The sequence below is a fragment of the Mugil cephalus genome, chromosome 2 (assembly GCF_022458985.1).
Source record: "Mugil cephalus isolate CIBA_MC_2020 chromosome 2, CIBA_Mcephalus_1.1, whole genome shotgun sequence".
Classification (NCBI taxonomy): Eukaryota; Metazoa; Chordata; class Actinopteri; order Mugiliformes; family Mugilidae; genus Mugil; species Mugil cephalus.
This window is the reverse complement of record NC_061771.1, coordinates 6,165,218-6,230,703: the sequence shown is the minus strand read 5'-3', so window position 1 is coordinate 6,230,703 and position 65,486 is coordinate 6,165,218. Positions and strand designations below refer to the sequence as shown.

Sequence of the window (65,486 nt, the reverse complement as noted above, 5' to 3'; positions counted from 1 at the left end):
GTCTGCAGTTGTTTAAAGTGACATCTGTACGTGCAGCCATCAGAGCCACAGAAGTGATGTGTGTGTGTGTAAAGCGTCCATCAATAACTTCCTTGTGGCTTTTCTCTTCTTTGCTTTCCCTTCCTTTTATCTCCATATGTCCTACTCAGGTTTCAGGACTATTCATTCCATGTAGTGTGACAGTAATGTAAGCTGCATTAGGGGAAATGCATCCCTGCAGATCATTGTAAAATTGCCTCACAGAGCATTAAAGCGATGAAACATACTTCTTAGAGCTGGGGAGAAATGTGCACCAGCTGGAAATAAAAGAAGCTCAGCTCATTTGCATATATGCAAATGATAAGTCTCGTTCTTCGCTGCTTTGTTTCAGATTTGCGTTCAGAGCAAACTGAATTAATTTGAACTGCAGAACTGCAAAAAAAAAAAAAAAAAAAACACACACTGATATCGTGTTTGGAGGAATGTGAAGATTTCAAAGATTGCAGTGTTGTTCGAATCCCATTTTTTCTGCAGCAGATGCAACTCAAAGTGCGTCTCTTCGTGTACAAAACCCACCAAGGAAATATAAACCCTACACATTGATTGTTGAATGCATGTGTTCAAAAGGAACTATGACTTTAAGGTACCAGACACGACAGTTTAGTGATGTTTTTTTTAACACCTAGTTTTAGTTGAACTATAAAAAGGCAGACACAGTGAACTGTTTGTTAGCTGGTGAACATAGAACATAACACTTTGCAACAGAGCTAAAACAGAGTCGGCACTGCCCTAATATTCATCACAGGGTCAGGAACACAACCCTCATCTAATAAAACTATTGCTGTGCGTTGGCTGGACTTCTTCCGCACTGTTGTGTGGATTAGGAGGAGAAAAGGATAATGACAGCACAGCGGTGCTGGTAGGCACAGTACGGTCCCGAATAAAGAGAAGACAAATGGTCGCTGTTGTCACACTTTCCAGTGTAGAAGGGGGAAGCTGTGACTTCAAGTCATATGCCAAACACAAGAAAAACTGTGGTCACAAGACCGTCTCTAGTGCTGAGCAAAAGACACAGACGGAGATATTCTCACCACAAAACACGGTCTCAGACATTTCCACAAAGTTGAATCAACACCTCTGGCGATTCCAGTTTTGTGTTAACCGTTGAGGTTTTGCAGAGCTTCAAGTCTTTCTGTTATTTTGTCCCCTGCTGGACATTAAATAAACACAACCTCTTGGAGTACTGAGGTTGTGGTTTGGTGGTAGCATAAAATAAAACATTGTATTTTACAATAAATTCCTCATTCGTGCACAACTCCCATTTGTTTCTTGTTATTTTTTGCTTCAAGTCTGAGTTTGTTTGTGTGATGAGAAAATGATTTTGCACCAGAAGCGATTCTAGGCTCAGAGCTTGAGGGGTGCTTTAATGTCAAACTACTGCATCACAAAGCTATCGTTTGATTTAAAAAACAAAGAAAAGAAATTGCATTTAAATGAGAAGATGAGATAGGAGCAATAAGTGTAAAACAAACCAAAGGATAAATATAAAAAGGCCCATAAAGATAGGCAGCCCTTGAAATCCACTGCATGGAATAAATGGAAGGACAGACTAACAACACACAGCATCCCATGGACACTGTCAAGAAAAACATCACTGCAGCTCACTAATCTGTGATCAGAGCTGTCTGTCCATTCACAACAGAGTGATCGTTTTAATTTAATTACACGTAATTAAAGGAATGTCACATTAATCATGTAACTTCAAGGAAGGCTCGAAACAGCAAAACAGGATTTTTGATGTTCATCGTGTGTTTGGAGGCAGATTTTGGTCCAACTGGATATAGACATAGTGATACAGGAGATGGAAATATTTGCATATTTATTGCAGATTCTGGATTTTTAAGCGAGGGAGGAAGCATAGATACAATTTTCAACATCTCTAGAGATGTGATTGAACTTTTTTTGGAGAAAAATGTAAGATGTCATCAGAGGTTTCTGGAGAGGACCTTCACAATATTTAGAAAGAATATACCATTGGTAAATTAATGAGAAAAAACGAAAACACACACTTAGTGGAACACAGTGACTGACATTTTTAGATAAGAGATAATCATATCTCTTTCAACTCTTTACAGCTTTACTTTACAGCTTAAGCCCCAGTGCCCTGTAAGAGCTCGCATTGTCATAACATAACAGAATTGTATATAATGATTCTGCGCTTGTGTGCATTTTCATGAGCATGTTTTTATTTTCACACATGCATGTTTGAGAATGATCCTTTAATGGATCCGATAAGCACGGATGAAGCCGCAAAAGCTCAAGGTCAAAGACCACGCAGATATTGAATTGCATATTTCATAAAGACCACCTGCAATATGAGAGAGAGATGGAAAACAGGGACGAGGGGGGCAGGGTAGAAAAACAATAATGCCTTGAACTGAGAGCACTAAGCATCTAGCCTGAGACCAGATTTCATCTGGAAACGCTGAGCCAGACCTCAGATTAATGGATCTACATTTCCAGGTTCAGACTAAAAGCAGACTGAGAGGTATCTGACAGAATCTTAAAGCCTTTTGCAATAATTCTCATTCAGAGGCTGGTGGCAGTCATGCTTACTCTTATCTCATTTGGACGTCAGCTCGGGGTCCTACTTTATGCAAAACCATTCGCCAGCCAGACCCTGTCCAGAATGATGATTACGGTGCCAGGTAAAACATTTATTTGCAATTTAATTTGACTGTTGTACCCAGCCAAGCTCAACTGCAGATATAAGTAGCTAAACGTGAAATCGTGAAAAATACACTTGGGACATTAATTAAGTAGAAGCAGAAGATATATAAATTAAATCAATTAACTACATCCTCATGTGTCTATAGGCGTACTTTGTGTTACTCACTTCTGAAGTGTCTTGAGAGTTTTAACTGAAGATTTGTGCCATATTCCCAGTTGCAGTGATTGTGACGCATATAACACAATCTGTGCTGCCCTTTTAAAGACAACTTATTATATTAATAAAGATTTTCAATGAAACATTTGTCTGTTATTATCAGGTACTGTCTAGTGCCGAATGTGTTCTCAAAAAGGTTATTGATGTCCACTGGTTTAAGTGAAGACAAACAGGTAATGTGGACTGAATATTTCTTTCTGCTGCAGCTTCACATTGAAAGTGTCTAGGTGGCAAATGCACTGTTTCACCACAGCCATTGTTCGGCAAAAATCCACATAAAACCGAGATTTATTTCTCGCCGCAGTTCAGCTTGAAATGATGCAGGGAGTAATGGAAGAAGAGGGAACAACCACAACTGCACGCCTCCAACTTCTCAGTGAGGTAACCAAATCCTTTCACTGACTCTGCTGTTAACAGTCTCACACCATGCCCGTAATAAATCAGTAAAATCGCTCACAGAATGATGGAAAAAGGCCAAGTGTAGTTTTATTTTTATTTATTTTTTTAGACAAAAGCCTTTTGTTACCCCCAGAATTCTGTGACCTGTAGGATTAAAACCTCACTGGAGGCTGGCACCTGTAGCTGAAGGAGTCATCAAATCAACCAGGACTGAATTTCTTTGTCTTTCTTTAATTATTGAACAGAAAAGCTCAATACAGTTTTAAATGCATGCAGCCAGTTTGTTTTTCAATGGTGCTCATCTTCCTAATGTGCATTTATTTAACCACATTGTTTTTTTTAAAAAAACAAAACAAAACAAAAAAACAATTCAGTATAAAAGTGTTCATGCATTTTTTTCATTAACAAGAGACAATTATCATTCTGCTAATCCACATAAAATGATTTCAAATGGGTTTCCAACGCCCCAAACTAATGAGAAAGCAATCCATGTTCAAAGAGCTCATTTGGACATGCGGGTGAACACAACATGGGAACGTATTATCATTGCGCACTACGCCTGAAAATAATACATGATAAGCCTGCAAAATATAATAGATGATTAATATGCAGTTTGTGTAATTAATACTGCTTCACATGTGTCCGTCCTGCTTTGCTCTTAAAGCTACTGCTGAGTTCAAGAGGAGGAGAACACTAAATCTCCTCAAATGACTTCTCAATTTGCACAAATCTTTCTCTAGAACATGAATTTAATTATTATCATTATCATCGTCTTTTAACTTTCACCTCACGCCTCCACTCATCCTTTCCTGCATTCTGCTCCTCTCACATCAGTTGAAAATCCACAGGGCGACTCCCTCACTGATGAAAACATACAACCACCACCTCCTGTCTCCACCACCATTAAGAGCCCGGCTACATCACCCAGCACGGTTATCCTGCCAATTATGAGAGTCAGAACCTGAATCCAATCTGTCTGAGCGGTGATGCATCACAGAGGGTCTTAGTGTGACTGTTGATCTGTTGAACAGAAATGGAAATTGATAAAATGTTTGATGAATATATATATATATAAAAAAACAACTGAAAAACATAAACCGGACCAGGAAATGATGAACTGCGTTATACAACATGTATACACTGCATGGTAAAATGTAAAAAGAAAACACATTTTGCCTACAAATGTATGCAAGGTTAACACAGAACACATATTTACCTTCTTTTTGGTCACTATTGTGAACGCTAAGGTCAAGAAAAATGCTAAAAAAAACAAAAAACAAACATATATTTTAACTTCTGTATGGTTCCCCCATTTCCACTGGTAAGCATCCTATGATAGTGAGGCATTCAGCCAGTTCTCAGAGCCAAATGTCATGAGACTGCAGTCAGAAATTTGAGAATAAACAGGGTCTCCAAAGTTGTTGTTGTTTCCCTCATGAGACTCATTGCTCTTCCAGCATGTGGGTTTTCTTACACGGGCTTAGCCTCGTTTCCATGCTTCAATGGTCTCATTATCTTAGGAGTATATCTAAATTACTACTGGAGCATGATCAGGCCAGGGAACGGCTATGAAACTGCTCATTTGAAAGACTGCTTTATGCAATAAAACAGCACAACTGATGGTGCAGCGATTCTTGTACGCGAACCGTCAAATTTGAATTTTCTGCGTGGAGATTTTGAATTCTCGTTGCAGTAAAAGTTAAAACGTGTCATATAAATAACAAGTGGCAGCATGCATGCACATTAGCACAGTGCACACTGGAGCCTTAACTAGCTACACCTACATAATCTCCAGGGAAATCTTGCAATGAAAAAAAGAAATTTATATTCATATTTACTTAAAACCAAACACCAAACTGAATCGTTGGGGCTTGTTAAGAAGCATAATTTGTTCTAAAAGTTCAGTTTGCCTGGAATTGATATTCAGTTTGTGTGTTACCTCCCCCTCTCCTCTACATAGGTATGCTGGAGGCATCACAGCTTCTGTGTAGTATCTCAGCTCAACAGTGCAGCGTAGCACTGCACTATTCTTGGCAGAGACGGTTGCTGCTGGAGCCACTCTCCACACCTAAACATCAGAGCTGGTTAATGTTTTCCTGATCCTCCCCAGTGAGCTTGTTGCTGACTGCAGCAAACACCTGCCCCAGAGAAACATCCCAATGACAACCCTTCCCTTTCCTCCTCCATATTTTCCATATTCAGCCACTACGACGTCCAACGTCATCACATTGTGATCTTTCAATCATCTACTCGTTTGTTTGAGAGATGTTCCAAATGGTGGACTTTTTTTTTTTTTTTTTTTAAATTCCTTCAGTCTGCATGAAGTCCAACACTGCCAACCATGAGTCAGAAAGGAAAAACGTTCAATCACATTCAGCAAAAAGGCTGGGAAGAACACACTGGCACAAAGCTCACGGCATTTAGAAGTCATCTCACAGGAAGGTACCAGAACAACATCTCACAATAAAGGGGAGAAAAAGCCTGGTCATGAAAGAATGACGTTTTGGATTAATTTGGGTGAAGCAGCTACAAGTCACCAGCCCCATTTCCACATGCACCGTCACATTGTGGGTGCTGCAGGGTTTTAAAATGAGTCATCTGAACTGATCTATGCAGCAACTGTTTCCCCTCTTCCTAGTTTATTGAGATCCTTAAGATCAACAGCCTCCGTAATATGAGTGTTTTAGATGAAAAAAAAAACACACAAAAACAAAACAAAACAAAAAAAAAACAACTTAAAGTGCTAAGATAAGATAAGAATAAGATAAGATAAGATAAGATAAGATAAGATATTCCTTTAATTTATCCCACTCTGGGGAGATCTGCAGTGTAGCAGCATCATGAAGTAGGCCTATTAGGGACAGTGCACACAAGACAAGTAAAGTAAACATAGATAAATAAATACTATGTGTGTGATCTACTGGGAGCAGGTCTACTTAGCTGTACAGTCTCCCAGCAGCAGCAGGAAGGAAGGATCTCCAGAAACTCTCCTTCATACACAAATCCTGTGAATCTACTTTCTGTATAGTGGTCACTCAAACTTACAAATACAGCAGGGCTGTTATTGCTCCCAGTTATGATATATTCTTATCACATACATTTAGGGATTTTGCTTTTCCATGTTTGTGCAGATTTACTTCGACAGCATTCCATTAATTATTATGATTATTATTATTAACATCACTTAAAAGTCTATTTCACCAGATATGACAGCTACTGCCCTGTAGCTCTATTTTGTTTTCCATACCCACAGGAATGATTAAAGTTTAAATTTTAATACTGGTTCTCTTAGCATAGGCAAACTGGGTCTAAACGCAGACATTTAATGACAAAAACACCCACATAGAGTCCGCCTGCCGCTTATCTACAGTCATCCACTACTTGAAGGTGTATTTTGAAACTCTCACCCGGAAGTTCGACTCATTATTCTGCGGAGTTTTCTGCACAACTCAGTAGAGCACAGCACCAACAGCGCAACAGTCATCCTCTGTGTGTCCGACGCGCTCCAGTCCGCTCTGCAACAGGAGCGAGATTTGATTCAGAAAAGTGCATCCAAGACATCTGCAGAGAAAGAAACAAGGCGGGTTCCACCCTTGAGACGGGACTCTTTTCTAAAAACTTGAGAAGTTAGAGGTCCAGTTTTTCTTTCTTTCTTTCTTTCTTTCTTTCTTTCTTTCTTTCTTTCTTTCTTTCTTGCTTTCACCTGTCTCTGGACACTGTAATGCGTCCTGGCTCTGCTCTCCGGACTGTACCTGCCGTGATGGACCGGGTTTGGAGATGAGCAGCGGGCAGTGTGCCAGCGGCGCAAGAGGAGGTCTGGACGCGTAGGTGAGAAGTCGCTTCGGTGGTGTTTGCTCTCTTCATCCGCAAATTAGAACAACTTTCTAACAGAGATGAGCGGGCTCTTTATTGAATCCAGAGGGCAGCACATGGCTTTACTCTCAGAGTTCTTTCAGGATAATTGTGTTGGTGTTTCCATAAAAAGCGCGAAATTAAAGCACAGCATCAATTATCCCATGTTGTTATAGATGTTAAATCTATGTTAAATGCAGAGCAGATCGCCGCCATCGCTTATGTGAGATATTTTATGACTTCTGTGCCCGTGTCGTTTTGCTGTTTGTGTTGTGTTGTAAACTGAATGCTGATTTGGAAAACTTAGTAAAATCTTCCTCTTGTACTGGCACCAATGAGTAAATTCGCAGGTGATGTTTGTCATTTATCTGTGTCTGTCATCAGTCTGCCGCGAAGTAACGTTGTGGCTGGTGAAATGATGAGACATGGGATCACACCGATAACACGCAACAACATCATATATTCATACTATTGAATAGTGTGTTTCTCAGTTTGATTACTACTGCTGGCATCTTCAAACTTTCCATAATTTTGATTCACATATGAATCGTCCTTATGGAAAGTTTGAAGTGATATACATATCCCTGGCTTTCTGCCTTATTTTCTGTTTCCCTCCACCAGTTCTATGGCTTCCAAAGAAAAAGATAAAGTTAACTGATGAAGCTCAATATGGGAGGGTGTAAATCATTTATTTAGCTTTAAAGCGTGTCTGTAGAATGGTGATGTCATATTTTTCCAAATATGTTGCAATCTCAAAAATGAGATTATCTTAGTTAGAGCCTGAACTTTCTGGTGACCCCCATTTTCAATTTCAATTTCTTGATTTGCGCGCGACAGTGCACATTAATCACGATTTTGACAATGTAAATGCACCCGAGTTAGCCTAAATGCTAATTTTCATCTGCAGTCCCTTTGCCATGTAAAGAAGCTCTGATAATAACCAGCAGACTTTGCAGGGAGCAGTTATTATAGTGTGATGGAGCTGCAGCCCCAGCCCCATCTACAATTAAACAAAGATCTATTTACTTCACTGTAAGGGTCTAATGATCTGCATCTCTTAGATACAGAGGAAGAGAAACTCATCTACATATATACACTATATATTCAAAAAGCAGAGACCGCAGTTTGGATCATGCAGAGAAAACTATTGTGATGATAATGAGTTGACTAAATGACCATTTCTTCTTATTGCTGTAATATCTCATTACACCAGCATCATTATTGTCATTATTCTGGGATCATAGCGCTGCAGTCTGTTCAGTAATAAGCTGATAACCAACTGAAAATTAAGTGATTTTTAATTTCTTTTTCAGTTAATCACTCGAGTGACGAGTGTGAAAATGTGTTGCTTTTCCTCAATAATATGTGAATATCCATTTAATCCATTTTGGGCATTTTGGAGTGATGCTCACATAAAATCCAAACTCATCACTTTGGGGAATGCGTAATTTTATTTTTACCAGTTTTCTGACATTCTGTTAAAACATATGAACGAATCAAAGATATAACTAAACACACTGAGATAGCAAGGTCCGATTCAGATCTCAGGAAAGAAAGAAAGAAAAAATACTGCTACACACGTGCCTTTTGGATATTCAGCGTATTTGCCACCCAACACTAAACTTTTGCCCAAGTCATATGAAAACAGTTTTAAAAGTGAATACCAATTTCTTGAACACTAAGCCTTTTCAATCTTTGTATACCTTTCCCCCGGCTTTGTTTCCTTTCACTCTCCAAGAATTAATAACCTAGGTCGTGTTGCCCGGGAGCTCAGTGGTTTCCCCCAGACATCAGACCACTCTTTTGTAATGGTATGATGGCCACAGATTTGATTTGCGTGGTCAGGATGGGTCGGCGCCCATACACAGGAACATTTCCAAGGACAGATATTGATTCACAGACACAGGTCCACAAGCACGAATGCAGGTGAAGTAAGCTGATGTCTTTTTTCCATTAACTTCTTCCACGTGACACAAAAGCCGCTGTCAAAGCCTCAAGGTTTCTCAGTCAAAACTTCTTCGTTGGGAAGCATGGCTTGTCGGACAAGTCTTATTCAGAAGAAATGGAGATGGAGGCTGTTGGGGTCATTTCTGCACATTAAGATTTTTGTCATTGATAAATTGGACCCGTTTTTACCGCTACAAGACCCTTCTTCCTCAGTTGAACTCGTTAGACACATTATGACCTTAAAACATTACGTGAAACACAAATCTGCATGCATGTCACTGTGTGTTAAATCCTGATGAATCCATTTATTTATTCCTCATTTTGACCATTTCACATAACACACATTATGAAGTGTGAATTTTGAGTATACAGCTGTGGCTGACACACACTAACTTGTTGGGACTCGCCACTATCCTGTTACATCTGTTGTACCACTCGGCCAAAAATCTCCCTCTCACTGGAATGCGTGACTGTGGGCATCAGTGTTGCAATAATTTGATGATAAGCAAAGCAACAGCCAGTGTTACATTGATTTTATCCTTGATACTTTCCTGGGAAATATTCCAAGAAGGAAGCTAAGGTCAAATAAACAGCTAATAAGGGCTTTTGCCTTGAATTGAACCATTTCACAGGTATAGTTACACTAAATGCAGTCAAACAAGACGGACACCTTGTTTTCACAGTTTTTGAGATCAAGCAACTGAATGTTGCAGTTAAAATAGGAAAAAATAACACAAGGACCTTTGCAATGGACTAACTGATTTGTAAATAAATTCACTTTTAGATTTGCAGAATGGAGAGGATGCTAACATTTTACAATGAGCTGTAAACAAATGCTCATTGCATTTAATTTACTGTATATAGTATAGTTTACATCAGGATGTGTCTACTTGTTAAAATCTATTCTCAGATGTACACTGACCAAGTCTCCCTTGTGACTCCAAGCAGTTGTGAGCATGGACATGGGTCTTCTGAGGGTGTACTGTGGTGTCTGGAGACAGGATGTTGTTGGTGGGGGGGACTTTAGGTCCTATGGGTTGAGGGGAGGGACCTCTGTGGATCAGGGTTATTCCAGTGCATGATGGATCTAGTGAATTTGTTCACATGTTTGTGCAAGTGTTTTTCATGTTTTTTGATTTGTTCCAAAGTGTTTGTTTTTTTTAGTTATTCCTAAAGCATTTTTGTGTGTGTGTATCTGTGTCAGGCTGCATCCTGCTGGGGATGTCTGTTGCCACCAAAGAGTGTCATTGCTATGGGATGTGGGTGTCTGGTCTGGTCTAGGTGGGTGGACCTGAAGTAAATGGATGGACCTGTGCCCTGTGAAGTTTTTGATCATTAAATGGATTTGGACCTGTGTTCTTAATCAAGACGGAATCTTGTTTGTTCTTACTGGTCACACACAGAAGCTTCAGGTATCCCAGATCCAATCTTGTATCAGATCCCTTTAAATATTTCATGCCATCCCACAGATGACCCCTTGGTGGCAGTGATTTGAGCACTTACAAGTGTCTTCCAACAAAGACAGGGAATCAGAAAATTGCACACACAATTTAAAACATTGGATTTTGCCAAGAAATACTGAACGTAGACACAATGTTGTTAAATTCGTCCAAGCCTTTTCCTAGAAACACAAGCCCTACAAAAGGTCCGTAGTATTTTGAATATTTGTGGTTTGATTGCCGACCACACACAGTCAAGCACAAAGCATCACTCAGTCCCATGGACAAGTTAACAAAATAGCCTAACACTGATGTCAAGCCGAAGATAGATACAATACTGTGTTCGTTCTTGAACTGGAAAGTTTAATTAAAACTGTAATTGATTTTCCACTACTAGACACTGGTAGAAATAAATTAATGATTAGGTGAAAGCAAATCCATCAGATGCTGTGAGGTGTTCTGCTGTTTCTTTCAGTTTGTTTGCCCGATTGAACTCCATCAGCTCCAAATTCTAACCGATCATACACAGGAACTGCGTTTGACCGCTGCTTTTTATTGATGTTTTACATTGAACTGCACTGAAAGGATGATGTAAACAAACAGTGACATTTCAGTGCTCAGTTCAACAGCCTCAGTTACTGTACATCAGCTGCTGTCTTTTTTATCTAAGGTACGGCTTCACACCAGTAAAATAAAGGCTTGTGGTTGCACTATACTAAATAATTGGAAGCCCAAGGTGATGGTGGACATCGCCGACATCTTTACCCTGCATTCACGCTACAGTTTGTTAAGCCTTGGACATAACTGAGATTCCATCTTTGGATATAAAACAATCAAACGGTAATAGGTTAAATCTGTCACCTTGAGTCAGAGAACATTACTGGTCTAATGAACTGTAATCGAGACACACGCACACACATATTGTCTGTATGGAAGAGTAAATGTATTGCAGTCATGAATATACGAAGGTCTAATTTAATGCTGATAAGATGCTTTACGTGTCTTGTTAACAAGATGAAGACAGAAACGGAGGTTTATGTAAAAACTAGCTGTACGTATTTTGTGCTTGTTTCCTTTTGTAGACTCCTGCATTAGATCTCTGCATTATTTATTCATGAGAGTAGACACAGGGTGAGTGATTACGCATCAAAGTCATCCAGGGTCCCTCAATTCATTTTACCCAAGGGCCAAATATTGTGCATGCCAAGCCCTTTTTGCTCATTATGCCAAGAGAGTTGGTGTTGCTGCTATCATTAGTAGTAGTAGTAACAGTATACTGTAATAGTTATGTATAGTAGTAGTTGTAATAATGTATATTAATAATTAAGGCTTGGGGGTTCACAAAGATTGTTTTGAGCATCAAACCAAAAAAATTAAATGGAGGAAAGGTGTACCCCAAGGCAAAGACAACAATGCCAGCTTTTCTACGAAGACCTGACATACCTCTTTGTATTACTGATAACACCAGTAACAACACTGTGATTGCTAAACAGCGTGCCCATCAGCAAAGTGTCCTAAGAGACATCGGCAGCATCTCTACAACCACATTCCTTTCCAGAAGAGCCAAAGATTAAATATTAGATTAAATACTTCAATAACACAACAAATATTAGACATATTTGTGGCAAACTGTATAATTTGCTTTGTATTATTTGAATGTCTTTGTTTATTTAGTTTAGCTCTGCCTTTCCAGTTTCTGTTCACTCTTTGCACCTATTTGTTATTTTAACTTAGCATTTGAGGAATAAAATGTGTTACATACACATTATTAGGTGTAGTTCTGTTGTTGTAGTTATCATAATACCACAATAAGATTTAAAAACAACCCAAAATAAATGCACTTTCACGCACTACTCAGTGAATGAATGACATTTTCTGCATTTCCATTACCCCTAGAAATGCACAAAAACCAAATATTGCAATAAAATTAGTAATTGGAACACCTATATTTCAAAAAACCTCTCATATATCACTCAAACACTTTTATGCTCTCATGAGGTGGTTTTTCAGACATATCAATATAAAAGTTTAAAAAGTGCACACTATTTCCACATTTCCCCGTCATCAGCGTCACCGGAGACGACGCAGAGGGTCACGTGACCAGTACATTTCAAGTACTTCCTCTTCGTCAAAGTAAATCTCCCATGATGAGAATTTAATGAGACTTTATGAGACTTACAGCTCATTCAATGGTAACGCGTACAAAGTTGAAATGTTGGAAATATTGCTTTTATTTTACAAAAAGTCTGTAATGAAAACACTGCTACTGACGGCCCTTATGAAGAAGCTGGCATCATGCATAGTGTTGAAGTGATGCTTACAACACACCACTGCAGTCTGAGTTCATATCAAGCAATTCGGCTTAGCATTGGTGTGGTCCGGTAAGACCACCCGATCACTCAGATTTGAACTGGCAGTTTTCCTGCTCATCTGTGCATTTTTTCGTGCAGACCGTGGTGGCTCCATACGAATATTTGTTAGCTGACAGGCGGCTAAGCTAGGTAAAGCACAGATACATCTGCAGTACATCATATATTATAACGTCAATAAGTCAGTAGGTCAAAGGTCAAAGGTCAGTGTACAGTGTGGGATGAGGTGAAACCACAACAAAGCAGGGTTCATTTTATTATACATGTTGCATATTATTATTTAAGGCACAGGGAGATGTTTGGCTTCTGTGGGCAGGTTGTGGCTAATTGGGGTTCAGTGCAGTAGTGCCTCTTTCCTGTATGATGGGTGCTATTGCACTAGTAAAGTCTTGCCTCATACATTCAGAAAGAAATACACTACAACTAAAATAAATGATCACCTGAAAGGGAAAATCACCTGTAAGTGATGTCAAAATTTGCAATTTTGAGTATTTTACAAAATTCTGTGATTGTAGTTGTGATTACTGTAACTGAAAAAAGTAAGAAATTTATGAATATGAACTGAACATGAGTACACAAGTGTGACTCTGTCATTAAGTAGTGTATAAAAATGTGGTTAATTATTGATGCGATCATCAGTTAAAATGAGGTGTTACATGGAGTTAAACTGCATATGACCTTAATCACTGATTTCTTTATTCACCTTCTTTACTGGAGATTATGGTGCATATGGAAAATGCGAAGGGAAATATCCAAGGTTCAAGTAATAACTGTTGCAAGAGTCATGACACACACACACACACACACATAAAACCTTTCATGTTTCTGGAACAGTAGTAGAGCTCATTTGAGGTTATCATTAAAATATTCTCAAATATTGTGCCTCAAATGATGTGGGAGTGTGGAGACTCATTTTAAAGCCAGGCTTGTACACACATACCTAAAGCTGGCCATTTGACATCGTAACGCATGCTGAAGGTTGTAGCGTGTTGCCTTGTGTATATTTTTTCTGCATGGATGTTGAAAGAATACCTTGCTTTATAAACACAATTGTTTATGTAATCAACACTGACCCAGACAGGTTTCCGATGTATTCTGTGTCCACACACACACACACACACACACACACACACACACACACACACACACACACACACACACACATTCTTGCATGGCCATCTTTGTGAGGACACTCATTGGCATAATGCACTCCCTAGCCCCTTACCCTAACCCCTAACCATCTCAACTAAATGCTTAACCCTAAGACTAAACCAAACCATAACATAATTGTAACCTTTACCCTTAAACTGAGTTTTAACCTTCAAAAAAGCCAAAAAGTGAGGCCAAAAAAGTGAAGACCTGCCAAAATGTCCTCACTTTACACAAATGTCCTCAATCTGATGGTATGAAACTTAAACTGGTTCTCAGAAAGAAACATGCATGATGTTTGTATGGCTATCTTTGTGAGGTCACTCATTGGCATTTAGAGCACATTAAGAGCAGATCGCCTTTGCCCGGTTAAAAAAGGGATGCTTTTCATCAGCATAAATCACATTGAATAATCTTCCCAGTCTTATGCTGATATCATCATGAGACCCCCCTGTGGAATTGAATGAAACACTGTAGGGAGGATGGACGTGAGGCTGTATGCCTTATTAATATTTTATATCGCTGGACTGTCATTGTGTTTCTTTACACAATTGAAAGAACAGAATGTCTTTATTGTCACTGTACAGGTAGAAGAACAGGAATAGAAAAAATAAATAGAAGAAAAAAAAATTAGAACAAGGAAAAGAATATGTGCAGTGCAGTACAACATATCCTAACAATCACTTTCACACATAGTAGAGAGACACTGTTGTTCCACATCACAGGGAATTATTAACATGATATAGAATTATTTCACAGGTGTATTGTACATTGTTATGAGAAGTATTTACATTGTTATTTCTTTATTGTTGAGTTGTTGAAGAAAATGAAGAATCCCGTGTCTTTATAGTTTACTTATGTTACAATATCAGTATCATTTGCCTTCACTTTAATTGTGTGGACCTTTTATATTTCTAACACGGCCAGAGCCAGTTGTGCCTGTTCAGTGCCCGGGCGCAAGCTTCAGTAATGATTGTGCTCTCCGTCCTATTTCAGTATTACAGGCACAATATTAGCATCATCATAATCATAAATAGACAGCAGCAAACCTCTTTATCTGACTATGCATTACCTGTCATTCAAGAGTCAGGCCTAAACCACTTCATCTTGATGGTGAACACACTGCTTTTTTTTTTATTTTGTTTTTACTGACTTCATTATTTAACACAAATCAGGACATTCTGTCAGTGCAGTGATTGGCCTATTTAAAAGTAATAAACTGAATTTATGTGTAGTTTACTTGACAGTGTTTGGTGGTGCCTGCTCACTCTCCCTGCTCCCTTCCTGAAACCATCCCGCCCCCGTCCGCATCTACCACTACGTCTGTAACTTAGATCTTCTGCCCAGCAAGCAGAAAGCTGCCTACTCATTAGAGAGTCGGAGGTCGCCCACTTCAACGGACAAAGGAAGATCATACCACGCTGATGGGACGCAGTATACAGGGCAAAAGAAATCCAGTCACACATATACAAGAAATGATTTTTATAATTTATTTTTTTCAAACGGGTGTGCTGCCCCTGACAATATGCCCATGTCGCCTGTACCTAAATCTTCTGAATGCTGCTGTAAGTTAAACTGGACAGAGGGCAAGCAACAGCTGCTATACAGCCACAAACTAGATCACATTGCCTATATGCACAAAAATTGGCAGAGCTGCACACAGCTTCAAAGTACATAAATGCTTTTTGGATTTGGACATAGATCTGCATCTAATCACAACTGCATCACACTTCTGATTATGTTTTTTTTTTTTTGTTGAGGCTGTCTTCTTGTTTCCTGTATGCCTCTATGCTATGACTGCAGAAATCCTTCAAAGAAAGAAGCATGCTTTCATCTACGGTACATCAAACAAAACAACGCAGATGATTGATGTATTTACACTGAGGCTGCCAAGATTAGTCGGTTAGTCATGATTACGTCAACATCAAAATCGTGAGTCCAATTTAATAATTGACGTCATTGTTTTCTCATCTGTACCTTCCACTGCATTGTCTACCAGTAGTGGTAATAGGGGTCAGCTGTGATGTCGCTGGAAAAGCTATGGCCAAACAGTATCATGGCTAACGGGCAATGGAGCTCGAACGTTTGGGAGCATTTCACCAAAATTTTAAAAGAGAAGAATGTGTAATGCAAAATCTGCAAGGCAGAAATAATTTTTGTGTTTGCTCATACCTTAAATACTTGAAGCTCAAAGCTAATGTTGGTTATATAAGAGCAGCTGCATGCTGGTGCGATAAGCTGCAATTTATGTATGATCCCATTAGTCCACTAATTGCACAAGTAATCTGTGATGTGTCAGTTATCAAAATAATGGTTTATGTAATTTACATGTAATTTACACTACATGCATTGTTTGAGTTCACATCACATTTTGACATTCTTCTTTTGTAAAAGCTCGATATGCTAAATCCGTACACAGTATATATGCCAGTGGGCAAGTAGAATTAATTGCAATATCACTTGTTGCTAAACGCATGTGTGTGCTGCTGGTCCTTTTGAAAATAATTTAGTAATTAAGTAGATATTAAGCGTTAAATAGAGGTATAATTGAGGCGTGCCTGATTAGATCGACATTGATGGTCTGAATCCGTTTCTCACTCAGATCAACCTCTCACTCTTCCAGGTGACTGCAGCTACGTCCACATTTCACGTACAGTTTGCATTTCAAGGTCAAATTAAACATTAAACACAATCAACTAATGGCATTGCATCATTCCACCGTCAATCCTCATGCAAATGCCAATGGTTTTACAATTGTGAAATCGTAAATATGGTAACTATGGCAGATTTAAAGTTCAGGTTATAGTAATGAAACTATAACTAGTAGACAACAAAAGAATGCTTTTAATTATTTAAAATACACTCCTGTTTCCCCCATGAAAGTCAGACTCGCTTAGGCTTAAACCCATCCACTAACTTGAGCTTCCCAACTTTGTTTATATAGCCCACATTACTGCTTGTTGTATGTTCTCTGTGGTACAGACATCCATTAAATATGTGGCAAAGAGCAAGTTAGCGCTTAGCAATCTGAAATGTGATGGCAGTAACTTTTTATAGATTCATTTTTTCTTATTGTTTCTCTGCGGTCATTCATTCCTTTGCTTTGAGTGCTGCTGTTACTGTATTCTCTGATAACTATTCTTCATTTTCTTTCTGCAAGTTTCCCTGAGTAGCAATGAAACTGAAAGCCATGAATAAGGCCATCGCCTTCTATACCCGCCTGCACCATCCCTCACTCCCACTCTCCTCACCTCCCTCTTACTTTGAGTATTTGCAGCTTGCATCTACAGTTTTATTCTCATAGTTTCCCCCTGTCATTTGTAATAATCCCTCCTTTTTATACCTACGGAGAGAGTTCAACACTCCCTTTGTTGTTCTACTGAATGTCTTTCTTTCTCCCTTTCCCTTTATTTCATTACCTGTTCACACTCTACATTAACCATCCCTTATCCTCCGCTACCCTCTCCAGCTCCTCCTGCTCTCAGATTACTCCAGTCCCATTTTCCTGACATATTCTCACTCTCTTTCTTGAAGCGTAAAATTGAACTTCTCCCACCTCTGCTCATCCCACTCAGTGCATTGCATTTTACCATGTGTTTGTTTATGTGTGTAGGTGTGATGTGCTCATACATTCTCCCAGAGCTCTTGCTTCTAACTTTTATTTGACCCCACAACTGGAAGTTTCACAGTGAAAGAATGCATCACTTATGTATATTTGGACAGATTAGTATTCTCTCTGCGTTTTAAAACAGATTGAGTCTGATGAGATTCATTAAATATAAACCATATGGAGACAGAGGAGAATTGTAAAATAAAAAAAAGAAACGCAGAGATGGAAAGTCGAGCCACAAGGAATTGTGATGATTTAAAGTATGAAGCTGACGCTTGTACCCCCCAAAAATAGTTTTCCCTATTACTTTAGCTTATGAATGTTGGACATGACTGCTGATGCTCTAAGTTAACTGTTGCAATGTCTACATAGTCTGGCCTTTACCGTAATATTCCAAGCCCAGACATACAGGCAGTTAACCAGTTAGGTGGCTAATTTATCAGCTCTCATTTACCCATTTTATATTAGTTTCTCTTTCTATTTTCCTGCAATCCGATCTCATTTGGACAGCTTTAATGATCTGTGTTCACACCTGGCATTGCGTCCCCATCCAGCATTTGAGATCCAATCTTAGTTTTCCGCTCTGTATGCAAATGAACACTATCATTTGGAGCACATACGATGTCGTATACTGCTGCCGTCTCTAATGAGTTTCTTCTGGTGTATCATCAGAATCACTGCTTGTTGTGTGTGCTTCATGACATGGGCATGGAGAATGTAAGAAATAATAACAATATATTTATATACTCTTGACGTTACCCTGTATTTTACAGACCTGCCCACAGATCAGATTTGAACCTGGAAATCTTCCATGTGCACAGTCATTTCAATGCTGTGCTGTTTAAAGCAGTGACAGAAAAATCTCTGGCAGTAAATACACTGGTGATTATTGAGGAAATATGTAACTTCCCATAGCTCCTTTAACATCAGCATGATTTATTATGTGCTTATCAGCTGCAACGACAGAATATTGGATACATTGTGTGTTCACACCAAACACTAAAAGAATGCATCCAAATTCATCCTAGACTGCCTCCAGATGTGGTCTGAGATTGGATCACTCAAATATGTCCTCAATGCGTCCTGGGCGTGTTCACACATGCACTTTAACTGACCACTTGCTTAGGAATCCCTTGCAAGGATGTTAATGAACAGGGCCTTTTACTTCACTGCAGTAGAAAGTACAAATGTTGACTAATGAAAATGGACTGCTTTAAAATGCCCATGGTAACAGTTACCATACCAATATTCAATTGTGTACTTTAGGTGGATGCAGATTTCAGTCTTAAATCAATTGAAGGCTGTTTTCATATAACTAACATAATATTTATCTGCCAAAATGTTGCCAAATTTATATTATCTATATGCAGTGTATAATCTGACTGTAATTTATGTTAAATAACCATACAGGCGTTCTTTGTGAGGAAACAGACAAGTGCGTGTCCTGATCTTGAATGTGTGTGAGGTATCCGAAAGCTGCTCTGTAGTAACTCTGTAGTATCCCCATGAAGGTTTTATACTAAGTACAGCAAATGGACCACGCTGGAAGCAAAGTGGAGTGAAGCTGTCTTACAGGCTGCTGCCTCACAGCTTATCCATTATACATGAAGAGCTAACATATAATATGATCTACTCTACATAGCCCGGGGTAAAGTCAGAACATGAGGGAAAAGACAGGAAAGAGGTTTGTCTGTGCTGTCTGTCTGACACTTGGATGACTTGAGTTAGACATTTTGACATTTTCAGCACGCATCTGCTGTCACTGCTGTTTTCAAACAAATCCCAACTGACAATTTCTCTACGCCAATGACTCATTCATTTACTCTATATAAATGGGCAGTAAGCACTAGCTGATTTATTAAGTCACTGTTATTAGGACACTTGCAGAAAACCTGTGAGGACACATATATGATTTTAGACTTGTTCTGTCTCTGAGATATGCATGCATCCCGGCAACTCAAAGAATGATGTGGGAGGATGTGTCCAGGCTGGTCAGCACCAAGATCACACATCTGCCGATGTCCATGTGTGGGCTTTACTAAATGGGTTTTTGTCTGGCTCATGTGTTCACCCATGCATTCTTTGTAGTGCACGTGTGTGTGCTGCTATGTGAAGGACAGTGGAGCTGGGTACAGTATTTATAATTTACCCTCTAGGATATCACTTAACCCTGCATATCTTTCATTGACTGCTAATGTTTTAGTCATCCTGCGTGTTTTTGTTGGGACAAACATTATCCCAGTTCTCTGTTGGAAACATGGGATGGTTTATCCTGTCAGTCCACTGTGGTAGAAACATCCCATCCATCATGGGAAGGGTAACACTGACAAATGAATAGAGAAATTTCTATAGTTACTTTAGAACAACTTTAAGTTGATTCAAGTTCAACAGAGAATGAATAAAAGAACAAACAAAAATTGCCAATAATGTTGATCAAACTATTACTTCATTTTGTACATACTGTGGCGAGCAGTGGTGGTCCTTGTAGCAAGCCCTGATGGCCCACCACTGGTGGTGAGTAGACAACGATAATAAAACTTTATTGTAAGAACAAACCTGACATACACATACAAATAGTAAATAGAACATGCAACTATTACTAATTATTAATTGGCTACATAGTCATGTTAATGGTACAATTCAAGGGGCAGTAGCATCAAAGAGTACCCCACTTTAATCCAAACTAAAAAATCAAATGAAATAATTTCATGCAGACATGCAGATACCTAGAAGATGAATCCGATGTGGCTTACATTTCTTGCCTCGTGAAATATCTAGAAATACATCAAAAGGTGTCAACGTTGTTGTTCCCTGGAGGATTAATTACTTAAATTTGTTGATCCCTTAAAAGTTAAGTGTATAGGATTTAGGGCATCATGGGCTGTTTACACACACACACACACACACACACACACACACACACACACACACACACATATATATGGACGGCCAAAAAAAATTGTGAATTTGAATGGTTGGAAGAATTTGAATATGTTTTTCATAATTATGCTTTAATTAGTGAGGAATAACCAGAAACTGGAAATGTTTCTTACAATGACCATTTTATTCTGTCATGTTGCAGGGCCATGTTTCCACTGTAACCCCATAATAGTTTAACCAAACACAGATGTAGAGAAAAGTTGTCGCATTTTGTGTGTACTTTGGAGGCCAGAATAGATTCTCCATGGGGGGAGGTGACAGGTGTTAAGTTGGTTGCTGTCTGCAACCCCACCACTAAATGCCACCAGTCCTATAATTTCCCCATCACCTGGCTATAATTCCTCACCTGCAAAAGTAACACTGCTCCTATCAGCCAACTCATCTAAACCATGACAATGAAACAAAACCCCACAGCTCTGACACCTCAGACTAACAGAATGTCATGAAGGTCCTGGCCGCCAGTCTCCAGACTGAGACCGTTATATTAATACGGTTGGGGATTTCATAACTGAAGCCAGCGTCTTGAGGATGCCATTATTTATCAGTTCCTTCAAACCTTTCCTGAAATTGCCACTGATTTTCTGATATAACTGATCTGTGATTTGATTATGGTCCAGACATAAAAGCCTTTCATTCAGAAATGTACATTCAGATGAGCCTGAATCATGTGAATCAGAATGAAATGTGTGTGACTGGCTGATACAGCAATTGAATCTGTGATCAGAGAGGCTGTGTTTGTGAATCACAGATGTCACTTTTCTCCCCTCAATAGAGTACATATTAAAAAAGTTTCTGAGACTTTTAGATTACAATACATGAAGAAAGAAAAATATTTCAGTTTTACCACCCTCTATTTGTCAGGGTCCCTAATTGTTTCACCTGAGCCGACGCAATCACTCTACCAGAAACAGAGATTCAGTGATTGCAGAACATCAGGGGTTATTTTGTGCAACCTGCTTGTGAATCATCCAGCAGACGGTGACAGTGAGAGAAGACAGAGTAGCTGCAGGGTGAGCACAGTCAGCTCGATAATACTAACGGGAAAGTTATGAATGATTTCTAAGAATCTGATTTCTAAGAGTCTTTATTTTCATTATGAGAATGTAACGAAATTCTGCACAGGCACACATATAATACACAGACGTTTAAATAAAACACTAGTGAAAAATATGAACACCCCTAGAAAAAAGAAAAATATGTGAAGAGAAATGTAAATAGTGTAATAATAAGTCCCAGTCTATGAAATTTTGCGCGTGTGATGGTGTTCCTGCAGAGGACTGATGGTCTGTTTGGGGAATATCTGTTGACGCATCACTGTCTTTCACTCTTCTCAGTTATTAGTTGTCATTTCCAGATAATTCTAACACGATTTGGGTGGAGGATGAGTAAACTGGATGGTAAAAGGTAAAGAATCTCAAAGTTAAAGGAAATCCCACATATCTGAGGATCAGTGAAGAGGAATAGAGCATGGACAGCATGGTGTGTTATTGTGTGATGAGACTTAACATCATTTATCTATACCTTTCAATATCACTCCCCAAGAGGCTCTCACACCTTTAATGCACATTTTACAAGTGCATCTGCTGAATACATAAGATGTAGTATCAATGTTTTCTCTACGGAGTATATGACAGATGACAGTACATTACCCTCTCATGTCCACTCTTAAGATCACATAGCCTGTCCCATATTAGCATTTGAGGACAGCAACACAGAACACGGCAAGGTTATTGATTCTTTACGAACATCCAATGCCTGCTCAGCTCACAGCTCTAGTGTTTAAAATCAGGCTGCCTACCACCCTCAGTCTGAAGTCTTCCATTCAAACTCCATAATGGACTGAATGAAGCTGTTGATGCAGGGTAACTGTCACCTTTCTCTGTGTTGTGGTTTGCTTCTCTGACATCCGTGTCATCTTCAGTCTTCAGAAGACCGGGAACCTGTTCACAATATAATACCAGTCAATAAATAAGATATGAACTGCTGATCAAATGCTGACAGTGATGATCAAACTAGTAGCCTGCTAACAGCAGAGTTAATTTTTGAGCAAGTTATATGCTACAACTCCTACATCTCTTATACTTAGCTATACTAAGGCATGTGTAGCTCCCCCTGGTGGCTGGCTGCAATAGAGGCCATAAGCTCCACCCCTCCATGTTAGTGGATGGGATTTGGGCTAAAATAAAAAACTAGAGGTTAAATATTTTATTCAAGGATTGTTTCTCACATTTTAGGTAGTTAATATAATGCTGACGTATGGTCATGTGTTAGTCCATACATTCAGAGAAGTATAATTTTGTTTAGTTTTTTGATGAAATAGAAATAGGTTGTGCCATCATAAGGACTAACAGTGGCCATGACACATGTGCTCAGATCTCATAGGACTGTGAGAGTAGGAAATAAATAGTGTAGCGTATAAGCCAGCATTTCTTTGTAACTGGTGGAGATAGAGCAGAGCATAGTATTAATAAAACAAAAACGTGAATCAGTCTAGAGGTGTGTAGACGAGCTATCGATGACGTGGCTCTGCTGTCGGACAGTACGGCGCAGACCATGGCTCCAATCTCTTTTGAGCTTCAGAATCCAATGGGTGATGTCACGATGGGTTTGTCCATAGCATATACAGTCAGTGACACACAGAAGTCATGGTGAGCAAAGAAAACACCGGGCTAGCTAGCTGGCTATCTGTCATGTTGCAAAAAATTACTTTGTGGTAATCTGTTAAAACTAAGAATTAAACCAATCTTCCAGAAATCTTTAGGTCTCCTCTGGTAGCATTGTCTGGTGACAGACAGCTGCTGATCTGTAATTTGTTATTTTATAGCCAAGTAATTTTATAGCCAAATTACACCATGGTTTAGTAACCCCAAATGTATTGCAAAATTTTCCCGCTCAGTCAGTACAACAAAATGCTATTTTTTGTTATGAAGGCACTGTTTATGGCACTCAATCGAAAGCAATAATTAACAGTGACATGCCCCCATGCATCCACCCACTGTCTCTGCAACCACGACTCAAGCATGAAACCCCATCAAATTAATAAAGAACATCCCGAGACATTTATTCCTGGGAAACTATGACAAATCCATTTGTAAAAAAAATATTGCATAAATTGACAACATAAAACATCTTCATAGTGACTGAATGACTCAAATCCACTTCTACCAGGGTGAAAATAATGTGACATATAAAACCTCTCTCGTCTGTGACACACATTAACAGCAAGGACATGCTGTGTTTGATGTCACCTCTAATTTTTTTTTCAACAATGTGTCTTCATTACTTTACTTTTTGAAGTACCAAAGTGGGGGAGAGCTTTTCTACGGCACAGAGCACATGGTCAGTAAAAAGCTCTGAGAATAAATAACCATCCACCTCCAACACACGATTGGATTCATGCTGTTGTATTTGTTGTCACTGCTTTCCAACTTGCCACCATTCTTCTTTATGAATACAAATACCACACACTACTACTACTATTGCCATAAATGGTTGTTAGTAGTTATTTTTAAATGAGGCTGTACTTGTTTTTACTCGCCAGACATTTAGACTAAAACCAGCTCCCTGGGTTTGAGGGTTGTCATGTGTAACTCTACAGTGAATTTTATAAAACAATGAAGGACTGCACAGCTCATTAGCGAGGCAATTAATGTAATTGTCGGTCTGCCACAGTGAAATATGATATTCAAATTACAAAGACACCTGCCAACAGCTCTGTTGCCAGATGTGTCGGTGTCCTTCCCCGCCTTCACTAGGCTTCTTCTTGCCATCACTGTCATTAAAGAATTATGTATAAATGGCTGAACACTCCTGGCACATTTATTGCTTAAGCTTTTTGTGTCATTTAAATGATAGGGCTGTTTTTTTTGTTTTTGTTATTTTTTTCACATACTTGTCTCAGGCAGTATTTTGGTTTGACAAGATGTTTTGTCAGATTCAGTGATGATGTCATGAGTTCAGACCATGACACATGACAGACTATGCGTTTGTCACAAACAGTCCTGGATAGCCATCTTTCACGACCTGCTTATTGTCATTGGGAAGGAAGTTCCAGGGGCGGACAGCCAGAAACAAGAATATAAACACACTATAGTATGAATGATAATAGCTCTTTAGTTTTTCCAAAAGCCATTGAATAAAGGCAACTGGACTTGTAGAATGTCGCCACTCGCCCGAGTAGCTTCTTCAGTTCTGAGAGACTAGTGGGAAGTTGAGCTTTAAATAGGAAAAACTCTGTGGGTGCACCCACCAGAAACTTACCTGTCCCCCACACAGTCCCCCCTCTTAACATGTAAGTACCAGCCATTATGGAAATTAGTGGCACCAATTTCTGGTCAAGCAAGTTTCTGATGAGCTGCTTGGATGAGCGGCGAAACGTCTTAAAGAATTTCTACAAGTCCTCAATGCCTTTTGGATTACCATGACCTGGATGACTGAGAACCTTCACAGACTTTCCAGACTCATGTGATATATGCAGTGAGATATCACAGTGAAGCTATGTCTGATCTAAAATCTCACCAAGACTTTTGTGAGAATTTTGCTGAGTTTGTTGAATTGTGGTTTTGGGAAAATACTAAATCCTAATTATTCTGTCCTTGAGTCCAAGTGAACATTTAAGCAAAAAAATGAAGAATATCCCTCATGGTTTTCCTCTAGTCACAAGACAATTTAGGTCCAAAAATATGTTCTTTAAATTTCTGAGAATGTGATGGATAGACAGCATGAAGATGCAGTTTCATAACCTACCACCATTTCTGCCTTAGAGACATACTGTAAAAAAGATGTGGGACACACAAAGAAAGATTGTTTGAGTTTGCTTGAAATGTTGTCTTTAGCATTTAAATTTTGATGCCCAATGTTGTTCATACACCGGTCAGGCATAACATTATGACAAGTTAGATATGACAAGTGCAACAGATAATGGCAGTGTCACAAGTGGAGTCAGTTTTGGAATGAATAATACACAGATCAGCCATAACATTATGACCACCTTCCTAATTTTGTGTAGGTCTCCCTGTGCTTCTAAAACAGTTGTGACTCATCAGAGAATGGACATGGGTCTTCTGAGGGTGTCCTGTGGGACCTTTGAGTCCTGTGGGTTGAGAGTTGGGGGTGTCTGGTCTGGTCTAGGTGGATGGTACATGCCTAAGTAACATCCACATGGATGCCACATGTAGAAGCTCCTTCTGGAAGGAGTGATTTATTTATTTATTTGTAGCACAATTTAAAAATGGGATCTTAGTGTGATTGTTAGTCACATATTCCCAAGTGTGTTTAGCTCAAAAATATAGTTTTGTTTGTCTGTATGTATCTCTTTAGAACTGATTTGCAGATTTGTTTCCTTTCAGTGATCGTTCATGACTGAGATACTACTGGCTTTAATAAGTTTGGCATTCATACTGCATCCTTTTACGTGCTTGTTTCATGTTTTTTCTTTTTTTTTTTAGCCCTGTGATTTCATATGCACAGCTAGGTCCTGCAGGTATCAATACTGAATGTCAACTTCTTAAAAAATAAACAAAAAAAACCCTCCTTACACATTCACAGTGTTCAAATCATTGCTGGTAAGTTAAATAACAGCAGTAATCTGCAGTAAGTATCTCTTACCTTAGATACTTTTTATAGATAAAAGGAACCAAAACATTTTGGAACTTCATTGTGTATATAAAGCGTTCCAGTCCCTGTAAACTTCCTCATCTCTTTTACTCGTGTTCCTCTGTAATAATTTTCCATTGCACAGCTTTGCCTCTCTGTCTTATTCGTGTGTGTGTCCTAACTATGACTGATTTTCCGTCTCTTAATCTTGTGAAAGAAAGAGCCCGAGGCTGGCTGAATAAACGACAGAGGTGTCATGGTGATATCTTGAATGAAGCCACACAGCTCTTCCTTTCTGACTCTGATACTTGATAGTTGCGACTGTTTTACCAATAGGGTTCAGCTGGAGCCCTGCACTGTTGGGATTTTTAGTTTTGTCATATTTTGTTGGTTCACTTCCTTTTCTGAAGCGCAAATATGGAGGCGGAAAGTAGTCTCTATCTGACCTGTCAGATCAAATTCAGTCATGACTCCTTTTTGCTCACACACAGACACACACACCTGGAAAACGTTTGTTATTGCAAGGTGTCTAGGCTGTTTCTAACCCACCATGATTGGTGTTGTTGACAAAGCAATACTCCTGCTGAGTTCGTCTTCACGTATCAATGCTCTCTGCATGCACACACGCACACAAACACACACACACTCAACCACAACGTCCTGCTGTTTGTACCTCAGATGTTTGAGGCAGCCCTGCATTGGCAATTTACACAATTTTTTTCTGCAGACACATCCTTAAGTCTGTTGAGTGTAAATATTTGTGTGTCGCCGCTGGTTTGCTGCTTGACTCTCTGCAGACCAGGCTCAACGCCATTAATAACGGACGGAGGGATGGAGCTGGGACAGGAGAGAGCAAGCGGTGGAGAGGGGATTGCGTTGGAACGATACCAGCTCTGACAATGGATTTTGACTCTGTGGGGTTGTTAGATTTGTTGATCACATGGGTGCACACATAGATCACTGAGTGGAAAACCATTCACTCCTAAAGACTGGTAGGCTGAGAAAATGAACTCTTTAATGAATGGTCAAATGAAAACTAAACACAGATGCTTAGTACTTTATAATTCATGATCCTTGATTTATTAGGTACATCTAAATGAACCATAGTCTGATACTGACACTAACACAGCTTCAATATTGCATGAGACTTTAAAGGGATACACCACCCCATGTGAAATTTAGTCACTAACCATATTCCCCTAGAGTTGGGTAAGTGAGAAAAAGTACTTTTAAATTGGCCCAGTGCAGCGCAGCTGTTAGCTTTAGCTTAGTATAGTCGCTGTAATGTAGTGTAGCCAATTAGCCAGTCGTTTGCAAAACTAATAGATAAAGTCAAGAATTTTCCTAATTACTTCTTATGACCTGTGCATTCACGTGAAATACAAATGTCAATTCAATTATCATGAAGGGATTGTCTCGGGCATGTATAGACTTGGGACTACATTCTGGCAAAGCACCGCGGCTTTGGTAAATTTGGTATCTTAACTTTGGTAAATCACATGGTGTGCACTAATTAATCTATCTGCATCTTCTTCGCCCAATACTTTGTGCATTGCACATTATTGCATGAACAAACCTTTACTAAATCAGGCCCTTAGTTGTTAATGCATGTCTCTGGCCTTGGAAGTAATGCTAGGTTATAAGGGTAGTAGACTGTGCGCACTAATGCTTGCAGCTCATCGGCTCCCTCTGGGTTCTTTTAATGGAGAGCTGTGCTGCGATGACGCATACCATATGGGCCTCTCCTCCTGGTTCCTAAGGGGCTTTGCTAAGCACAGTTGTACCCACATCTTCCTGTCACCCAGCTCTCCATCAGACCCATCAGTGTACTGCAGCATGTGTGAAGTACTCATCGCTGCATTAAGCAGAACGGGGTCAGGTCCTTCTTGTGCACTGATTAACTTATCTGTGTGTGTCCTTCATACGTCTTTCATGTTTTCTGCGCTTAATTAAACCGTTGTAAAAATGGAAAACATGCAGTGCTCCATTAAACAGAGGTTCTTTTTTGTTAAGCCTAAGCATATTTTTAAGAAGTTGCTTTTCTTAAAAAAAACAATGAAGAGTAGCAGTTCATGCTCTTTGCTTGTTTGAACCAGAATGCAAATCACAGTGCTGCCTTTAATTAGTTGATAATGAAAGCAACAATGTAATAATAAATACAAAAATTGCTCAGAGAGAGAAATGTTGGCTCATTCAAAGAAGTGGGTCTGTACCAAGTTATTTCAATAACAGCATCAGTTCCAGCTGTGCGATGCTAGTGCGATGCTGCGGTGATGCTAGGATCTGAGTGTTAAACTCCATATTCCACCTTTTGCTACAGGTGGGATGTGGAAAAGCTCCAGCTCCACACAGACTTGGAGAGAAGCTGCGCTCGCATTATTTTGTTGGACGTATGGCAGACAAACGGTATCAAAAGTATCGATCTCATCTCGCAAGTATCGATCTGGTACCGATACTAGCCTTGGTATCAATACTATCGATATTTAGATCGATACGCCGAGACCTACTAGGAAGAGTCAGTCTTCAGGAATCTTGTGACTAATGTCAGTTACACAATTTTTCAGTTTTTATATACAGCCAGTCTATGAGGTAGACTTAATAGTGTCTACTTCATAGTGTCAAAATGTAAATAGATAGTTTACCTTCTCTGTTCCTGTTGAAATGACTCAGAATGATTATGTCTCCATTACAGATTTTTTTGTAAGTGTCGGAGTTAAAACACACATTCACAAAAAAAGATTAACATATTAACTGAGCTCCATATTTGCAGCATGTGCATACTTTGGTTTCCATATGTATATGTTTTCAAGTTGCTGCTCTCCATCTGTGGGAGATCTTTCCCACACCGTCGTTTTACTCTGTAGATCCCAGACTGCATCACAATTTGCACTGCACACATGCTGTCCACTTGCATGCCTCGTTGAACGTGCGTCCACAGTACATATCTAGAGGGTCCGTTGCAGGGAATCATTCGCACACTTGTTTGTGTGTGATCCTGGTCTGTTGGCTTATGCGTTATTAATGCTGATTAGGGAGTAAGATTACACATTGTGTACATGAACAAATGTGAACAGTTGGCTACACCAGATGAAGCCCCTCTCTGACATATCACTGAACACCTCATGTTCTCAGCTGCGAGAGCATTGGCATACAGCAACTAGCCGGGCCAGTGTTTGGTTTGAACGTCAAATTAAGTTAGCAGTTTCCACTTTTAGCAAGGAATAACAGTAGGTAACAGAGTCACATGTGTTCCTGTCAGATGATCTGCAATGTCCAAAATGGAAATGAGATAACTTGTAGAAAAAGCATCCGCGAAAGTCATAAGATCGCATCAGAATTCTTAAGCAAACAAGCTAAATGTATGTTTATCTCATTTTTCCAGTGGTAGATCGTGAACGTCAGTAACTTCAAGAGTCACAATGCCAACATGCCACAGATCATGTCCACTAATATTGCTTGTTGTATGTCCTTTCAGCGCAATACAGTACTGGTATTCTCACTTTACAACTCTATACATGCCACACATAGTTTTCTGATTTGGTGAAGCCATTTACTTACTTGTTTTTGCATCCTGCCACATTTCCCCTTGATCCTAATCAAGTTTTGCTTATCTAAATGTAAATGTAACACGGGCAGGAGAGCTGAATTTCCAGGAATTATTTTGCCTGCAACACGTAAAGCAGGTAGTAACAGGAGCTCCAGTGCCATTACAGGGGATGTTACACAGCATATTCTGTCTCTCTCAGGGCATGCGGGATCATTTACTTGGCTGCTATGTATCGCGTGTCATCATACAGCTGTGATTTGTGGTATGCGATGTACAGCTGAAATTCATACCACGAGAATGCACAATGAAATGCCCCGTAGAGCTGCCTCCCTGACTCATTCAGCCACGTGCACGGTTTTATAAAAGATCGTGCTGGCATAAAACATGTTCATAGAACTTTGCATTGCGGTAATCTTTCTAGCACTTCAGTTTAATACGTATACAGCGACACATGTGGCTTTACTTGAGTGTTGGACTTTCCCTGCAGGCTCTAATGATCCATGGCTCACATTCACAGGAGGATCTCATTGCTCTTATTAGACTCTTTTCTCAGGACTGTGTGCAAAACTGCTCTTGTCACCTCCCTCAATGAATCACGAGCGTCCCACCCAGCAAACTGGCCCACGTTCAGGCCAGAAAAACAAAAAAGATAACATCAAATAAATATTTAATATTGAATAAATATTGTGGAGTCGTGTGGAAACAATGCTGTTGTTTGTAGTCTGCCTGTATAACATTTGTACAAAACGATGTGACAACACGGCCCTGGACTACTAACTTCTGCCTCCCAATAGTGGATCTTTGTTTCTGTTTCATATTCATAGAGCAGAACCTCCAGAACTGGTGTGAGTCCGGCAGTGAAGATTGCAGGTATTCACATTTATCAGATACGAACGGAGCAAGCACTTACAGAGGGGACATTTCATGAAATCACGTCTTCACACATAACAGGCCCTTTCACCCTGAAGATATTTTAACTTCATTTATAATATTAATTACGGCTGCGTTTCATTTAGTTGTGCTATCTGCGTGGTCTTTGATGTCGCTCCTGATGAGTCACGGGCATTGGATGCTCTGAAACCTGAGCTCCTCCTGTACTTTTCTCGCAGTGATGAATGAAAACATGCGCTTTGAAAGATGTTGACTTACCTCAGAGGAGTGCTAATCGTCCGGAATTATTAAAAACACCTGTGCGGGTCTGCAGACTCAGTAATCGTTTTAAGATCTGATTCCTCTTCACCCTGAGATAGCCTGTTTGTGTGCTTCACTCCTGCAACTTCCCTGCAGGAGTCTGTAAACCCAAGGTCACATCTTTGCATTTAATATATAATTTAATTTAATTCACCGCAATGTGAGGAGCACATTAATATACATTAGAGAGAGGTTTTAGTCCTATGTAACGTGTATTGTGTCATTGCTTTACAGGAAACTCCTTTGTTCAGACTTTTTAATTTACCTTTACCCCTCTGAGCTTCTCTGAAGACAGCCTAATAAATCTGCTTATTGGTAATGTGATTTAAAGCTAGCAAGACTGCACCCAAACAAACCCAGTGGAGTTATGAGCCAGGGCCTTCAGGATGCAAAATCATCCACAAACACACTCTGGCTTTGTGCCTTTCTGTGTCACACACAGACAGAAAAAGCTCTGTGTCTCTGGATGCCTCTGGCACATATGGGTCTATTCAGCTTTAACAGACTTATCTAATTATGTTTCCTCACTAAATCTGAAATCTATCTCATCTGACAGAGAAAAATGGATCCAAAGTTATTCTCTGCTGTTCATTTGGCTCCCTTCTCATACGTGCAGATGCAGATTGAGCTCATCAGAGAGAAATGAGAGAATTATTTAATCTTTTTAATGGGTTTAGAACTAAATACGGCATCACAGCTAATATGTTTAGTTTCAGATAAAGCAGAATTGATTGCATCTGTTTTTCAGTAAGAAAGTGGAAATGTTATTTACTATGAAGAAAAATTAACTGAATCGGTTCGGTTTAACCTCAGTCTTGACTTGCAGAATAACTCTTTCATTTTCTCTCGACAGCGATGTAGCCACTCTACCTCTCAGTAAGCACACACTGGATCATTCATAGATGATTCCTTCAAGCTTCAGAGCAGTCTGAGCCATTCCACCTGTATAAAATATTAAGAGGGTTGACTGACTGCTGGTTGAGTGAAGCGTAGAAAAAAGAGGCCGTTCAGGACTGCCTGTTCTTCACATATGGTCCACTTCAATTTACGAAAGTATCCACAGAAATTATGATTTCTAAGACAGATAGAGAGAATGCTTTTTATGTTTACTCACGTCTCACCGTGTGTGTTCGTTATAGCAACCGTGAAATCAAAGATATAATTACAACCCAAACTCTGATCTTTAAACCGGTTATCTATCCAAGCTGTTTTTACATGATCAAATGTTGACCATCACCTTTTAACAAATTTTGAAAACAAATTAAGCTCCTTAGCTACTTTTTGTGTGGGAACGATACTTTTAATAACATACACAGTACATCAGTGAACCTGAACACATCATTAGCTATTTTGGGTCTCTCATTACTAGACCCACCTCTCCCCAATGACCCAGCTGTGGTTGATCAGACCACAGCTTGTGTTCTGGAGCCTCAGCATTGCCTCGTAACAGTGTACAACGTGTCAAGACATATGGCTCATTAACTCCACCCATTTTGTTTTTTATGTGTCATTCCATGCCTCGTGTCTTGGATAAAGAAGGCATGTCAGTCCTGTACCCCATTCCCTAACCCTAGTCATCTTGTGCGTCATTTTACAGCCTTAAATGACTTGGGAGAAGGTTAAAATGCTTAGCGTGACACATGAATGTGCTTGGAGTGGCATGCCATTTTCACACAACTCCATGATGTGGATATACTTTACCTCTCCCCATGCGTCTCATCTTCCTGATAGAGAGGAGGAAGTTCTTCAAAGAATATACTACTTAATATAAACGAAATAGACGTCTACATTACATTGTACATTCTTTTATCTTCTACTGTAAGTATGTGTGTATGTCCTGTACTGAGTTTAACATAATGAGCTTATATTAAAAGAAGAAAACAGAAATTAAATGGCAAGAGTCAACCGCCATGTCTAGATTTGACATTTATAGCTAGCTCACTGTTCAACACCTCGAAGGCCGTCTGAATAATACAGTGATGCTTCAAAAGCCCTTCAGTGAAGGTTTCAGCCTTTGATACAGATGCCCATTTATGTAGGGGAATTTCATTTGTGGCTGTCATGGTAATTATGGTGGGTGTACTCACATGAGCTGAACTTTCAAGATTTAGTTATTTATTTAACAATGGACATTTCCATCACGTTTCCAACAGCTGCAGTTGCTAAGGCAAGAAGGCATGTGTAGCTCTGCGAGATGTTGCATAACTGCTTTTGCACGGGAGCCATAGCAGTGTTGTGTATTTTACAAAATATATTCCGACCTCTGGGCTTTATCAATGCATCCAGTTTTCAGTCAGTGTAGATAATGACCTTAATTTATCAAAACAGTGTCCTTATAAAGCATTAGCTATTTTGGACTGTTTATACTGTGTTATCTGCCAGTTTATTCTGAGAGGGCTGATTAGGAGCTGCTCGTTGAATTTTGTGGCCGTCTTTTTTTTTTTTGACCGTTTTTCATCCCATTATTCAACATGTTTTTAAACTCAATCTTTCCACTTCAACTTTCAGAAGTTATAGAAATTGCACAGAAAAATGGCTTACTGATAGAAACTAACTCTCAGACACTAGCTACATAAAGAACAGAACAAAAAGACCCATTTAAAAGATTGGCTCAATTTGATATTTATTTATCATTCAAACTCTATTCTCTAAGTGGCGTATCTAAAGTATAGATAGAAATTCGGTAAACATCTTTGTACAGGGGTATCAAACCCTATGCTTACCACGATATCATCTCCATCACTGACATCATCTCAATGCGAAGGAGGAGCAGCACAGTGGGACAGTGATTAGCGCTGGTGCCTCACAGAAAGTATGTCCTGGGTTCCTGTTTGTGTGAGTTTAGCCCAGTTCTCTGGTTTCCTCCCACCATCATAAACACGGTCAGCTGGCGGTGTGCTGTTCAGGATTGTCACACCATTGGACCAATGTAATTTCGTTGTTCGTATGTATGATGACAGTAAATAGTGTATTTTTCTGTGTGAATCTGTCAAAATAAATAAAATAATAATAATAAATTAAAAATGCACAAAACTGTCACTCAGTTTATTCATTTGCTTTAAAGACCTGGTCAATAGATTAGGTTAGTTTGCGAACGTCACATCTCAAGCACACACCTCTACAGTATGTATGCACAGCTATAGAAACTGAGCAATATACAGCAGAGGGTTTATAGCAGAATTAAATTTAAAGGTACATGTTTGTTTATATTTGTTATATTTTATATTATATTTTATACAAAGGATTATTGTGATTATTATTATTTATGTCTTTGGGTCCACATATAATCCAACAGATTTTGTCTTTAATCCATCCCATTTAACATGTGTGCATGCTGGTGTATCAAGCTGTGTCACCAGGTCACGTCCCCCATGTTTAGAGCTGTCACAGATGTGACGGTGTGTCGACACATGCTCCCTCAGCAAACAGCCATGTTGGAGGTTTAGTTTGGACATGATACACACTAACACACACGCTTGTGACATTTCTCCCCCACAGGGCTGTTGGCAAAACTGTGGATCAAACAAAGTTCATCTGTCCTTTTCATTTGTCCCTTTGTCCTGATTGTGTTGGTGACAGGCTGTACTTAGAAATAACGTGATTACATTCAGTCACTGGTAGTTTATGTGTAGCGCATACTGAATTTTCTTTGGAGATTTCATTAAATTTTTTGGTTCAATGCGAGTTTTACATTATCACAGGAAAATATGTGCATTCAGTGTCTGGCCAAGACATGTTGTCTTGGTGGAGAGGGGTTACATGGGAATGTATACTGTATATATATCCTCAACAAAACTACTTCTTTTTCTGACTTGCAAATAAATGCAAATGCAAGTACTTCATAGGAAAGTAAAAATCATTTCAACAAAGGGTAACTGCAAAACTTAGCAAAACTTCATGTATTGTGCAAACCCACTTCCAACTCCATTAAAATGTTAGAAAAGTGTAGTGTTGAAAAATCACAAGAGTGATTTGGTGACTCTCCTCAACAGCTACTGGAGTGACGGAAAAACACAGCACATCCCCTTAGAACATGAACATGAAGACAAAAGCATTTGATTTTACATGTTATCCTAATCAGCAAAAATATAATGAACAATGTGAACCTGCTTCACTTACTAGCTTTTGAACATATTATACCCAAAAGTTAGTTTTCATTTAAACCTTCCCATAGCACGGAGTAACAGTGTTTTTAACATCATTAAATCATGAATTTGTGTCACTGTAATTTGTGCCATCATCACTAGTTGGAGATTATATAATCTTTTAACCTGTCAGACTTCTTTCAGAGTTCTTGCCATGAGATGCTAATGTGTTTCTCCTTGCATTCGTCTTCTTAGTACATGTATTTTGCTATATTGTAAAATCAAAGCCACTCTTTGTCATAACACAGCACAAAGGAAGGACAAAGAAGAACGAAAGCCTACATACTGCCTGGACAAAAAAGAAGTCACCACCATTAATGTTTTCACAGGAGAGTCTGACCACTAATCAAAGTCTTCTCCAGAACATCCCAGAGATTCTCAATGGGGTTAAGGTCTGGGATCTGTGGGGGAAAATTCATATGTGAAAATGATGTCACATCTCAGGGAGCACAATATTTGAGCCCAGTGAATCCTGGTATTGTCATCTTGGAAGAGAAAAGCCATTGATGTAATAACCTGGTCATTCAGTATATTCAGCTGACCTCATTCTTTGGGCGTAACATTGCTGAACCTAAACCTGAGCAACTGCAGCAAAAACCCAGATCATAGCACTGCCCCCACAGGATAGTACAGTAAATACTGGGTATGATGGTGGCATCACTTCATCAGCCTCTCTTCTTACCCTGATGCCCCATCACTCTGGTACAGGGTAAATCTGGACTCATCCGACCATGTGACCTTCTTCCATTGCTCCAGTGTCCAGTCTTTATGCTCCATAGCAAACTGAAGCCTTTTTCCCCGATTAGTCTCACTGGTTAGTGGTAGCTTCAATCTCATTAGATGTTTTCTGCCTTATAAAGAGATGTGTGGGGATCCTTTTTAATCCTGTTTTTCTCTGAAATGTGTCACATGGCAGTGAATAGATTCTCATCTTTAAAGTAAAAGTACAAAAGTTCTGATATGATTTATCTTTGTTTTCTTGCTATGATAACGAGGGCTATATGGAATTAGTGTAGCCTCTGTTTACTCAGTATCCAGCAGCCAGGTTGTCTTTACTGTATGACTTGTTGTCGAAGGATACTTTCTTTCTTTTATATTGATTACTCCCTGTGGTGAGAGATTATCTGTGCCTGACTTTGATCTTAAGACCATTAAGATGATGTTGATGGTTGTTTTGTAGACTGTGGATTTTTCTGCTTTTTGCCCCGTCTGCTCCTTGCTGGATCTTGGTTGTTTTCTGCTCTTGCTCCCTGATGAACCTTAACTTCATCTGTGGATCTAGATACTCAAAGTGTTTCTGGGATTCAGGAAAAATGATTTGACATTGCAGGAAAACTACTTTCTTGTTATCTTGATCAATAGCACTTATGTTTGCACAAGGAGTATAAATCAGGTAGAGCACACCAGCCTCTGTGCAAGGTTACATACTGCATGGATCTAAATGTTACTGCTGATAACTTATATGTAGGACTGTGTCTTGGCCGGGTGCATTGACTTCCAAAGCCAAGAATAATTTTATTACATAACCCCCATAAAACAACTGTAATTTCCTTTTACTTTTTATTGTTGTAGGAACTAAACCAACATGATATAGCAGGCTGATCAGGGGATGTAAGTTTCTTTCAGTCAGTCAAAGTCATCCAGTCATGTTTGTGCCAAAGTAAGCTAAGTGGCTGCTGATACATGCCTCATAATTTCATTGTGACTTGTAAAAAAAAAGAAAAAAAAAGTAATCCGTCAAGAGGGAGCGCAACTTAAGTGTAATTTATAGCTGCGAGTCATATCGACAGGGTAACTACAAAGTATCTGTGGACCCTATGCTGTAATCTTCACAGACAGTTCTCATTTGTTTAAGGCTGCAATACACCGTCTCCTCAGACGTCTTCTCTATGTGCTGCGCTGCAGTGATTCATTTCGTGAAACTAACTGTTAATCCACATTTATAAACTTTAACTCCAACATGAGTGGCTCAGTTCCACTCACCATTGCGTGAAGTGATGAGTGAAAGTCAAGACTGTATAAAGATGGAACATGAAGCCACAGCAAGTAGAGCTCCCCCTGGTGGCTGGCTGTTTATAATCTCCACCTCCTCCATGTGAGTAGATGGGAAATAACATTAAAACACATGTGAAATACATTTTTTTTTTTTTTAACATATATCATTATCAGAGGTTGATGATTTATAGACTCATTTGGGGTGGTGGGCAGGGTTGTCTGTTTCTGTAGGAGAGAAGCTGTGTATGAGAGGCTGAAGTGCAATATCAAATGAGCAGGATGTGTGTGGTACTAACACGCCCTTAGAGCATGTCTGGCTATTGGCATTCTTCACAGGACAGAAGAAGAATGGTATGTTCTGGTCACACCCTTTTCCCATGTGCTTTTCCCCACTTGCTCTCTCTCTCTCTCTCTCTCTCTCTCTCTCTGTCCCTCTACTTTGTTCACACAAAACTTTTACGATGCTCATCTGGACACCACTGTATTCATCCTCGCCTCGCCATCTCAGATTTCATGTTATTAGACAGAAATATCACTTTACTCTGAGTTTATCGATCAGCTCAAAGCTCCTCAGACCATCTGCCATTGGCTCAGCGGTAGACATATATTCCAACCCGGATGTCTCTTCAGTGGAACTGGTGATGAGGATAGTGCTAGGCATCAACATATCTAATATATGGACCATATGACTCTGCTGTGTTCTCTATGCAGCAAGAGTGAAATATGAAATATAAATGCAAAATATTTTTTCCTTTGAGACATCCAGTCTGACTTATCAACTTGTGTCCATACCGGCTTGTATTTCCCACTGCACTGCTCTCACATGAGCCAAATAAGACAGGAAACAACATGGTCATGGTTTATCCTCAGAGGAAGCCAAAGGGAGCAATGAAGAAGAGAATAGGGCATTTGCTGGTGGCAATTTTCCCCACGTAAGACTGCCAGTTGGATTTGAGTGGTTGGAGGGGTGGTCCTAAAGTAAGAACCCTGTGATTGGAGGAAGAGAGACAGTGTGAGATGAAAAAGGGGCTCTTGTTGGTGAAACATAACATCTGCTGAAGGGGCAGATTCATGGGTCACCTCCATCATGCACCTCTGTTAATACACACACACGGATACTCTAGTGATTGTGGGGGTGATATCACATTCCTCTGGAGGCACCTTGTCAATTTGTATTAAATCAGGCTTTGTGATCGACATTTTTAAAATTACCACTGGTGACCCAATTCAGTGGAAGGGAGTAAAAATATGTGAGAATGTATTCAAATTTGAACCGATGTATTGCTTTTCAGAAACGGTGCTCTCTTTAAGAAGGTAATCTGGGCTTCTCTCCTTGGAGGAAAATAGTCACTTAGTATGTTGGCTTACTAGGAATGGCAAGGAAATTGTGTCTAGAAAAAAAATAAGAAGAATCAATAATTATTCCTTTGTTGATCTCACATGGGATTGTGTTCTTTTTGCATTAGACCCATTAATTCTTCACAGAGAAGTGTAGCAGTAGCAGTCCAGCTACAGCAGGAGCCGTTTGGGGGTTAGGTGCTTGCTCAATTTTTTCAATAATTTGTGTTAGAATGTCTGGTTCGATGATGAATAGTGTAATTTAAAAAAAATAAAAAATAAAAATTAGGTTTAACTGTTGTTTTAATTTAATTAATTGTCTGAATAATATAATATGAAATAATATGATCAAATGATGGGGACAGGTGGGGGGGCAGCATGAGGGGCAGAGTAGGTCACCAAGGCAAAAACAACATAATCACAGCTGCATTGCTCCATTACAGCTCCTGCACCCCTGTCTCTGCTACCACCTACATACTCTCCATACTCTAATTGCTTGCTTCTCGACACAAAGGGAATGCTTATTGATTTAAACAACATAATTGGGAGGCGCTTGCTGCTGTGGCTAAGGCAGTTATTCAATTACAATATGGCCCAGATTCAAAAGCACAGTGAATTATTGATAATGGGGAACAATCTGCTTCCCTGACAGTCTTCATTATTGGTCATTTCATTATGTGAGGTCAATGTCTGACGTGTGATAAACATTTTTTCTTAGATGTTGAGTGAATGAGTGAGAAAAATATTGAAAGATTGTTGTCGTTTTTTTTCCCCCAAAAGTAATTCAAACAGACTGGAAAAGGCGTTCATATCCTCATTCCATAGCATTCTAAATTGTGTGTGTGTGCGTGTGTGTGTGTGTGTGTGAGAGAGAGAGAGAGAGGGAGAGAGAGATGAAGAGAGTTTTTGTAATACAAAGGAAGTCGATAAGGCCATTACTTACACTTGGTCTTCTGCTCAGTATTGTGTACACATACGCTGGCATTCTAGTGGTGCATTTTCACAGGAATCCACACAGGCACACAGGTAAATCTCCAAGATCAGGAGGTGAAATTACGGCCCAGAGCCAAAAATGAAATGAATATGATGGTTTCATTCATGAGGGAGCATAGTGTAGTGAAGTCCAGACTGTGTGGCGAGTCTTGAAGTGACTGAAATGCACTTTGTACATTTACAAGTAGCGGATCACACCAGATGATTTTATTTCAGAACCACTAGTACCACTACTCAGCATCAACATTTCATGTGTAGGGGCTAAGTGGCAGGTAGTGGTACACAAAACATTGTACAGACACACCAAAGAACTAAATACCATTAAATGCTTTAATGTGAAATTGAAAATAGAAAGCGACTGGCTCCTAAAAGCACATTGATCTGAGTAATAACCACCTCAAGATTCAAGAACTTTTGCCTTAAATACGAGAGGGCAGAAATCTGTGTTTTAAATGTGTTTTATCTGTGTTTAGCTCAGCGAGTAGAGGACCCTCCCAATGTATTGAGGCTAGAGGCGTCACTGCAGCGGCCCTAGTTTGAATCCCGCATTGGGCGCCCTTTCCTGCATGTCATTCCCCTCTCTCTGCCTCCCCATTTCCTATCTGTCTCCACTGCCCTGTCAAATAAAGACTGAAGTGCCAAAAAAAATATATATATATACTTAAAAAATGAATGTGTTTTATTCACTGGAGTGAGATCCATATGCTACAGATGGTCTGAACACATGATAGCATGCACCATTCCGAACATGTAATACACCAAAATGATGGTGAGAATCTCATCTAAAAGCCTCGATCCGGATTTGCCACCTAAACGAAACATAAATAAAAAGCCCAAGCAATTGTATGGACACGTGACTAAAACACGAATACAGCGAACATTTCATTTAGTGCTTCTAACCTCACCACTTCAAGATAGCCACACAAATGTGTGCCATATGAAAGTACAAATCCTCCTGATAGCAATGATGTGTGTCTCTCATCTGTGCAACAACAACTCAGAGAGCTAGAAGCCAAAGAGTCGCGAAAATAACATTCACAAAATCATAAAGTATGTCTTACCTTGGCTGTTTTGTGATTAAAAGTTATGTTCCAGCTGCAAAAAACACTGCCAATGGCTTCTCCTATGACTGAGTTTGAAAGTGATCATGGTGCCGGAGTGTACGATCGCTAACCACATGCGACCTTTGGGTTTACTTCGCTCTGGATCATCATTGGTGTTTGCCACGGTAAATTTGGGCATCGCTTTCAATTCTCTAGACTCTGATTGGTCGATAAAGGTGTCAATCATTAAAACTGACCAATTGCTTGTCAAGATATTCTCCTTTGAATTTCACTGAAGGCCTCCTTTTACACATGGTCTGAGTCAAAACTGTTGCATTTGTATTTAGTGATATATCGTTGAAACTAAATTAGTTTTTCAGACTGGTACCTGAGAACGGTCAAATATGGTGACAAAATGTGACAATAATTTGTGATTTGTGATTTTGCACAGGATGCAGAAAAATAGGTATAGGGACGAAGAGGATAATGTATATAAAAAGGGATATGGAAATGAAACTTTTACTACACAAGAAAGCCTTGTGAGTAAATAGCTGCCTTGTATACCACAGTTCAGTTCCTCAGAGCGTGTCCCAAATGGGCTTAAATGAAATGTAGCTTAAATGAAAATCCTTCCTCTTAGGAGTTTGGAAACTCTGTGTCCTGCTTTATCAGGTCTGTTTGGATTTGCTGCTCAGTCAATAAGAACTGCATGTGGTAATAAAGAGGAAGATTATTACTGCAACACCACAAGATAAATGGTCTGTTGCAGGAGGAAAACACGGCAGTCGCTCATTCTGTTGATGTTTTCTCTATAAAACCTTTAGAGCGAAGGTGCTGATCTGTGTGCTGTGATAAAATTACATGCTATTGATACTCAGCTGAGGTCCCTGTCAGGTTCAACCACCCAGATACAACCAGGAGGAGAGAAGAGACTGGAACAGAATGGAATTTGAAACGTTTTAGCCAAAAATGTTTCCATGGTCAAGGTGTTTTTTGCAGAAACGTTTCAGATTTCGTTCTGTTCTCCGACTGCGTGGCTCAAGATACGTCAGGAAGAAGAATTTCCTGGTGTAGATTTCATAGAGATGGAAGTATGAATCCACATGTGTAGACACTGTGTAACTGTGTGGATTGTACATGTGAGAATAAGCATAGGATATATTTACACATGCATGTAAATGTATCAGGAGTCTGATGGTCTCTGCAGAATATGTCCTCATCTGGGCCTCTTTCCCTTTATGCAGTATCATTTTCCAGTCATGAATTGTTTTGAAAAGCATGATACTTTGTTTAGGTCTTGGTCTGTGTTTTTTTTTTTTTTTTTTTTTTCATTGTGAAGTTAAATATTTTTCATATGTCAACTGTGTAATCACTGGTTGTTGCTTTTTTTCTGTTTCTTGACTCTCAATTTTAGCAAATACCTGTAGTTAACCCGACTCTCCATATTGTGTGTGTAGGCCACAAGGTGAGACAGGGTTGAGACTGCCTCATGTGTTGGTCCTCCTCTGTGTTCTGGTCCCCACCGACCCCCATCCTCCCAGCATCAGTGGGATGTCCCAGGTGTGTCTCCTCTTGGCCTTGCTCATGCTCTGCAGCTGCACAAAGGTACGCCGTCCTGGACTTTTTTTTTTTTTTTTCCTGGTTTGGCCCAGTGCGGCACATCTCCTTTTTTCTCCTTTTTTTAATGCACTGTTCAACGGCTTAGAAAAATGAAAGGGTATACCTAAACAAGCAAACAAGAGACAAAATCAGTCCATGAAACTCCCCCCCACCTCTTCCTTTCCTTTTTAATGCATCCCACACACCCCATTATAATGCACCACATGTACTCAGAAACACCTCATAAATAAACAAAGATAAAATAAAATTGGAAATGTATATATACATATAGATACAGGGTATGGTGTTGTGCCGCCTGCACTCTGGGGCATCCGGGGATAGGGAGATGTTGCTGTTATTATTATTACAGAAACATTATGTCGACATTGCCATTACTTATTCATCTTCATTTTTATTATTGCTCTTGACTATCTGATAACTACTATTGTTATCATAAGCTCTGTAACTATCATTACTACTGTCATAAATATCACTATTATCATAATCATCTGTGTAACAAGGCAACTAATACACAAGCACACATACACACACACGCATACATGACCATGAATATTGTCATTCTCTCTTGTTTTGTTTGTTTGTTTTGTTTTGTCTATCCTTGTTGCAGCACCGTCACTGTATTAACACCGTCACTGTATTGTCATTGCCGCTGTCTCATTGCACAATAAAAAGAAAAAAATAGAAAAGAAAAGAAAATTCAAAGCGAGAGACTTCTGATGAAAATGCTGTGGTGGTGATGATGTCTGACATGAAGATTGGCCTCTTCCTGTAGGTCTCCTCTGCTAACTCTCTGGAGTTTGTGAAGGAGCAGTGGAGCAGCTACAGGGACGAGTGTCTGGACAAACTCAACGCCACGCCCCCTGCGACTGGTGAGCTTCTGTCCTCCCAGCATGAGTGTCAAACAGATGCATGCAGGTGGAGTAAGAATGTCCGGTAGACCAACAGATCTCTTCTCCCCCTCAGGGTTGGTGTGTAACAGGACCTTTGATTTGTATGCTTGCTGGCCTGATGGGCTCCCAGGAACCACTGTCAATGTCTCCTGCCCATGGTTTCTTCCATGGTACCAAAAAGGTCTGTCTTTGTGTGCATTATGTGTGAGTTGTGAGTGGGGTTGCTAAATTATTTGCAACTGGACTTATCAATATTTTCTATTAAAAATAGAGTCACTCTGTTGGTTGTTTTTGGTGTTACAGCTTGTACATACAATGATGATATTACAACCACCTTCCTAATATTGTGTAAGTCTCCGTTTTGCATCCAAAACAGTTGTGACTCATCAGAGAATGGACGTGAGAGTGTCCTGTGGTGTCTGGAAACAAAATGTTGTTGGTGGGGGGCTTTGGGCCTTATGAATTGAGGGGAGGGGCCTCTGTGGATCATCCCACAGATACTTGATCAGTTTGGGATCCGGTGAATTGGAGGCCAAGTCAACACCTTGTAATGTTCTTCATGTTTTGTTCCTGTGTCAGGCTGCATCCTGCTGGGGATGTCTGCTCCCATCAAGGAGTGTCATTGCTATGGGGTGGGGGTGTCTGGTCTGGTCTAGGTGTGTGCTACATGTCAAAGTAACATCCATATGAATGAATGCCAGGTCCAAATGTTTCCCCGGTTTATTAGCCCAAACAGATCTCAAGTTTGTAATATGCACCAGTGTTATTGATGAGATAAAATATTTGTCAGATATTCAACAGTCCCCACAACTCAATTTCAAAGACAAGACAACACAGAGAATGAGTCATTTCAAACTGATTCATTAATTCCAGTTAGTGATGTGCTTCTCTCTGAGGTGAAGAGAAGATTTTCTAAAGGAAATTGTATCAGAATGAAAGGGATACAGGCCTTGAATCACAGCAGTCACACATTTTGTGAGGAAAGATTAGTCTAGAGAACAGTTAGTCTACAAAGTAGTGTTTCCATTTGCCTCGATACAACTGCAGCACTGAGGATCTACAACATGTTCTTGAGAGGAAGAAAACTAATGGTCAGGAAACACCTTAAACACAGAGTTTAATGGAGCTCACTGTCTTTCTGGGGACATGTAGGGAGGTCTTCCACAAGATATTTAAACTAAGTCAAACTGCACTTGCATTACCTGTGAGCAGTTTTTCTATGCTAAAGTCCATCAAAACTGCTGCGAGAAGTAGCATGACTGATGAGCGTTTAAGCAATTTGGGGGTGATAAGTTTAGAATCAAGACGGACTAGGGCCATAAATCTTGATGACTCTGTGGATGTGTTTGACAAATAACACAGCGACAGGCACATAAAATGGTCCTGAAGTGTACTGTAAGGCTCGGTAATCAGAATCAGAAAGACTGTTGTGTTACGTTGAGCAAAGATACAGGTGTTTCTGCATTTGCTTCTGTTTGTATCTGCCAGTCCTTGCTTTTTCTCAGTATCAGCATTTATTATAATAAATGTTCACATTTAGATTAAACTGTGTATTGTCCTTTTAATGAAAAGGATAACTTTAACCTGTAATTTTAAAAGCAATGAATGGCCTTACAAATTAGATCATTGGTAACAATAAATTTTACATAATGAACCAAAATATGTCAGTAGACGCTTTCTCACAGTTTTCCACTAGACTATAAGAGTATAATAAAATTCCTGAAGTTATGGCTTTTTAGTTTTGGTGTGCCACCCCAAGATTTTCAGTGGCCCCAGTCCCCACCCTGTGAAAATATTCTGCGGGCGCCCCTGGCCTGTTAGCTTACCAGTTTACCACACAGCCTGACAAGAAACTCGCTAAAACTTTTACACTTGCGTCTTGGATTTTATATTAAGTTTAGCACATCTGCAGAATGTAATATGGACTCACTGTTTCAGTTGTCGACCTCAAATAATGCATTTTATATAACCCACAATGGGAGCATCAATCTGCGTTGTATAATTCACTCACCGGCTATACTTAATGATAAGTAGGCCTTTTAAAAAACTAAACATTCTTTTGGTATTCGCGTTGTACTGTCTTACAGTAATCCTATGCTTTCCACGTGACATGACCATTTCAGATATTGATTCAGTAGTTGTAAAAACTGAGCTTTTGTCATCTTTGAGAATCACAAGGATGCTGCATTTATCCAGGGACGCGCTGTGGGTAGAATTTCTGAATACAGCTCGTCATATGTCCTTGTCATTCAGTGGGATGAAAGAAAGCTGCATTTCGTTGGATGAAATATGCACTGAAAAGAAAATACTGTGTCAGCGTCATTGATTAGATGTGAAGGACGGTGAAGGAAGATGTTGCTCAGCCTTCACTCTATCAACTGGAGAGAGGTGGAGAGAGCTCATACTGCGTTTCCGGAGACGGTGCAGCTATCCCGTAGAGCTGTCTAATTCATTTGCCGTTGGTGTGCAGGCATGGAGCATGAAGTGGTCAGGTCTGATTATCAGCCTCTTCTGTGTTAAATCTGTATTTTCAGATTGTGGGAACCTCAGGGTGGGTTGGATTCTCTGAGTAGGTGTGAAAGAGAACTTGTCTGTGTTATCTCCTGGGGACTGGAAGCCTGGCAGGAGTCTCTCCTTCTTCACTGTCTGCAAAAAGCTTATGTCCAACACCACTTATGAGCTTCCAGCTTTAACTTGAACCCACAAAATATATTGTTGTATAGTGACTTGCTCTGAATGTCTATCTGAAAAGAATTTTTTCAAATCCCCAAATGTTAGTGAATTATTTATTTGTTTACTCGGACAGTTGATATTTAGCACCACCTAAACCTGGGGTGTCAAACGCATTTTAGCTCGGGGCTCTTATACAGCCACAGCAGCATGATAACCTATAAATAACAAAAACTTACTTTTGTTTTAGTGCAAAGAACATGTAAACATTTAATGAACTATCATTTTACAAAACATTTTATCAACAATTTCGTAAGAAAAAAAAGCTGCAAATGTGGGGCATTGCTACCCTCAGCTATTTAGTTGTGGATTTCAGTGTTGTGTTATTCCACAACTTAAACGGTGCAGTTAATTTATTCTATGCAATTTTTACAAATTCATCCCATGGGCCACATCAGTGGGCCGGTTTTGGCCCGCAGGCCTTATGTTTGACACCACAGCGTGGTGCTCACACTGCTCTAATATGAAATCTCACAATGTGTGTGTCTGTGTGTGCACAGTTCAACAGGGTCTGGTCTACAGAGTCTGCAGTGACGATGGTCAGTGGGCGAAAAAGAATACCAGCGAATGTGAGGACGACCCTGGTGAGGTGTGTGTGCCTGTGCGAATGCTGTGGCAGATGGTTGCTCAGTTCGGACGCTTTAAACCACTGTTTGACACTAAAATGACTGTGCATGTGAAAATCTTTCCATCTGTTCGTGTACTCTTCAAGACATTTTTACATCGTTTGTGCCGAATTCATCTTAAAGTGTGGTTTTGTGGTCGTCGCGTATGAATGCAGTGCACGGGAACTAACTGATGCTGTCTCTCTGTTGGCTCTGCAGCAGCAGTATGGTCGCATCCTCAGTCAGTTACGGATCATGTATACAGTGGGATACTCCCTCTCACTGGGAGCTCTGCTGCTGGCTCTGGGAATACTCATCGCCTTCAGGTAGAACATACGAACAGAGGAGGGGGAAAGAAAGAGGAGGAATGAAAGAAAAGGAAGAGTAAATCAATGCAAATCAATGAGAGAAAGGGGAAAGTGTGGAAAGGAAGGCAAGAGGAGAGGGTAAATTAGGAAATGGGTGAGAAAGGTAATATAAAGAAGAGGGACTATACAGAAAGGAGAATGAACACAAAAACAAAGACAAAAAATACACAAGAATGAGGAGGATAATGAGAATAAAGGACAGAAAAAAACTAAAGGAGAAATAATTGTGTGACATTAATCAAAGGGTGGAAAAAAGAACAACACAGTAAAGGAAAACATGACACAGAAAGGGACAAAGTAGGAAGGAAAGAAAAAAAAAGAACTTAAGAGCAACAATAAATAATGCAAAATATTCAAAGAATACTGAAAAGTGAATGTGACACATGCAAGTACAAAAACAAACAACACACTCTGTCGACTCTGTGTTAGGAAACTCCACTGTATGAGGAACAACATCCACATGAACCTGTTTGCCTCCTTCATCCTGAGAGCCATGTCCATTCTGGCTAAAGACGCCCTGCTCACCCTCACGCTGGACCCGAGGAGCAGCAGCGAGGCCCGGACACAAGCCTGGGTCAACATACCGGTCAGAGCACGCACACCACAAACAACTCATCAACTAATACTTCAGATGTTTGGATAACAGTAATACACTGATCAGCGTAACATTATGACCACCTTCCTAATATTGTGTAGGTCTCCCTTGTGCCTCCAAAACAGTTGTGACTCATCAGTGAAAGGAGCTGGACCTTCTGAGGGTGTCCCATGGTGTCTGGCTACAGAATGGTGTTAGTGGGGGTCTTTGGGTCCTATAGGTTGAGGGGAGGGGCCTCTGTAGATCATTCTACAGATACTTGATTAGTTTAGGATCTAGTGAATTTGGAGGCCAGGTCAACACCTTGTGCTGTTCCTCACGTTTTTTTGTGTGTCTGTGTTAGGCTGCATCCTGCTGGGGATGTCTGCTGCCATCAAGTTGTGTCATTGCTTTGGGGTGGGGGTGTCTGGTCTGGTGTAAGTGGGTGCTACATGTCTTAGTAACATCCACATGAATGAATGCCAGGTCCAAATGTTTCCCAGCGGAACACTGAATTGTAAAAGTTATTTACACTGGAAATGTTTACAGTTAATGCTTATCCATTCTGCCACCTACTACAGTCTAGTTAAGTTAAATGGGCAACGGAAACTATAACTATTTAATTAGTTTGTTTAATTAGAAAACACAAGTAAGAAAAGTGACAAAGTGACTTGTTACAGGTGAAGACCAACTCATAGAGATTCCACTATCCAGTGCGATGAATAGAAGCACACAGCTACAAATGCATCCACTTTATATTTCTACTCACATACTTACAATAAATATCCATCAGTTCAACATACAGTATGTTTTAAAATTCTACAACCATCGTACAGGGTTTAAAACTTTAGAATCTATGGGCCAGTGATGAAGGCATAGCAGGATTTACACTTGTAGTTTTTACAGGAACATTTCCTGCGGATATATTTTGAAGCATTTAAACACGCACACACAAGCTGATTCATTAAAAAGTAGTCACAGCAAATGCATTGTGTTTGGCTTTGAGCTCAGTTGCTATTCAAACTGACGGCACTTCAGTTTGAATAGCAGGGTGTAATGGAAAGAGAAGGAGCCTCAGAGCTGCAGGCGATAGGCTGCACAACTTCTCAGTGAGGTGAGCAGCTCCATTCAGTGTGTCCTGCTGTTCATAGTGTCATAACATGTGCAGCATGAAACCATAAAACCATTTCACAGGAGACAGCGGTCAATTGTTATCTGGCATCTTTATTAGAACAACCTTCGTAAGATTTTCTGCCCTCAATATTCTGTGACATGTACTAGTGAAATTCATTTGCTGTTAACTGCAGACTGAAATCTTGAAAATCGCCTCTTCAGTAAACAATTGATAAGTTATTTATCAGATGTGTCTGGACAAATCCGCGGTAATAAGGAACAAGTCTACCAGATAGTGTTCAATAAACTGCCTTCTCTCCAAGTTAAGTGAAAATAATATTTTGTTGTAGGAAATAGGTGAAATATACTCTCCAGTATTTATAGTACTGTAATGATGCTGCGTTGTTTTGTGGACAAAGATGGAGCAATAAGTGGAAGAGAAAATCAGGTACTCCATATGCATCGCAGCTATTCTTGTCCTCTGAGCCACTGTCACAAAGCCAACAACATCTGAACATTGTGTCGTGCTGCAGTCTGACTCAGAGTTAATTCAGTGGAGATGATACAGAACATTTCTCCGTTGAAGCCATTTGTGCAGCGAGAGTAAACGACCCCTCGGCTTATTGTTTGTGATCCCGCCAACTCTGTCTTGTATCAGGCTGTGATGTGGTGTCGTGGTGCCATGGTGATGATGCAGTACAGCATAATGGCCAACAACTACTGGCTCCTGGTGGAGGGCATCTACCTGCACAGCCTCCTAGTCATCACCGTGTTCAGCGAGAAGAAATACTTCTACATTTACTTGGCCATCGGCTGGGGTAAGAGCCGAAACAGTTGCACATTTACTGACAGTGTCATTGTTCTGTGTGGTTATAAGAGGAATTAGAGGAATTCGCAACTTCTGCCCAACAGTGGTATCTTCTGTAATTTGGAGATACGTACAAGGAAACATCTGATTTTAGGGTGGCTTCACTTGCCCTGTGGTGTAGCTGGTAACTAGCTTCAAGATTTGAATTAGAAAAACCTTTATTTGTTCCAACATGGGGAGACTGCAGTTTGCAACAGCATACATGGGGGCAGGAAGGTAACAAGAATAAAGAGTGGACTGTGTAAAACATAAATAATAAGATAAAATTCATAAGATACATACAATATATATACAAAAAGCACTGAAATGCAAACAGACAATGATTGTGAGATATTGCACAGGGTTGTACACAGTGAAGCAGAGAAAAAGGAACGAGGAACAAAGACGCTGCCATAACTTTCTGCTAAACTAGAATTCTGTGTAACCACATTTTGGCTTTTATAACACTTCCGCCAAGACATACGGCACAGTCACAGGCTACTTCCGTGACATAAACTTGCCAGCCTTTGCTACACACACTTCACCCACAAGTCTACCTCCCTCAAAGGCAAATGCCTTCACAACTGTAAACAAAACTCTGACCTTTAGGTTGTCTTCTGGCTGATCCGGTGTCAGTGGCTTTAGTCATTCAATACAAAACACACAACGCACACAGCAACGACACACAAAGTCAGAAACACAAATCAATTCTTTACTACTTAACGAAAATTTACTTAAGTGTAACACTTATTCATCTGTACACAACTATATATGGTCACAACAATGTAGTCCATTTGCATAATAAGAATCTGTAGACAGGTAAATGTTCTGAGGGTGAGTACAGGGCTCCTGTTGTAGCTTCGCTGTCCTGACATAAGTTTGACTTGGTAAGTAACACTTTCACTGTGTGGTCCAAACTGCTTTATTTTTTTATTTTTATTTTTTACTGTGCATATGACAATAAACAATGAATGAATAAATGGCTCTGAAGGCACCTAGTGGACAGGGGTGGGATGACAAGCTCTGAAATTACAAACCAGAGATGAGATCAAATCAAGCGAGATGATAAATCAAGTACATATGAAAAAATGTACATGTAATTCAAAAATGTTACAATACACCACTTGAATTTACTGCATCATGGCTGAATATGTGACAAACGAATCACATTCTCCTTCAAAATGTGAGTTCGTCTCACCCCTTTCAGAGGTGTCGAAGTCTTCATACATTTTTCTGTTCATATGTAGTCTTGTACTCCGCAAGACTTAAAATCAAGACTGTGGGAGGTAAAAATCGGACACTGAAAGAGAATATGCTATGATTTACTGTGATGATGTTATTTCGCAACAGATGCATAAAATGTTGTTCTAAAACTTAAAAAAAAAATAAAAAATAGAACAGCTGTGGTTCATCGTTTATCAGTTCATCGTCTAGGGATGATAGCACTTTCTGTGTTTGAAATAAATGCATGTAAATATTGTTTCCAGCTTGCCATTCAGGGAAAAACTTAATCTTGAGATTGTTTTCTGTGGTTATGAAAAATCATAGAAACAAAACAAAAACCTATATGGCTGTGTGTCACAATTAACTGGATTATGGATCATTAAAATTGTTAGTGAATCATTATAGCCTGACAAGATGATTAGTGTGGAGACGGGATTCATGAACGGATAAGGCTCTGTCTCATTCAAACCCAGACAAAGGCACTGACATTTTCAAATTAGAGACCTTTCAAATCTTCAACTAAGGCGAGAAGAGAAATGTTTGTGTTGAGATAATGAGCTTTTAAACTCATGATGATGAGTGGGCCGTATAAAGTGTAATAATATATGTAAAATATATATAAACATGATAAATGATGGGAATAACTAAAGAGGTGACATATGATCAACGTCTCTTGTTTTCAGGTGCACCCCTCATATTTGTGTTGACATGGATCACCGTGAAATATCTTTATGAGAATGTAGAGTAAGTTTCAAGATATTTTCACATCAAATCAAAAACACAGAATTCTATGTGTTGACAAGCCAGACTGAAGTGTCTTACTTTGTGATTTCCTCATTTCTGTGGATGAATACACCATGGCCAGATTCTAATAAAATGTGTGTGTGTGTGTCCAGGTGCTGGGAGAGGAACATTAATATGGGATACTGGTGGATCATCCGTTCTCCTATAGTGTTTGCTTATGTGGTAAGACTGTCTGTATCTGTCTGTCTGTCTCTCACCCTCAAGTTCTAACTCTGGGAGCTTACCTGTGAGCATTGAGAGGATGATAATCTAACCTTCATGTTCAGCATTCGCAAACTGTGTCCTGGCAGATGCTGCTGTGAATACAGATGCATATACCTGAGAAAGGCACCTTTTGTTTGTTTGTATGGAAATCTTTATGTTTTTCAGAGTATTGTTTTCCAAATGCCATGCCTCCCCCATATAGAAGGTTTCAGCTCTAGCTGTGATATTAGGAGGAAAACAAACGGATTACTCTAGCCGATCTTCCATTTTTTATTTCAATGCACTGCACTGCTGAAATGATGAATTCCCGCAATAAAAATCTGAATGTGAGGGAGCTCTGGCGGAAGCTTTGAAGAGCGACAGCTTGTTCATGAAAAATAGACCAGTCTTGCTTGTATATACACTACCAGTCAAAAGTTTGGACACACCTTCCCAATCAGATCAATTAGAGGGTTAGTCCAAACTTTTGGCTGGTAGTGTATACAAGCATGAACACACCACGATTGAAAGTTGCGATCTCAGTGTCATTCATATAACTGTCTGTTGATTGAACAAATGTCTGTTGCCGTCTGTCGTTGAACGAGGTAGCGCGGTGGGGCTTGAGCCACAGCCCACTGATAGATGTATTCATCTGTCGTTCATCAAAAAAGTGTGTATAAACAAGTGTGTGTAAACAACAGTCACGGGGTCAGTTCTCAGCTTGGAAGAAGATGCATCAGCAACAACAAAGCTGCAGACAACAGGCTGCACACCTTTACATCTACACACAGGTTCCTCAGAACTACTTTCCTTGTGCCTTGCTGTTTGTGAACTCATGCCACATGCAGTATATCATCAAATCACAGCTGCTTATGGAATGCTGAAAACATTATTGTCTGATTTAATCATCAAAACAATGTCCTAAGAATTAATCCTGGCTGAAATGTTTGAGAGTTTAAACATATACCACAGACATACCACATCAAAATCAAAGACCTACCATCAACGGTGGCTGACTGTAACATCACATCATGTCACCTATATCTGGGGCTTCACTTACAAAGAACACCCCTTCAGTGATGCAGAGAAGTTTACTGAAGGTGATGTAGAGACAATGCGGGCTTTAGCGAAAGGGGAGACAGGTAAGGGATGTATCAGAGAAACTGAGGAGAATTTTTGGTAAACACCACATCCCAGTTTATTTCAAATCTGGAAACACACTAAGACAGAAACTGGTCCACCCCAAAGACAAAACACCTAGACAGAAACAGAGTTGTGTAGTGTGTGCTGTTCAGTGTAGTGAGGAATGTACAGACTTGTACATTGGGGAAACAAAACAACCCATCCACAAGCGCATGGCCCAACACAGGCACAACATGGCACAACACAGGAGAGCCAGCTCATCAGGTAACGACTCAGCAGTCCACCTCCACCTGAAGGACAAAGGACACTCCTTTGAGGATAACAATGTCAAAGTCCTGGCCAGAGAGGACAGGTGGTTTGAGAGAGGAGTTAAGGAAGCCATCTGTGTCAAAGTGGAAAAAACTTCTCTAAACAGAGGAGGTGGACTGAGATTTAATTTAGCAACTATTTATAATTCAGTTCTAACTTCTGCCCCCAGGAAGTTTCAACAACATTCACACTTTGAGCCTCCCAGCTACCATGGACAATAGCCTAGTTAGAGCTCCATTCATAGGATAAGTTAGCCTAGGCACACAGTTCCCCCCATTCATGGACAGGTAAGTATCAGCAGTTATGGAAATTAGTGACCCCAGTTTCTGGTCAAGCAAGTTTTGGGTGGGTGGTACCCACAGAGTTTATTCCTAATTAAACCTCAATTTCCCACTAGTTTATCAGAACTGAAGAAGCTACTCGGATGAGTGGATGGGCCCTTTCTGTGTGGAGTGTCTGTGTGGGTTCTGTCCAGGTACTCTGGTTTCCTCCCACCCTTCAAAGACATGCTCGTTAGGTTCATTGGTGATTCTAAATTGGCCATAGGTCTGAGTGTGAGTGGTTGTGTGTCTTTCTGTGTTAGCCCTGCCATAGCCAGCCAGTAGCAGCTGGGAAATATTCCAGCACCCCCGCAACCCTCCAGATGACAAGCTGTTATAGAAGATGAATGAATGAATGACTGAGAGTCCCCAAGAAAAGAAGTGGGGAGAGATAACATGTATTTGAGTGCAGTCTCGGTACTATGGAAAACATCCTGCATAGTGCCTAAAAAGCCCATCCCATCTGGCCTCAGTGACTTCAGACCGGTTGTACTGACGTCACATGTCATGAAAGTCCTGGAGAAACTCGTCCTGAGACCCCTGGTGGCTCCTGTTTTGGACCGTCTTCAGTTCGCATATCAGCCTCATGTTGGTGTGGATGATGTCGAAATCTACCTGCTGCAGCGAGCTCACTCTCACCTGGACCCCTGGAAGGGTACTGTGAGGATCATGTTGTTTGATTTCTCCAGCGCTTTTAACACCATTCAGCTCTTTCTGATGAGTGAGAAGTTGCTCAGGATGGGTGTCTGCTCCTCCACTGTCTCCTAGATTGCTGGGGGGGGTCCCTGTCAGATACCGTTATCAGCAATGTAGGGGCACCACAGGTGACCGTCTTATCTCCTTTCCTGTTCACTCTTTACACTTTTGATTTCTGATACAGCTCTGGGTCCTGCCACCTGCAGTTGCTGACTCTGCAGTGGTAGTGTGTATCAGAGATGGACAGGAGGTGGAGTATAGGACACAGATCACGGATTTCGTGGAGTGGTCTCAGGAAAACCACCTACTCTTGAATGTGGACAAGATCAAGGAGCTGGTCATTGACTTCATTAGGAAGAGGACACCAGCGGATGAGCATCCAGGGCCTGGAGGTGGAAGTAGAGGATCGTTACAAGTGCCTGGGAGTCCACATGAACAACAGATGGACTGGAGGGACAACAGTCATGATGTGTACAAGAAGGGCCTGAGTAGACTCTACTTTCTCAGGAAGCTCAGGTCTTTCAATGTGTGCAGTGAATTACTAGAGTCTTTCTACCAGTCTGTTGTAGTGAGTGCCCTGTTCTTTGCTGTGGTTTGTTGGGGAAGTAGTACCAGCAAAAAAGACATCAGTAGGATCTACAAATTGATCCAAAAGGCTGGACAAGGGATTGGTAGGGAGTTGGAGTCATTTGTCTCAGTGAGGGACAGGAGGACATTGGATAAACTGCTCTCCATTATGGACAGTCCATCCCATCCACTACACCAAACATTTGAGGGTCACAGGAGCTCATTCTCCAGCAGAATGATTCAGCTCCGCTGAGACAGTGAATGATACAGAACTTCCTTTATTCCTTATTCTATCCAGCTGTATAACAGCTCATCTTTTTGTGTCAATTAAGCTACTATGATCAATTAATTTCCCTTGTAGATCATTAAAATCAGTTTAAGTCTAAGTCTAAATATTTCTACAAATTAGTATGTATTTAATTAGAGTCTGTATATGTGCTCAAGGTTATGTCTTTAGTTCAAATAATTGTGTCCTTGAGTAATCAACAGAGGGCTTAAGAAAGAAAACAGTTTATGAATTCATGGTTTAGACCATAGGTCTTCAATAGGGGGGCCGCAACTCCTAGGGGGTCCATGGGGGTACTGCAGAGGGGTTGCAAAATCTTTGGTTGATTAGACATGAATCCAACATATTTTAATAAAGGGATAAATGGAGGCAGAAGATGTTATCTTTCAGTCAGCACTTCACTCATTCAACGATACCGGAGCTGTCTCAACAGCGTACCGTTTCACACAGAGCGCCACACTAGACGTGTCAATCTAAGCTTCCAGTACACAGTAGGCCTCGCCCCTATCGCTGCTGAGCCATTCACAAGACAGCATATTACACGCTGACTCTGTCTGGTTCCCTGCAATTGGCCGAGATCCTATTTAGTCCTCATGTGAAACCCAGAAGGACTGCAATATTAGCATAAGAGAAGCTGACAGTACATGTTATATAGGTTCTTTATGTCTATGGCAGTTGCATGGCCACCCTATTGTTGCACGTGTAATATTTGAACCTGTGTATTATTTGCACAGCTTAATATTGAATGTTAAATGATAATAATAATGTATATGCATCAATAGCACTAGGCTGAGTTTAACATAGAAGACATATTGTAGAGGGGAGTCCCTACTTAATCTCTCCATCAGTTTGGGATCCTTGGCCTGAAGAACGTTTAAGACCCCTGGATTAGACTGTTATTAACTTTGTCTCAATCTGATATGATCTGCAACCTTAAATTAAATGAATTTTAAAAAATTAAAAAAGATTTCAGCTTTAAACTGGAAAATGTATATATGGAGCTGAAACTTTTGTTTATGTATTCATGCACATAGATACACTCTGCTTACCCAGTGAACCACGCAAACCACACACACGCACAGAACTCAGTAGAGGAATTCCTCTTGTATGTTTCCTGTCTCTTGTTCCCATAGAGACAAACATTATGGATGGACACACTTATGAGCACAAGTGCACATTACCAGTGGCAACCTTTGTGACCTAATGCAAAAGCGTACGTGTGCACAGTCACACACATAATAACATGCTGCAGAATGTCTGTGCTTCTTTTGCATGGCTCTGCGGAAACATCGCTTTTTAGTGTCCTCGCTGAAAGAGCAACAATCACAACACAATCCTGCAGCTCAGCTATTGGTTCACACACACAAATAAACTCTATTTGCATGCACTCGGACACACACATTAGACAATAACACATCTGTCATGACAACATGTACACTTTACCAAACTTGGAGCTCTATTAATTTGAGTGCTGTAATAATGAATGTTCTCTGTCATTGCAGAGAGTCCTGCACTAGATCACAATTTGCGTGCGTGTCCGTGTGTGAGCGTGGATTTATTAGTCATGTTGTGGGGACATAAATCTGTTTACAGTGTTGCATTGTGAGAACTTGCCTTGGTTTTGTGGATATCGTTATATCATTCAAATGTAATATGTAGCCTTTAAGGTTAAGGTGGGTAAATGGCATTTGAGAATCCAGTATTCACTCGTGTCTCCAATATTGTGACTTCGCTTTGTTTCTTATTACAGATCAACTTCTTTATTTTCATCCGAATCATCAAAATCCTGATGTCTAAACTTCGAGCTCACCAGATGAGATACACTGACTACAAGTTCAGGTGAGAGAAATGCTTCTTGTTTCTGAAAAATTATAGAAATTGCCATTGATAAGATAGAGAGAGAAATTGTTTGTCTTCTTCGTCACTGAATCACGTTATGTGCAGGGGATAGCCCTTCTGCTATGTTGAGGAGCTAGATGTGGGTTTAAACAACAGAAGAACGTGGCAGAAAAGCACAAGAATATGTACACACAGAAACTAGGAAGAAGCGTTTTATAGTGAATGAAACATGTATGTCTCGTTTGTGTGGCTACTATGGCAACGGCAAAGCAGCACAATGTGGAGAGACAGTTCAGTTCACTTCATGTGCCACGCCAGCTTCCACGTTCAATTTGTTTTAACAGTGTAACAGATGTATTCTTTTATTAAAATGCTACTGACTTGGAGATTTCTCTCTATGTGATATGATTAATTTAAATATGTGAAATAAGTTATGTGTTTTTTGATATTGCGTTTCTGGTACGGACAAGGTTTAATATTTGTTCAAAAAATTTCACAAATGTGTTAATTTATGCAAAAATAAAACAGGTGGTTTTGAACAAAATGCTCCAAATGTGCTCATCCATACAGTGATGTTGAGAAAGACGTGCTCAAATGTTGAAACTCATTTATACGAACAAAAATAAATAATGAACAAGGTTGCATGGTTAAATACATATATTGTGTGAACTGTGCAACTATTTTAGTCAGGAACAGGTAGCCCTTCGTATTACCCAGTACCCTTGAAGTAGGTCTCAGTTTCGAAAAGGTTGGTGACTCCTAGACTCTAGGGCTTCCCGCAGAAATAGAGTGAGTCGAGGTCAGCTATTCTGTTTTCTTCTAAAATTTGCAACTCTTCTATGTTTCCCTTTTCTTCCTCCGGCCCAGACTGGCAAAGTCCACTTTGACTCTCATCCCCCTGCTTGGGATTCATGCCATCCTCTTCACCTTTGTCATTGACGAGTCCGTCCCTAAAGGTTCCATGCTGCGCCTCATTCGCCTCTTCTGTGACCTCCTGTTCAACTCCTTCCAGGTCTGAGCTCAAAAGATGTGGTTCTCTTTGTTTTCTCTCTCTCTGTGTCTTTGTTTTCTTAGGCATGAAAAGATCTGAACGAACCTTCCCAGGACTTTTGTTTCTGCCAAGTTTTCAGCTTAAATGCATTTTTTTTCAGAGATCTAATGAGACTGGATATGTAGCTACACACTAAGTAACGACTATTCATTTTTAATTTGTAGCCTTTCTAAGCACATTGATTTATATATATTATGTTGTTTTCCTTCGAAGATTAAATCAGCTACTAAGTAATTCACATAGTATAAATATCATTCCATCCTTATCAGTTTCAGAACATGCACCAAGTCAGTGAAGCCAGAGCTCCATAAATATTATACACATAAAACACCCATTCAGCACCCACCCCTTCATTGTCATGCTCCGTATTTTATTAAGACTGAACACGCAGATAGCCTGCTCATATAAATCAACTCTTTCATCAACACATGTCTGTTAGTGTTTGACACTCGGGATAAATACGCAACTGTAATGAGGCGACATACTTGCGTGCAAAGAAAACCTGAGGAGTAAAATTAGACTTTGTTATTGTCACTCAAAACTCTACAGCAGCAGTGTGCAATGAAATTAAATTACCATTCACTGTCTCAGACTGGGGGGTTATTTTGAGTTGAGGAGTCTTAGGGATTGGGGGATAAAGTTGTTAACAAACCTGGTTGTTCTGCTCCAGATGCTTCAAAACTTCTTCCCAGAGGCTAGCAGGGAGGACAGTCCAGGGTGGGGGTGGGTGGGGTCTTGGATGATGTTGTGGGTTCTGGACAAGCAGCGCAGCGCAGCGCAGCCATGGATGGGATGTCGTAAGGCCCTGATGATCTTTTACGCAGTCCTCACCACTCTCTGTGCTGACCCCTTGTCTGAGACACTGCAGCTACCAAATCAGACAGAAGGGCAGTTTGTCAGCATGCTCCGAGTAGTGCCTCTGTCCAAAGAGGTGAGGGTGGGAGGAGGAACATGTGGGCTCCTCATCTGACGCAAAAAAAGTGTAGCTGCTGCTGTGCTCACTTTATGAGTGATGTGGTGTTGAGGGACCAGGTCAGACTGTTTGTTATCTGCACCCCCTTGGTGCTCTTGATGGATACCACAGCTGTGTTGTTGACAAAGATTGGTGTATGATCGAGCTGAACAACAAGTGAGTAAGAGTATGGATGAGACAGCTCACGTGTCCACTGAACTCAGTCTTCCTGTTTTTTAACTTACCAGTGTTGGAGAAGTTGAAAATTTTGTGAAAATAACTGACCTTGACCATTATATGAAAACTTGAGATCGGAACTTTTTGGCATCCACACTTCATGATTGTATCTAAAGCCAATATGTGACATACAAGTATCAACGGGTAGATTGGAACGGACTTGCCTAAATCAGTCGTCACACTCAAATCGATTCACAGTTGACTCAGCAGAATCAAGAGCAAAGTTTGCAATTCAAAGACATAAGTTATATCTGTGCATTTGTAGATAAATATATAGATATATATTTTTTTTTTTTTTTCTTGTCCTTGCTCATGTTAAATGCCTCCCTTCCATTTCAGGGCCTGCTGGTTGCCATCCTGTACTGCTTTGTCAATAAGGAGGTGAGACGGATTTGCTTTCATGTCAAGCACTGTCTTAATCTAATCTCTGCCACTGCTACAGTTCCTCCCCTTCACTTTGTAACATCGATACATTTTTCATCGTCAGTCCTCCTGTGGACTGCCTTTATCTCTTATTTTATATCCCTAAACGCTCTTTCATTGTTCTGGTTCCACTTCATTCTTTTGTCTACAAAGAAGGGAGGACCCATCTGTTAACATCTAAACCTTTAAATGCAATCTTTGGCAAGAAACATCGATCTAAGTGCTCTGAGTCTAATCTTCTTTACTGTTATCTCTTCCTTCTATGCAGGTGCAGTCGGAGATGCTGAAAAAGTGGAAGAGGTGGAAACTGGGTAAGGACATTGACGAGGAGTACCGCCATAGCCACACGCCGCACGCCAAGAGCGGCAGCATCGCCAATCTGCCAGAGGTCCACGACAACAACACCTGTGACGTGCCTCCTCTCAACGAAGCTAACAAAGGCCCATCGGAGGAGAACCGCAGACTGGTTGTCTCCTACAGCAACGGGACGGGGAAAGGCAGACCGACCAAGTGCAGACACACCCTGCAGTTCTCTTTTCAGACACATACCGGCACCACCGCCACCCATGACAGCAGTATGTCAGAGGATTTGTGTCTAGAAGAACGGGTGCGGTACCGCTCTTATCCTCTGGAAGGAGAGGAAACTAATGTCTAACCGCAACTCTCCCTGAGCCCTCGTCATGAAATACACTCACTGTTTGTCATTGGCTTAGATCAGTGTTTATCATGCACCAACAAGCCTGTCTGAGGCAAGAGGATGAAGAGGTAATTACACCTTCTGTTTACCTTAGAAGTCAGAGCTGGTCACAAAATAACAAGTCGGAAAACCAAGATGGACTCCTCAACGAAAACGTTTTTCTTGAAGACGTTTCATCACTCATCCAATTAGCTTCCTCAGTTCTTAAAGACTGGTGGGAAGTTGGGGTTTAAAGCGGACCATCTGCAGGTGTTGGTAATTACAAACTCACATAACTAGTGTCTGTTAACGACCAGGAAAATGGAGGAAACTGATACTGTTTTCTTTCTCCAATGAATGGTACTTTAATGACTCATTGTTAGGCAGAGACTGCAGTCTCAATGTGTGGATGGGGGTGAAACTGCAGTCTCCTCCAACTACAGGTAAGTATGTTGTCATTTACAGAACATAGTCACAGATCTTGCTATTCAAACCCCAACTCCCCACTAGTCTTTTAGATCAGAACCATCTACTTGGATGAAACTACGAGACCGCATGGCTTGGTATCAGTTTTTTTTTGGACAAAAGCAAGGTGTCAAGAGTCAGAAGTTGAACAACATTGCTTGTATGAATACTTTCATGAGGTACAGATAGAAAAAAAAAGTGCACTGCGTAGAAGCTTCCCCGTGCTCCATGTTGGATTTTGAGATTGCGGCTTGTGAGGTTGGACTTGGTGTAGGCATCGCAGCTGAAAACAAGCAAAAATTACAATAACCCTCACGGATAACGATGTTCACTGATGCAAAACATTTCAGGAAATACTCTCTGAACCTGCCCAGCGGAAAAGACTATTTATTGGCTCTGGGGCCTTCAGGAAAAAAAAATGATAAATTAAAACAATCATTGACTTCATACATCAGGAATGATTAAATAATAGTATTCGGTGTAAGTGTGCGTACATGTGTGCGTCTATGTGTTTGCATACTGAGGACTGCCATGTCAACACCAGCCCTATGCACGTTTCCTGCTCCCCTGTTATTGCCATTGTGAGAAGTCTTTGTGTTCCGTGTCTGTTGGGCGTCGGCACATACTTGTGGTACTCAGCATCCTCTCTGTGTCAAGCCAAATTTTATATTTCCATTTTTGGTTCTATAAAACTGAATGTGAACTGCAGCGTGGACGACTCTTGACCTCTTGTTCGTGGGGGTCAAGAGGAAGACAGGACTGAGCTTTTCACTGGAGACCCCCGAATCTTAAGGGAGTGTTCATCGTACTGCGTGGCTGCCTCACAGGAGATGGACGCTCTCGTCTCCAGAAAGACTGTGCTATAATGTGACAACTGTTCTGCTTTTGAAGCCTAACAAGACAATGACAACATATCACATGTTTTACATTGATTAGAGTATTAGAGCACTTTGGTTTCCATGCCTTTCCTCTCTTGTTTTATACTGAGTCTCCATTTTCAAACAAAAAATTTTAACTGAATGTACATGGCCAATGGAGAAATATGGGTACAAATATTTAAGTGTATATATGTAATTATGCATACTGTATCTGCAACACCTGAAGGTGTCCAAGATCATTTAAACTCTACATTTGCCTTCATGCAGGCTCAGAGTAATAGATGTATCCATGATGCACTGGCAGTTAATGGAATGAGAAGCAGTTTGGTTTGATCAATGGGATTTTAATTAAGGGAACGATGCGCCAGGTCACCACCATCACTCTGCTTTAGTCATTGTCCATGCCACTGCACACGGAAGAAGAAGGTTTGTGGCACTCAACACACGGTATGTACAGACGAGGGATGTCTTTTTGTATGCCGGGAAGGTTTTTCAAGAGAAGGTTTTGCATTTCCTTACATATTGTATGATTTATATTCAATGTTGAATATTAATGATGGAGGACCAGCCCACTGGTCGAAATCACACTACAAGGAAAAAAAATAAAATAAAAACACAAATGAACTGGAGCCAGCAAAGAATTTCACAAAGAAACCTTTTTTTAATTTAATTTTATTTTATTGTTTATCGTGAACATAAAGCAGCCTGAAGCTTAAGGAAGTGCACTGTACATTGTAAATATTGATCAAAGTGAATATTCTAAAGACAGCGGCAGGTTGGTGGAGCGGTGTATTGTTCTGTGTTTTTGCTTGCAACACGGGTGACCCGAAAATTGAATTATTACAATTTGGAGAAAAGACTTCAGATACTGTTCCTTCTACTGAAAATGTTGCAGTTGTCAGAATGGGCCTAAAGCAAGCTATGTCATTGAGAAAAAGTTTTGTATAAAAGCCAAATTACTGTGTCTCGCTGTGTCTCTGTGGATCCAATTAAAATGAATTCTGTCAGCAAAAAAAAAAAAAAAAAAAAAAAACACCTCTCCTGGTATGTTTTTTGTTAAACATTTCTCAAGTTATTGACATTTTGTACTTAACTGACATTAAGTGCTAGTTCGTGTATCTGTTCGAGGGCTGTCCTTCAGCTAGAAGCATGTTTCTGTAGGAGATTTGAGCACTATGAAATTCTTGTGACTCATCTCTGTCTTATTGTGCAGGAGGCAATAATTTATCGCTGGATGAATTATGTATTAGTTATGCACACATTTCCAGTAAAGTGTGTAAATGTGTATATCTTGAGTGGAGTCTCTGTACACACCTCGCTGCCCATGTGCTCATTTGCATATAAGAGAGAACATAAACCACTGGCGGCAGCACACTGTGAGGCAGGATAAATCCAGCACATATAAAATATTAGTTCAAGAAAACTTGCTGTGCTTCTCAGGGGAACTGATTCTCACTCCACGTAAAGACTCTCTCTTATCATTAGGTTTTGCACAATATTTTACATGAACAAGTGCATACAAAACGAATGATGGATAATGATCCAATGATCATTAATGTCAAATCTATGTTTACCTTTAACATATGTTTAATGACAATGGCAGCATTCATGAGCTCACATTTTGTGAGGCTTTTCTGAGGCTTCCTGTGAGCATTTTGAAGCACCTGAGCACACACCAGATGAACTCCATGCATCAGTGGCTCTTCCATAGAGCAGGAGTTCATCACTCAGAGAACCTCATGTGGTCAGCAACTACCACTGCATTAGTAAAACGTGCCCAGCAGAGAATGTACTTGAGGCAGCAGGCTTCATTTCCCACCCGCATCCTCATGACCTTCTACAGAGGAGTGGTGGAGAGTGTGCCAACCTACTGAATATCCATCAGCTCACAAGTAGCTGACAAGAAGGCCCTGCAGAGAGTATGAGGGGCACGGAAAGAGTTACCGGAGTCAAGAACTTTTCCAGAGCCGTTGCAAGAGCAAAGCATAGAAGATCATCATAGACCCCTCACACCCTCTCAGTAAACTCTGTAGGTTACTGCCATCAAGTAAACGGTACAGGAGGATCGAGAGCAAGGCTGACAGACTGAGGGACAGTTTTCTCCCACATCTTCAATTTTGCGCTTTACTTATTTTATTTCATGTTATTTTATTTTTTATTTTTTAAATTAAGTGAGTATTTTAATTTATTTGAACTGTGTATATAACTTATTTTTGTCTGTCTGCACAGATCTCGCAGAAAAACGCAGTTTCATTCTGTCTGCATTACATTTGTATGTATGTCAAAATGACAATGAAGCTTGATTTGATTAGATTGGAGGTACTGTAGGCAATTATTTCCTCTAATAATAATAACTAAAGTAAACTACAGTTAGTGACAGAAGAAGGAGAGTATCTTTTACTCTAGTTGCCAAGTTCAATAGACACTGATGAATTCTCAGTGCCTGTTATGCAAATAGAGTACCCAAGCATCACCAATAAAATAAGACAAGATCTTTCCTAAAGCCAACAGGGAAGCACAATCATCAAAAAGGTGACATAGTGGCAGAAAGACGAGCTCTAAACACTATATGATGCTATTTATAGACACCGTGCACCTATGCCTATGCACTGTCTGTAGTGTTGGGGTAGTTATTGAAAAAAAGGGAATCCATTACATATTACTAGTTACTGAAAAAAATTAATGTCTTACTTTATTTAGTTATTCGCTGCTTAAAGTAATTACTTACTCTACTAGTTACATTACTTTTAGATTACTCCATGACATCACCTGAGATGCACCATACCTTAACTGCCAATTAACACTGTAAAACTAAACAATATGCCTAAATTTACATGAATCTTTATTCTAAAAAGAGGGAATGCACACACACAGTCTCTTTTATGCTCTTTAATTCAAGAAAACCTGTCAGAACAAGGCTACAGTATTACAGTGTGCAAAATGTCTTACAATAAAATTTCTCATTTCAGTTCTCATTGGAAACCTGTATCATCATGAAATGTCTTTCTATTTAGAGACCATCACATACACACCATCCAACTTAATTTCCTTTACAATACAACATAACTTAAAGGTGGTTAATTCAACCAATCAATGCAATTATGAATTTGTACAAAATTATATCTGCAAATAAAATAACTCTCTGGCCTTCATGACAATATTAGATGATAATGAGAATTCAAGGGAAAACAACACTGAATATGACACCGTATTTAACAAGACAATCTTACTGTAGCTCACTCAACAAACTATGGCTATTTTTTTCCACCTTACTGGACATTCCTGTAGAAAAAGCTGTTCGTCCTCATGAGGAGGAGTCTTTCACATTGTTTGTCAGACAGTCTGTTCCTCCTCAGGGTCAGCACAAGACTGGCCAAGCTAAAGAGGGTGTGGCTGTGTTGAATTTCATGCCTATAGTCTTAATCGTGGGGAAGCGGTTCATGATCTCCATGAGTGACCCTGAATTCAAACATTCAGTGACTTCAGTGTTGGAGTTTTAGGAAACTAGATCCTCCTCATCAAAATCAAAAAGTCGGTTCTGCCGGAGGCCTGGGTATGTGGAGTATGCAAGTCCTGCTGTTCACAGGGGGAAGCAAGGAACTCAGCAGTTAGCAATGTCCTTAAAGCATCTCTTCTCATGTATTCTTTCAGCCACCAAACTTTGGCAGTGTCATAGCAGCAAGTAGGACATCTTTTCTTTGGTGTCCAACAAAACACATGTTAATGGCCTGCAAATGTTATTAAAAAAAAAAAAAAAAAATGTAAAAAAAAGAATTTAGCTATGTTATCATGTGAATTAATGAGTTAGTGAATGAATGAATATCTGTGACACTATAAAATAAATAAAAAATAAAATGATGGATTTAGATTTCTCATTAAAAAATGATAAAACAAACAATATGACATTAGGCTCCCCCACTGTTATCCCAGAGAGACTGTTGTGTAATGCCGGTGTCTTTGACATCAAAATCTCCAACGCTGGCAGGAGACTCCAATAGTGGCAGTTACCTGTACCTTGCAATATGTCCAAAGAGAAGCCTAAGTACACGAAATCTTTCACTGATCAGTGTAGACATAGTGCAGAGAACAAAAAATAGGTGACAGTCTGGGCCCACATGTTTGTGGGATGACCATGGCAACAGGAAAGAAAAGGTCACAAAGAAAGAGTGGGAGCTAATTTTCCTCCTACCACCCAGAGCGAGTGACAT

General features: G+C 40.0%; 1 protein-coding gene across 1 annotated transcript; it reads left to right on the top strand.

Annotated features, from left to right (window-relative positions):
• The first annotated feature begins 6,794 nt into the window (after positions 1-6,794).
• Positions 6,795-62,285, top strand: gcgrb (glucagon receptor b). Its single transcript, XM_047575575.1, has 14 exons — positions 6,795-7,153; positions 41,936-42,083; positions 42,871-42,967; positions 43,062-43,169; positions 46,219-46,307; positions 46,543-46,649; positions 47,121-47,277; positions 49,037-49,196; positions 51,133-51,193; positions 51,346-51,415; positions 56,508-56,596; positions 57,464-57,608; positions 59,176-59,217; positions 59,528-62,285. The coding sequence occupies exons 2-14, from the start codon at positions 42,030-42,032 to the stop codon at positions 59,912-59,914; spliced, it is 1,566 nt and encodes a 521-aa protein (XP_047431531.1). The 5' UTR covers positions 6,795-7,153; positions 41,936-42,029; the 3' UTR covers positions 59,915-62,285.
• The last annotated feature ends 3,201 nt before the right edge of the window (positions 62,286-65,486 follow it).

Bases quoted from the DNA above. Each gene is read 5' to 3' on its own strand.
- gcgrb (XM_047575575.1), top strand. From the start codon at position 42,030: ATGTCCCAGGTGTGTCTCCTCTTGGCCTTGCTCATGCTCTGCAGCTGC. The intron at 51,194-51,345 runs GTAAGTTTCAAG...GTGTGTGTCCAG, and splicing joins TATCTTTATGAGAATGTAGA to GTGCTGGGAGAGGAACATTA. The intron at 57,609-59,175 runs GTCTGAGCTCAA...CTTCCATTTCAG, and splicing joins TCCTGTTCAACTCCTTCCAG to GGCCTGCTGGTTGCCATCCT.